This window comes from Glycine soja, chromosome 3 (genome assembly GCF_004193775.1).
Source record: "Glycine soja cultivar W05 chromosome 3, ASM419377v2, whole genome shotgun sequence".
Classification (NCBI taxonomy): Eukaryota; Viridiplantae; Streptophyta; class Magnoliopsida; order Fabales; family Fabaceae; genus Glycine; species Glycine soja.
Window position 1 is genome coordinate 33,652,395 of NC_041004.1, and position 72,089 is coordinate 33,724,483.

At 36.3% G+C, this 72,089-nt stretch overlaps 3 protein-coding genes, 2 long non-coding RNA genes and 1 pseudogene across 11 annotated transcripts; 1 reads left to right on the forward strand and 5 right to left on the reverse strand.

Moving 5' to 3' along the window:
* Nucleotides 1-9,238: 9,238 nt before the first annotated feature.
* LOC114406517 lies at nt 9,239-9,642 on the reverse strand. Its single transcript, XR_003665451.1, has 2 exons — nt 9,582-9,642; nt 9,239-9,500 (listed from the first exon to the last, which is right to left on the reverse strand). It is a non-coding gene; the product is annotated as an uncharacterized LOC114406517 (long non-coding RNA).
* Nucleotides 9,643-9,935: 293 nt separating this feature from the next.
* Nucleotides 9,936-13,150, reverse strand: LOC114406516. 5 transcript variants are annotated; one of them, XR_003665447.1, is made up of 6 exons: nt 12,740-13,150; nt 11,842-12,513; nt 11,469-11,539; nt 10,816-10,901; nt 10,671-10,721; nt 9,936-10,154 (listed from the first exon to the last, which is right to left on the reverse strand). It is a non-coding gene; the product is annotated as an uncharacterized LOC114406516 (long non-coding RNA). The 5 variants fall into 5 exon arrangements; XR_003665448.1 differs by lacking the exon at nt 9,936-10,154 and having other exon boundaries at nt 10,561-10,721; nt 11,842-11,956; nt 12,461-12,513; XR_003665449.1 differs by lacking the exon at nt 9,936-10,154 and having other exon boundaries at nt 10,561-10,721; nt 11,842-11,943; nt 12,445-12,513.
* A 6,777-nt stretch (nt 13,151-19,927) lies between these two features.
* LOC114405177 lies at nt 19,928-24,460 on the reverse strand (annotated as a pseudogene).
* A 4,525-nt stretch (nt 24,461-28,985) lies between these two features.
* On the forward strand, nt 28,986-29,784 carry LOC114406518 (ethylene-responsive transcription factor 1-like). Its single transcript, XM_028369234.1, has one exon. The coding sequence runs from the start codon at nt 29,125-29,127 to the stop codon at nt 29,701-29,703; it is 579 nt and encodes a 192-aa protein (XP_028225035.1). The 5' UTR covers nt 28,986-29,124; the 3' UTR covers nt 29,704-29,784.
* Nucleotides 29,785-31,993: 2,209 nt separating this feature from the next.
* Nucleotides 31,994-34,143, reverse strand: LOC114406519. 3 transcript variants are annotated; one of them, XM_028369236.1, is made up of 5 exons: nt 33,519-34,143; nt 33,259-33,402; nt 33,064-33,141; nt 32,499-32,595; nt 31,994-32,220 (listed from the first exon to the last, which is right to left on the reverse strand). In XM_028369236.1, the coding sequence occupies exons 1-5, from the start codon at nt 33,636-33,638 to the stop codon at nt 32,159-32,161; spliced, it is 501 nt and encodes a 166-aa protein (XP_028225037.1). In that variant the 5' UTR covers nt 33,639-34,143; the 3' UTR covers nt 31,994-32,158. The 3 variants fall into 3 exon arrangements, with proteins under 3 accessions (XP_028225037.1, XP_028225038.1, XP_028225036.1); XM_028369237.1 differs by lacking the exon at nt 33,064-33,141; XM_028369235.1 differs by lacking the exon at nt 33,064-33,141 and having other exon boundaries at nt 33,259-34,143.
* Nucleotides 34,144-34,152: 9 nt separating this feature from the next.
* LOC114406520 (protein S-acyltransferase 21-like) lies at nt 34,153-37,033 on the reverse strand. Its single transcript, XM_028369238.1, has 6 exons — nt 36,943-37,033; nt 36,615-36,729; nt 36,031-36,171; nt 35,668-35,796; nt 35,028-35,108; nt 34,153-34,964 (listed from the first exon to the last, which is right to left on the reverse strand). Exons 3-6 carry the CDS (start codon nt 36,148-36,150, stop codon nt 34,854-34,856), a joined length of 441 nt encoding a protein of 146 aa, XP_028225039.1. The 5' UTR covers nt 36,151-36,171; nt 36,615-36,729; nt 36,943-37,033; the 3' UTR covers nt 34,153-34,853.
* Between the last annotated feature and the right edge of the window lie 35,056 nt (nt 37,034-72,089).

Here is a 72,089-nt window from a genome sequence, read left to right on the forward strand (position 1 = left end):
ATTTCTAATGATTATTCCATGTTCATCTAACTTATTTCTAAATACCCATTTTGTTCCTATGATGGGATAATTTTTAGGTTTCTCTACAAGTTCCCACACATTGTTTCTTTCAAATTGATAAAGTTCTTCTTGAATGGCAATAATCCAGTTATCATCTACTATGGTTTCTTTTATATTTTTAGGTTCAATCATAGATACAAAAGCCATATCATTGCATAATTCTTTAAGAGAATGTGTAGTCGTTACCCCTTTTGAGATATCACCAATAATGTTGTCAAGAGGATGATCTTTTGAGGCTTTCCATTCTTTTGGAAGTTCATTATTTGATTTGGCTTCTTCTGGAGGATCTTCATTGCTTCCTTTCCCTTTTCCTTTAGAATCTTGTCCATGAATATGAATTTGTTCTAAAGATTCTGCAATATCATCTAGCATATTCTTTCTTGACAAGATAGCATTAGATTCATCAAAAGTAACATGAATGGATTCCTCAATATTCATAGTTCTTTTATTATATATCCTATATGCTTTGCTTTGCAATGAATATCCAACAAAGATGCCTTCATCAGATTTTGCATCAAATTTTCCTAGATTATCTTTACCATTATTAAGCACAAAACATTTGCAACCAAAAACATGTAGATGTGAAATGTTGGGTTTTCTACCATTATATAACTCATATGGGGTTTTCTTTAAAATGGGTCTTATTAAAGCCCTATTCATGATGTAACATGCAGTATTGACGGCTTCAGCCCAAAAATATTTTGGAAGAAAAATATCTTTTAATAAAGTTCTAGCAATTTCTTCCAATGACCTATTTTTCCTCTCAACAACTCCATTTTGTTGAGGGGTTCTAGGTGTAGAAAAATGATGTTCAATACCATGTTCTTCACAAAATAATTCAAAATCTTTGTTTTCAAATTCACCCCCATGATCACTTCTAATGGATGCAATCTTAAGATTTTTCTTGTTTTGTATAACTTTAGCAAGTTTTCTAAATGCTTGGAATGCATCACTTTTATGAGTAATGAATAATGTCCAAGTATATCTAGAGAAATCATCAACTATAACAAGAGTATAGTAATTTCCTCCAAAACTCATGGTTCTAGATGGACCAAATAAATCCATATGTAATAATTGTAAGGGTTGAGTGGTTGAAACAATATTTTTAGGTTTGAATGAGACTCTAGTTTGTTTACCCTTTTGGCATGCATCACATAGTTTATCTTTTTCAAATTTCAATTTAGGCAAACCAACTACTAAATCTTTTGAAATTAATTTGTTTAAGTGATCCATGTTTATGTGAGCAATTCTTTTATGCCATAACCATGGATCATCATCTTTGCTAAGAAAACAATGATTGTTATCTAGTTTTAGGCTTAAGTCTATCATGTATACATTGTTGACTCTATGTCCTACATGATTTATATTAATGTCATGCTTATGTTTTATAAGATATTTTTGAGAATCAAATGATACTAGATAGCCTTTGTCACATAATTGACTAACACTAAGCAGGCTGTGCTTAAGACCTTCAACAAGTAGAACATTTTCAATGGAGTTTGAAGAATTTGTACCTATTTTACCAACTCCAAGGATTCTACCTTTGTTGTTGTCACCATATGTTACATGCCCACTTTTCTTGGGAGAGATATGTGTAAACTTTGATGCATCTCCAGTCATATGTTTTGAACATCCGCTATCTATGTACCACTCTTTCCTCAAAGACACCTACATAATCAAGTTTTTGAGTTAGGTACCCAAACTTTATTGGGTCCTTGTGTGTTAGTGTAAACTGAAGATCCTTTTGGGACCCATATCATTTTAATGTTGTTGTAGTTTTTCTTAAAGTAGCAAGTAGATATGCCATGCCCTTTTCTTCCACAGTAAAAACAAGTGATAGAACTAGAATTATATTTTTGTGTGGAAGTAGAGAAGTTTTTATGAAATTTTTGTTGTTTTTCAGATTTATATCCTATTCCAGCCTTATTGGAGACACATCTTTGTTTTCCTAATATGACATCTAAATTATTTTTACTATAAGAAAATTTTACAAGTGAGTTTTTCAATTCTTTAATTTCTTTTTCATATTTTTCACAACAACTACAAGAATCAGATATTTTCTTGTCAGAAATAATAGAGATATGAACTTTTTCATTTGATTTAGAAATTGAGACTTCATTTCTAAGATGATCTAATTCTTTATTTAATTTTGAAATTTCATTTTCTAAATCTGAAATTGTCTTCTTAGAAGATGAAACTAACTTTGCAAGTTTAATTGACTCTTTATGCAAATCAGCAAATGCATCTTGTAATTCATCAAAAGAAATGGATAAGTTATTTGAAGATGTTACCTCTTCATCACTTTCATAACTTTTAGCCATTAGGCAGAGGTTTATCTCTTCATTTTCTGAATCTTCAGAAGATTCCATATCATTTTCATCCCATGTGATGTATGCTTTCTTCAATTTCTTTTCACTAAAATTTTTCTTTTCAGACTTCTCCATCTTTTTCTTGAAGATAGGACAATCAACCCTCAGATGTCCAGGTTGATTGCACTCAAAGCACTTTGGAGTAGAGGATGAAGTTTCTGTCCTTCTTTTAGATTTAAAATTGGGTCGCCTTTGATTTCCTCTTACTTTAAGAAACTTGTTGAACCTTTTTACAAAAAGGCTAAGATCATCATCTTCATCTAAATCAATTTCCTTATCACTTTCTTCTTGGATTGAAGATGAGGCTTTAAGAGCAATTCCCTTCTTTTTCTTGTCATTTTCTTCATGTTGACTTAATCTCAATAATTCCATTTCGTGTTCCTATAACTTTCCAAATAGAGTAGCAAGAGTCATGTTAGATAAATCTCTTGATTCAGTAATGGCTGTTACTTTAGGTTGCCATTCTCTGCTTAAACATCTTAACACTTTGTTTATGAGATCTTCATTTTGAAACTCTTTCCCTAAGGCTGCAAGATGATTTACAATATGTGTAAACCTCTTTTGCATGTCTTGAATGCTTTCATTTGCATTCATCATAAATAATTCATACTCATGAGTTAATGTGTTTATCCTAGATCTTTTAACATCCGTTGTTCCTTCATGTGTTAATTGTAGAGTGTCCCACATTTCCTTAGCACTCTTACAATTTGAAACCCTGAAATATTCATCCATTCCCAGGGCAGATGTAATTATGTTTTTGGCTTTTAAATTGTATTGTACTCGTCTTCTATCCTTTTCAGACCATCTATCTCTAGGTTTTCTATTGTTATGCTTTCACTTGATGTGCTTCCATCTATTGTAATTCTTTCTACTGTGGTGGGTATATAAGGCCCTATTTCTATGGCTTCCCAAATATTTAAGTCTATTGCCTCAATAAAAATTTGCATTCGGGTTTTCCAGTAGTGGTAACCCTCTCCATTAAAAATTGGAGGTCTATTGATTGAATTTCCTTCTGGAAATAAGAAGTTTGCTGAGGCCATTTTTCTTGAAGCTTCTAAACTTTATACAAGAATGAATACCACTTGTTAGACAAGTGGCCTCAGATATCTTAAAAAGGGGGGTTGAATTAAGACATTACAAACTATTTCCCCAATTAAAATTCTATTTCACTTTCTATTCAAGTTACAAATTCCCTTAACAATGAACTTCTTAAATAATGATTCAAATAGAACAATCTGAATATAAATATAAAACAATAATAAATAAAAGAGTTTAAGGGAAGAGAAAGTGCAAACTCGGATTCATACTGGTTCGGCCACACCCTTGTGCCTACGTTCAGTCCCCAAGCAACCCGCTTGAGAGTTCCACTATCTTGTAAAATCCTTTTACAAGTTCTGAACACACAAGGACAATCCTTCCTTTGTGTTCAGATTTCTTTTACAACAAGAGACCCTCGGTCTCTTAATCCCTTAGAGAATTAGAAAGAAGAGAAGAATGAATCTCTCTTGAAAGAGATAGATTTTACAATCTGAGCACTCAAATGATTCCTTATTGAATTGCAAGTGTATTGGCCAAGGAATTCTTAAGAGGATAAAATGATTTTGCTCTTTGAAAGAATAAACACTTGTTCTGAAAAACTCTAAGCAAATTCGTGTTCTAAGTCACATATATATAGACCTTTGGTGGTCATGTAAAACCATTTGAGAAGATGTGACTCTTAGAAATAATTTTCTGAAAATCTTCTTTGGTAATCGATTACAGGATTTGTGTAATCGATTACAGCTTTTAAAATTTGAATGAAAATGTTCATTAACTGCTGGTAATCGATTACCAATATTGTGTAATCGATTACACAGTCTAAAATTTGAATTCAAAATATTTAGTAGCTGTTGTAAATCATTTTTGGCCATTGGTAATCGATTACCAGAATAAATCTCTTGAAAAACACTTTTTAACTTAAATTACTTGGCCAAACCTTTTGCTATATCAATTAGGAATTCCCTTCCTAAAATACTAGTGATCATCTTGATGTTGTGGCTTGTATTCTTGAATCATTGTCTTGAATTTAAACTTGAAAGGCGCATTTACATCATTTGCATCAAATCATCATGATCATCATCAAAACACCAAAGTCATTTACTTCTACAGTTTCTTGTGACGGTTGATGTTGAGTTAAATGAACCAAGTGGGAGAATGTTGGAAGCCCACATTCACGTTGCATGTGCTTCCTTTTTTTTTTATTATTTTGGAAAATTTTATTATTTTTGAATCTGGTCCATTTTTCATTCACAAATCACATTCTCATCCTTTATCTCACGTACTGATAACTTCTATCTCACGTTTTGATAACAAGTTGAGCTCTGTGATGGATAGACTCTATAAATAGGATTGAGTGCTCTCAGTTTTGTATCACCAAACCCACTTCTCTATTCAGAAAAAATACACCATCTATTCAGAGCGAGTAAGGGTCTGAAAGAACAAAACTGCCTTTCAGGTTCGTGTATGCGCCACTTCGCGTTCGATTTGCAATGGCTGGAGGTACGCTCGTAATATTTAATTTCCGCTGTTTGATCTGAATATGCCATTTAAATTGATTTGCATGTTTAGATCAATATATGTATATTTTACATAATGTTCTTTAGTTTGTTCTAATTTCTCAGCAGGCTATTATATAGAAGCAACCAGCGAGGGTTCCTGGAACTGGATTTGGTCCTCAAAAAATGGGTTGACGACAACATTCACTCCTTGGATGAAATTTTGATTAAGGCCCTCGTTCATGTTTTCGACATGGTAATTTATTCATATTATCATGAATTTTTGCGTTGATTTAGGTTCGTATTAATCAAGAAAAGTTAAAAATGCTTTAATTGCTCCTTCTGGACTATTTTATGGTATTTAGGAACTTGAATGCCTCTATCTATCCTGAATGTTGGGTTTTTTTATACTATCTTCCTATTGTGCTAATCAAAATTCTCATTAAAAGGTTTTTATGAAAAAATTATGAATCAAAATGTTGACTGACAAATATTTAAAATGGACTTTACTATGTACTTTATATTGGGTTGGAAGGTAAAAGTAAATCTCATTACTGTTCCATATATGTTGTAGGGATTTGTCATTTAATAATCTCAGTGGTCCCACTCCAAAATTTTTAGCAAAAGGTTATGGGTGAGTTTTTCAATGGTATATGATTTTTCCCTAAACTTTCCTATGTGAATTCTAATATGTGCGTTCAGAAAATGACACTTTCTCTTTAAATTTATAGTGGAAATTAGGATATTAGATAACTATATATGTGCTAGTGCTGAAACCATTTCTAGGAAACCTGTAGCAGGATACAACTAGAGCGCATTTCTTGGAAACCCACAGATGCTACTTGTTTACTAAAAACAAATCTAACAATTTCAAGTAAGTTGTGATATATGAAGCAGAAAATTTATGCCTTAGCTCTAGATTCTTGAGGAGACTGGTTATTGCCTTGTTAGAAATAAGTAGTAGTATAAGTTTTATTGTTTTTTTTTGTTCTTTTAATATTTAAATTTTTGTTGCATGCATCAATCTTGTTTCTTGCATTGCTTGACATTTTACTTCTTTGGTGATAGTATTTCAGGAAACAATTTCCTCTGCACCTCTTCCTCACAAATTTGTATGGACTTTTCAAAACCATTGAATGGTAGTGTACATTTAACCTCTATCTATTAAATTAAAACCCCAATAATCATATGGGCTTTTCAAAACCAGTAAATGGTAGTGTACATTTAACCTCTATCTGTTACAACATGGATGAGGATTTGCGACCAAGCTTTGAAAATATTTTATTCCAATATTCCCTTTCAATTTGTAGAAATTTATCTTAAATGATTCATGAAGGTTTTGGTAAGAATAAGGATAATAAAGCAATCCATAATTTATTGTGTCCTCTGGTATATATTTATGGAGTAGAATGCCAGCTTATTCAAGGCTATCTTTTTCCCCTTCACCAGGTATGGATAATTTTTTCACCTTTGATTCTCACATTTATTCTATTCATGTTAGCTTCAGTGAGTTTTAATTTCTGATTTGTTGCAAGACTGGACAACTTTCTTACTGTTTTGAGTCTCTATCTCTCTGTGTACTTTCCCTACCCTCAGTCCCCTATCTGGTTTTGTGTGGTTAAGTTAGGCTCAATATCTTAAAATGATATTAGAGCCTATCTTAGATCAATTGTTAGGCCATCATCAACTGGATATCAGACTTAAATCGAGTTAATAAAGTTTGGATGCATATTATAGTAATAGGGGATATTTGGACTGAAGAAGCTTCCAATAACATCTGCCTTAACTCTGTCTTTGCCTATTCTCATGGGTTATGTCTTCTTATGGGCTATGGCTTCACTTGTAACTAACCATGTAGAGTTTAGCAAATGGTTTGTGATGCTAGCTAGGCAATGTTACCTTCAGCTTCTAACTTGTTTCACTTTATATTTGATTATCCTCTGTGTTGCATGTCCTCTTGATATCCGCATGAATTCCAACCCTTTTGCAAGTGTATTCTCAGTAGCTAAATAAATATCATATCTATAGTAATAAATACTACAAAAAAATATTATAATAATTGAGAATAGAAATCTGTAACCACAAAAACTAGTACACTTTTCTCATTATTGCTCCTTCATTTGTATCTCTCAAAGTTATAAAATTAATGATTGGGTATTTGTTCATATTGTCCATGAACAAATATTGTTCTCATACTGCATTAAAATGCATGCTCATACAGAGTTCAAAGAATAGAAGAGTTTACAAAGCAACTTGAGGCAGGGGATCTGAAACTTCGGCCAAGGTAAGTTCATAATCTGTTTCTGGCTGTGTTTGCTGCAAAAGTTAGCTTTTTCTTTTCCACCAAGGTAAGTTCAAACAGTGGCTTCTTTGTTTAGCATTTTTGGTTATGGTGTTCACTGGGTTTTGGGGTTCTTAACTGAAGTGTAGAATATGGATTGGATGGCAGGTTTATGTAGTGTACATGGGAAGCAAAAGTGGGGAAATCCCAGATGATAACCTGAAGGAAAATCATCAAATTCTTGCTTCTGTTCATAGTGGATGGTCAGAGTTATGATCACTTTTTCTTTTCTTGGCAAATTCTGCAAGTCTTTTCCCTTGTTTTAAATGAGTGATTCCCCCCCCCCCCCCCCCCCCGCATTGTAATGTTTTGACAGCATTGAACAAGCCCAAACTTCTCATATTTATACCTACAAACATGGTTTCAGAGGCTTTGCAGCCAAATGGCATTACTATGGTAGTCAATAACATTGGAAATTGGACTTCAAATGGCATTACTATGGTAGTCAAATTCTTACTACTAGTGTACTTCATTTATTACTTTAGTGTTACATTTTGATTTTATTTGAGTCAACATATAAATTTTTATTAGCTTTGAGTTGTTACATTCAACAAAAACACCGAATTTTCAATTTTTAACCTGCCGCTTGAGGTTAAAAATATATTATTTTTGTAATTTTTAGAAGTTAAAGTGAATCAAATTTAAGGAAAACACTAACAAGTACTCTTAGAACACTTATAAGAAGGAATAAAAATTAGAAAGTTTTTATAGAAAAGTGTTACCAATGTACTTCCACCATAATATCCAATGACCATGGATTTAGTTAAAAAAAATCTATTAATTTCTTAACTGATGTTCTTAAGACACTAGTTAGTAGGATCCAAAATTTAAATAAGAACTAATTTTAGAAGGACATATTTTCATGAATAAAAAAACATTTAAGCCTTTTTTTTTTGTTTAAAGGTAGCATTTTGGCACACTATGAGGACCCTGATTAGTTTTCCATGATTGAAACAGGGTGAAAGTCTCAATCTCTTTGAAGTGAATGCCTCCACAAGGATAATTTCTGCTTCTACAGCCAATGGAGGATACTTCACTCCTTGTCAATCCAGGTGAAGCAAGGTACTTAACACTATTAGAAAATATGCTTTCTACATCGGTTATTTATGACTTTCAACATCGATTTTTCAACCGATGTTGAAAGTACCGACGTTGATAATATTATCGTTAACATCGGTTTTTCAAAAACCGATGTTAAAGTAAAATTACCAACATCGGTTATATAAATAACCGATGTTGCTAATATGAATTACACCCAGAAAATGTATATTAATATTGAAAGTTAACATCGGTTTTTACAAAAAACCGATGTTAACGAATGTGTTACTGTTGACAGTTAACATCGGTTTTTTACAGAAAACCGATGTTAACGTTCGTTAACATCGGTTTTTATAAAAAACCGATGTTAACGAATGTGTTACTGTTGACAGTTAACATCGGTTTTTATAAAAAACCGATGTTAACGAATGTGTTACTATTCACAGTTAACATCGGTTTTTATAAAAAAACCGATGTTAACGAATGTGTTACTACTATTCACAGTTAACATCGGTTTTTATGAAAACCGATGTTAACGTGGGTTAACATCGGTTTTTTCAAAAAACTGATGTTAACGGATGTGTTACTATTGATAGTTAACATCGGTTTTTTCAAAAAACCGATGTTAACCCACGTTAACATCGGTTTTTATAAAAAACCGATGTTAACGAATGTGTTATTATTGAATTTTAACATCGGTTTTTTACAGAAAACCGATGTTAACGAATGTGTTATTGTTGACAGTTAACATCGGTTTTTTTAAAAAACCGATGTTAACGAATGTGTTACTATTCACAGTTAACATCGGTGTTGTTTTCAGGAATTTTTTTTATATAATGTCTTTGTTTTTACAAAAAACCAAAATTTAACCTGTAAATTTAAAATCAGACCACACAGCACACAACATATATCATTTGCATTCAGTTTTCAAATAGATTTTAGCAAAAAACTAGCTATCAACAAAGGTTGTTCAATGTTAAGATGAAACAACAATTGTAAAAAATATAATGCAAAGTACGTAAACTAATTTATTAACCTAAAGTTACATAGTTGCCTAACATCCTATGTTTGATTTCTAACTTTTAGATAATATTGTGCCCACTGTATGCGAAGTGCCTTAAATCTCTCTGCTTCCAATGGTCTAACTTCATTAAAATACTGCATGATGAAATAAAAAAATAAATTAATAATGTAATAACAATTATAAAAAAACCAAATTTGTTTGTAATAAACAATTACCGTCTCCCAATTATTCCTGAAAGATCCTAAGATTATCGTGGACATCCAGTGCATCACGTAGTAGCCACATTCAGTGATTCCTTTTTGTCTATTACACTAAATACATAATGAAATTTGGATATTAATTAAACGTTAACTACAATTAGTGTACACACACATAAAATATATATAAGTAGAACTTTTATTTAAATTACGTACCTTAACAACAATCCACCTAGCAGCAGCCTTGGATTTCGGTTGTGGAGTATCATCAAGTCCTTTCAAAGCACTAGTGTTGAATATAAGGAACATTAAAATATTGATGTTGTTGAGTTATGCCAATGAAAATGTATTGAAAACAATACTGACCTGTTAATTATTCCCTTAAGGTAGTTGTCTGGCCTGTTATGCAAAGAACAAAACCAGACAACTAGGTTTTCCTTAGGTAGAATGACGACCATTTGCCAGTGTCCACTGCAGTAGAGACGAATATCGTGAAGCTGATCCAAAGTATTGCTTTATGGTGACACCGGCTCCAACAGCACGAACACGGCCAGGGTGCTCTGGTCGCCCAATGGCAGCAGTCAGGATATCCTGACGTCCATGTGTCACATAGGCATGACAATTTCAATTAAGAGAGAAAATTAATAATATGACTTATTTGTCGCAGTTTTTACAAATTTGATAACAAAATTTTAATTTTTTATCTTTAAGGGATCTAATTATCACTACAAAAAGAATTACAATTTGTGACATTAAAAAAGTGATTTCTAATGGTTAAAAATCACCACAAATTGCATTTCCAACGGTCTGGATTGACCATCAAGAGTACCATTGTCAGAAATTATTTGTGGCGACTTTAAGTTGAGCGCTGGTAAATTCGTCAAAAAGTTTGTGGTGGGTTTATATTTTTAGCATTTTTCATTTTCTAGCGGTTTTGAAACCGCCACAAAGTTTATTTTTCCAATATTATATATATTTTTATTTATTATATCTCCTATTATTTTATTTAAAACAAATACTATATAATTCATAATAGATCCATTTTTAATGTACAACAGTTTAAAAAAACATATTGTCACTTAATTAGTATCTCATTGCATGAACCACCTTACACCTGTCAAGTCACTTTTTCATTCTTCCTCAATCTTACAATTAAACCTGCAGCAGAGTGCAAAAATGATTTAGAAAATTGAATCAGTCTTTTTCTACTATCTGTTTGAAGGGGTGCAACTTATGATAGCTTATGAAGTACCTTTAATTTATGTGTCAAGAGGAAGAAATCACCCATTATGAAGTCAATTTGATCATCCACCGACCCCATAAGTAGTAGCTTTATACCTAACAAAGAAAAAAGAATTAGATTTATTTTCCTTTGGATGTAAGAACAGGCTCATATATTTTATTTTATTTTATCATGCGTTATGCGCTCTGCCAACTCAAGAGAGTAAAAAAATACTTCCCCCATATATCACATTATGGGCTCTGCCTCCTCTGAGATTAACAAAACAAGACTCAAGATTTTGCAATAAAGACACACTTATGTTGAGTGTGTAAGACAGAGAAAGTATATATATTTGGTTTGCCGGTTCAAGCAATGGAGGGTCTAACTTCTAACTTCTTTAACTTGCTATATCAACAAAAACTTTCAAATTTGAATTAACTCACTCAAAATTTATTCCTATTTTTACAGATAAATATAAATAAAAAAGATAGCTAACTTAGTTCTATTTTTCTAGGTAAGGATAAATATAAGGATAAGTAACTTATTCATATTATCTAAGCTAAACGTCACCTAGCAATTTCTATTGTTTTGATAATCTAACATTCTAGAGTCACTTTAACAAGTTAAGCCCATTCTAGTTATCAAAATCACTACAACAAAAAGGATTAGTAGTTAGTACTTACAGTATAAACCGCTTATGGTTGCTCCCTCACAAGAATAGATATTTGGCTTCCCATTGGTGTGTCGAGTGCACCTAAAAAGGGGGAAAAGACAAAGATTATTAAAAATGAGAATTGAAGAGATTAACCTTGATACAAAAACATAAAGGAAATACAATAATTCCAAATAATACACACAAAACTGAGAAGCTGCATTAAAGCTTCAATGTCACTCTCAATATAAACTGAGAAGCTGCATTAAAGCTTCAAACATGAGTCTGGAACATTGCAAAAACATTCACTCAGTTATTCATAGCAGAGCTAAAAAGCAAAACTTGATAGACTGATTTAAAGTAATTTGAGAAATCATTTTAGCAAGATGAAACAATATTTGTACCTTGGATGCTTTTACAGCAAGCTTTTCTTCCTACTCTGTGACAGACCAGGTTCCTTTGGGGTGGGAAAAGATCTCTTCCCTATGTGAAATCATCTTTTCGGCCTGCCAATAAGTGCTTGATTTCATTGAAGGGCAAATGTTAAGGATTAGAAAATGAAAACGATCAATACCATACAATAAAAATTTCTAAGTGATGCTACTTTGGAATGCTATTTTGCAAGACAAGATAAGAAGTTGAGAACACACAAAAACTGGACATAATTAAATTTGGGTAATCCAAGGCATACAAAGATTAAAGGCAAGCAAAACATAAAAACTGATCAATGCCTTTGTGGCCTCAATTTCATTTTTCTCAAAGCTCTTTATTCTCTGAAATAAATTGAAAATATAAACAAATACAATATTAATAAAAACAAAGTGAAAAATGGAAAAGAATGAAGAGTTAACAATTAAATAAAATCAAAACCTCTCTTCTTGAAGTATTTCAGATACTTATTTACTTTTGACTTCACAATTATGTCTATATGGTGCTTATCTCAGTCAAGCTTGCATTACATAAGAGTGGAAGAGAACAATACGTAGGCAATATTATTTACACATCACCTTGTTTATTATTTACCTCTGGAGTTGGAGCCTTTTTACGCTGCCCATTCAACCAACATATCCATTCAACTAAAATAACCAAACAATAATTATCTATTAATTTAAGAATGGGAAATTGGATAAAAAAAAATCAGAGATTTTTTCTGAATAAATTCAACGTATAAAATAATTGCCTGGATCCATCCCTAAATCAAAATGTAATAATAGACATATTAATTTAGCAGAGAAAGAGTGTTTCGTCAATGAATCAGATATTGGGGGAAGTAAAACCCTAATCGAATATTAGAAACAGTACCGAGAGGGAATAAACCGCTGAAGCTATGCATGAACCATTCGAATCCCTTTGAATCTCATCACCACCCAAAAGCTTCGTTCCACGATGAACAAATAATGCAACATCACCGCCCTTGCTCTGCACTTGACGAGATTCAGAACATAGATGGCACCAGTAAAGTACCTAGTGAGGTTTTGTTGCGATTGACACGAAAAAAGCTTTAGTCCCAAGGGCGCAGGTAGGGCTCCGGAAAAGCTTTGATTGTTGAAATTTTCTTGGGGCTTTGTTAGCGGTTGACGGGATGAGAGATTTCATAGGTTTAAATTGTGTAAACAAGGCCTATGATGGCCAGAACCAACCCCGACGGCGGCAGAGTAGAGGGGGTTCCATGGAGTTCAAAGAAGAGAAAGGAACCTCGAATATGTGGTTTTTTTTTCGGTAAATACACTTCTTCATTTTTTTTAATTTAAAATATTATAAAATATAAATATTATATTATATAATTTTTTTAATTGGTTTTAAAATTATTTATTTATTAAGTTAAATTTTATAATTTAATTTTTTAATTTTTTTAAATAAAATGATATTATTAAATATAATTATTTTTATTTTATTATTTAATTTACTTAACATATTTTTAAAGTTAATATTTTTATTTAAAATTTAAATTTTTTAATATAATTATTTTTAATATAATTATATTATTAAATATAATTAATTTGTTTATGTTATTAAATTTAATTAAAAATTAAAAACAAAATTGTTTAACAACTTATTTATAAAAAATATTATATTACATTATTAATAAAATATTTAAACAATTACATTTGATTAAGAAAAAATTTAAGATAAAAATATACTATGACAATTGTTTTTATTATAGACTATGTTGCTGATAAATTATATATATATATATATATATATATATATATATATATATATTTTTTTTTTTTTTTTTTTTTTATTTTTTTATTTTTATTTTTTTTTTTACTTTCTCCTTTCATTTTCTTGTTTGTCCATAGCATAGCATGTGCGACATTTAAAATATTGAACTCCAGCTCTCACGGTTAAAGAATTTGCCAATAATTACATCATTTCTGACGGTTTAGAAACAGCCACTAAAAATTATTATTTTGTAGTGTATCAATCAGCACCTAACAAAGTCAAAGTAAAAAATAAGTATCTACCCTAATATAAATATGAATTTGAGTAATAAACGTGTAAGTTTCCCAAAAATAAAGGACGCAAATTTAATTTCGTTAATAATTATTATTAAGGTATCTATGTAACATAATTTTAAGTTTAAATTGAATTTTTTTTTAAAATAACATGAGTATTAAACTTACGTCAGAGTTTTCCCAAAATTAAGGACACAAGTATAATGGTCAATAATTATTTTAATTAAGGTATATATTTACTATAATTTTTAAATATCTAAATTAAAATTTAGGAAGAACAAAACTCGTTAATGTAATAATCATAATAATAATTATAATTATGATTCCGAACTAAATATTTATGAAACATTACATCACAACCCATGCCATACAGGTCGACACATGTACTCCAAACCGTGAAAACCATGAAAGCTTCTGTTTGATTGTCACGTGAATTTCTTACCTAAGAAAATATTCACAAATTTTATATCACTATAAAGAAGGGGGTTGAATTTTATTTAAAACGTCACAAATCTTTTTGAAAAACTTAAGCTTTGTTTGTTCAACGGAGGATGCCCAAAGTAAGTTTTTAAGACAGGTTTCGATATAAATCTCTTATTCCAAAACCTTTGTAGAAATAAGGTAAAGAAATTGTTAGAAACACAAGGTGAGTTTGGGATATAACAAAAGCAATATAAATAATACAAGGTATTTTTAAATTGATTCATCTCTATTATGAAGATTAAGTTCCGCTTGTGATAAACTATCAATCACATTTTCATATAATTTAAAAACATGCCTATATACTTTATCAATCAACTTCATTTTGACGAATGATATGCCTTTTAAAAAATATTAATTTTATATTTTTTATACTCTATTTGAATATTAAAAAATTATTATATTTTTTATATTTCAGTAAATATATATGTATCTTTAACGTTTTTTTTCTAAAATATGTATCTTTTTGACGGCATGTATTTAATATTATGCAAGAATCATATCTTAAATTAATTTTTAGAATTTTTTTATAAATAACAATGATTTTATATTTATTCTAAAATATGTCCATTGAAATAAATTATTTTATCGGTCATAGAGATCTGACTAAACAATTATTTTTTTTTGTCTTTTCTTGGTTGAATAGTTATTATATATTTTTATGTTTAATTTTTACGAATAAAAAAAATTAATCAATCCGACCCTACACTTACTTGGATAGTAGTCACACACTATATTTGGACATTTGCAGTAGATCGATCTTTGACAAAAAAAAGTTACGCAAGATTTTAATTTCTATAAAGAAACCATATAATTTTGTTGATTAAATAATAATAAAATTAAATTTACGAAATTCATTTTAAAAATTTAGTTTAATTTTTAAATGTTTACCTTTTGAATTTATAATTGTTTCTTAATTATTATATATTTTTAATTAAAATATAATTAATAACGCAATATATGATTTTTTTAAAATATATAAAAATTAAAAAAAAATTTATATTAACATCGGTTTTTTGGAAAACCGATGTTAACATATCATATGTTAACATCGGTTTTTCAAAAACCGATGTTAACTAATGATGTTAACATCGGTTTTCCAAAAAACCGATGTTAACGTGTATGTATTAACATCGGTTTTTTGGAAAACCGATGTTAACATATTACACGTTAACATCGGTTTTTGAAAAACCGATGTTAACGTGTATGCATTAACATCAGTTTTTTGGAAAACCGATGTTAACATATTATACGTTAACATCGGTTTTTGAAAAACCGATGTTAACAAATGATGTTAACATCGGTTTTCCAAAAAACCGATGTTAACATCATTAGTTAACATCGGTTTTTTGGAAAACCGATGTTAAGAATAATACTTTATTTACAAATATGCCACCGCGTTTAACTTAACATCGGTTTTGTAAAAAACCGATGTTAATAAGCCGATGTTAAAACTACTTTTTGTAATAGTGTAAAAGTGAGAGCTGCCTAAAAATCAATGCAAAAAGATGACTCTTAAAGTTATATTTTGTTTTACTTCACTCTTTTATTGTTGGTCTCCAATGAGTAAAGAATTGGTTTTTGTTGATATTATTGTTTTCTTTTTGGTTTTTGATATGGCAGTATTAATTCTAATTTCTATCTATTATATTGGCTTATGTTTCTGTTTGAGGTGATGATCTAACGGAATAAGATTTTGTTGTTCTTGTGTTTGTGTTAGTGATTATGGTTACTTTTGTGAGAGATATAATTTTTCCTCTTGAAGCTGTATTATGGTTTGGAAAAGTTAAATGGAAACAATAATACAACTTGGTTATTCACTTTGCACCTTCACTGGACATTCAACACCTATAATGTTAGTAGATTTTCATCCAAATAAAGATTACCTCATCTGCTCTTGTGATGATAATGGTGACATAATGCAGTTTTTTATTTTATTTTGTACCTGATCAAGTGCTATATGTAGCACTGTCATGAGATGGGAATCATGCACTGACATGGAAGACCAATTATGCCTGGCAGGACAGAGGTAACAATTAGCTAACTTAAGCATATGATCATGAAAGAATTTTAATTTTGTGGTTGAAGATGCTTTTTCCTTTTACGTACGACTCCGAGAGAGAAGGTTACAATTTTCATGTCTGCTCATGTCTCATGCATATTAGAGGAGTTCTTGGTTTTCTTTTCTTGTCTTATTAATTCTATTTCCCCTCTCTCTTTTCATTCTTTTCTATTTCCCCTCTCTAACATATTACAATAACCTATAGAATTTAAGATGCTAATTTTGTTTTTTTTCTCTCACTCTTTTTATCCCCTCTTCTAAGTTATAGATTAATTGGTTATATAACTAGTTAAAGATGTAACTGGTTATATAACTAATGAACTAAATTAAAAAGAGATGAATATATAGTTTAAAAATGAACTAAATTTCTGGACCAAATAAAAAGAGATCTAAACTAAATATAGGTCAAGCCTAAATTTGATGCATAACCTTTAGCAATTATGGCTCAGTTACAACTTGAAAGTAAATTTGCCATGACGAAGGTTTGGGGTTGTTGTCCATGAATAATACTATGTGCATCAAATTTTTTTAAAATGTATTTTCTCTTCTCCCACATGTTGCTTTATTCACATATCATAGATTAAAATTCTGACATATACTTAAAAGGATTAAACTACTTGCTACTTGTGTTACATATTGTGGATACACTGAAATTTTTTAATACAAAACAAAGATGAGATAAATTCTCTCATGGAAAAAAAATTATTTTGGTCCTGAAATGTCACATTAGTCCTAAAGTTAAGAAAATTTAAAATAAGTTTTTAGAATATTAAATAAGTTTCTAAATAGTTATTGTTATTTTAATTTTTAAACAATGTTAATATTAATAGTTAGGTTAATTTTGTTTTGAAAATATTGCTATTTTAATTTTTAAACATGTGTTAATATTTTTTTTTTAATTCTGAAAATATTGTATTTTCAAAATTTTTTTCTTTTTTAAATTTTCTTACTTTAATATTTTTCAATTCATTCTTTTCTATTTTGTAAGAATATTTTCAACCCTTTTGTTAATATAAAATTAAGGAGATTGCTTTGACATTACCATATATGTTTCAGCATTGAAATTAACACTTGAAGGGAAAAGATATTACTCTGTTCACTCTTTACACTTACCTTTTACTCATCTGCAGCTCATATACCAATATATTTGTATCCCTTCCTTAATACAACCCGTAAGTCTAGATTATTTGAGTATTTGAGGCTTACCACTCTTGGAGTCATTGGTGCCTTAGTGAAGGTACAACCTCCTTGCACAAACAAATTCACTTCTTCTTCCCAAGAAATTGTTGATGCCTATGGGTAATTTACTACAACGTTATCTAGCTGCTTATAAATGCACTCCACTCTATTTTTTAACAATAAATATTGGTAGTTACTTTCTCTCTAGGTCATACAGAGATAAAAACAAAAAATAGTTGATACGAGAGTATTTGTCAAAACAAATTTACAAGTTAGTTGAAAATTAAACTTATAAATTAGTTGAAACTCATAAGAGCTGAAATAATAAAAATTTATGAGCTAGCTAGTTGATTGGATAAAAATATTTAATAATATTAGCCAATAAGCTAGTTGATTGAATACAAATATTTAATAATATTAGCCAATAAGCTAGTTAATAAATATAAAATGACATAAATATTTTGATTTAATTACTTGATATAAAGAGAGATATCAAATAAACCTAGTGTGAGGAGTCTGAATGCTGTTGTTGATTGGCAACAACAATGTGGCTATCTGGTTGTTCTTTGATTATTTTTGGGAATGTGGGATATCTCCCTCTACCCCAATGTCCTAAAATCCTCAATAATTGTTTCCTCATATTGTGATGTTAATGGTTTTCTTATTGTGTTTCTTGTTACATTTATACATATACCAGTATGCATCGGGTGATATATCGTCTATTATGCTATGGGATGTTGATAAAGAGCAACTTGTTTATTCTAAATCTTCATCATCAGATTGCAGTGTCTCAGTGTTGGTAAGCCTCATCTTTGCATGATGTGGTTTGTGTTGGTAATTCTTATGATTGCTTTAGTTATTTTGGCATGACAACTAAGATGTTTTTCAAGACATTTGAGCCAAATATTGTTTGAGGTTTGACATGCCAATTACATAAGATGTTTAATGGAACAATTTGATTTTGTAAGTATACAAGAAGGCAAAATTTGAGATTTCTAGTCATAGGTTAGAGTTGAGTGTCAATTTGCCTTCATGTGTCTATCCTTCCCATCGGATTGAGCTATTTTAAATTAGGTGATTTGACATTTATCTAGTAGTTTCACTTTGAATTGCCACCTAACTGTTATTGGTTTGAACCCACCATACTTTTTATTCCTTTAACTAAGTTTGTTTTAACATGAATTAGCATATCAAAGCTTCAAAAAGTTGACTGCACCACTCCATTTGTTCATACCTTTGCAAGCAGGCTTCTTATATGAACATGTATTTTTTAGTATCTTTTTAAATATAGTTTGTTGTACTTGTGGAGGCCCTTGAAAAATTAAGAAAAACATTGGTGGTAACTGGTAAGAAAGTAAGAAACAGACTATAATACTGACTATGTGGATTGCTTATGATGTGGTTTTCTTATGAAAATAACTTGTGTAGTTGCAGGTATACATAATTTTTAGTATTGATTTTCTCTCTTCATTGTTAGTATTGATTTGAAACACTTGGACCTATTGTGTCCAACTCTTAATTACCTGGGCCATGTTTGATCTCCACTCACACCACAACATCACAACATCAGGGGATGTCCTAGCTACTAAATTTGGATGGCTTGTAGTACTAGGCCTTGCAGTCTATCTACATCATATCCCTTATGGTATGAGTTGCATATATCATTTGTAATATTGGAGTGTCAGTAGGGAATTAAGTATATATAGATGTGGACAAAAAGGTAATAAAATTGTTGAATGTAGCCATTACATCATAACTATATGTATAGCTTCTTTGTGTCAATGATACAAATTGGAAATATTTAATTATATGTTTTTATTACTATACTGCTACCTATTAAAGCATAAGTTATAACTTGTTTTAATGATGTGCACATTAAGATTACTTTTTTCATTGCCTTTATTCATGAACAAAAAGCAAAAAAAAAAAATTACAATTCTACATCGGTTATTAGGATAACCGATGTAAAATTGTTGAAAGTTTATGACGGTTATAATTATAACCGACGTAGAATCATGATGATACTACTGCGGGTTCATATGGAGAGCCGATGTAGATTGTCCATGAATCTACAACGGGTAGCAAAAAAACCGATGTAGATAGGCTAGATTCTACGACGGGTTGTTCAACACAACCGATGTAGATTGCCAATGAAACTAAGACGGGCTTAGGTCCAGACCTGTCTTTGAATGAAGTGTTTCTACATCGGTCAAACAACCGATGTAAAAGGGTGTTGGTCTTTCAACGATGCGGGCTACAACATCGTGTTATAACCGATGTAGAAGGGGTGTTTTAACTGATGTAGAATGGTCATTTTGTAGTAACCTTGGTGAGTTTGCCCCTAAGTAATACTTGAGTTGTTCTATTTGGAATGCCATTAAGAACAACAACAGCAAGTGCAAGACTACTTCCATCTACAACCTTAACTCTTAGGTTTGGATGCTTACTGACATATAACCCTCCATAAATGTTAAGATTTTCTCCTTGATTTAAAAGGCCTAGGCATAACAATTTTATGCCTTTTTGGTGTGCTTCTAATATTGCTTCCTCAATCATTTTGTTGATGGACATTTTTTGTGATATCATGAAGTACTACAAAAAAAATGCATAGTTATATTATTTTACATATTGTCATATAATAAACAAGAGATCACATAAAATTACATTAAAGTTTTGCTGAAATAATTAATCCCTAAAATAATTATATTGAATAAAGCATATGAAAAGGTAATAATTTAACTTGTTAGTTAAATACTGACATTATTGGTTTGTATAATAAGTTCCGTAGACAATTCCATAACGAATTAGATTTGAATCTGGCCGGTATAACATTCAACATCCAAAAAGTTAAATATAAACATATCAACTTGATGTGCAATATTCAATAGGATTTTAAGAAGACATTATCAAACAAAAAACTATAATATTCTATTTTATTTTATATATACTAAATAATTTTCATTAAATATACGACAAATTGATAAAAAAAAATACATATATAATTATAAAGAATGAAATTGTTGATATTTACTTGTTGACTGTACTTAGGTATTGCCCAACTTTGCAACTTAAGTTTGTTAAAACGATTCCCCTCCACAATGAATGTACGACCATAGACTAATCTGAGCATCATGGAGCAAGCTGTCATTGGCCACATCAAACAAAGGTGCCATTTTGATGTATACGGCTTGTAGGCCAGGTAAGCAAAACCAAGCCTAAGATGATAAATAGATTCAAGAGTTGTAAGGTATGTTAGGTTCACAACATTTGGAATTTCTTTCTCTCATTTTGATGTTGAATCATGTAATTGATCCGAGGCCTTGTCTAAGGTGCCATAAATGTAGTCATAAAATGGCATAAACAAAGAGTAATTTGTCTTAAATTGGGTATGGTGCAAAGAGTGAAACCTGTAAGATAATGAGTATATTTTGTTACTTGCTGTAATTAAAAATGCAATATAAACATTAATGGCAACAATATATATATATATATATATATATATATAGAGAGAGAGAGAGAGAGAGAGAGAGAAAGACGGCAAGAGAGACTATAAATACATACGATGGGTGTAACTGAGATACTTGAGAAGCGGGAAGATGTTAACAATCTCAAAGTTGCATTGACCCATATTGTTCATAAAATCAATGTAAGTCACATATCGAAACACAGTCATCATAGAGGCTGCTTTTCTAAAGACAAGGGTTAACAAGGGAATTGCGAAAAGAAAGAAATGTGATATGTGCTTAGCAAATGGATGGATGACAGTTGCACCAAAGGAAAAAGGGATTAGATAAAGAAAAAATTGCTAAAAGTTAATTAAGGAAGTAAATAAATAGAAACAAATGAAGTAAATCCTTTTGTACATAAATATAATATAATGAACAAGAAATGTATTCTAAGAGTGATACACTCAAACAACAAAACAAAGTCAATGTATACTTAGGCTAATGAGTGATTTTTTTCCAACAAATAATTTGCAACATATATTTAAACTGTCGAACAACACATGCAAAACTAAAGAAGTAGACTGAATTCAAAATACATTTTTTGACCTCATAAATATATAATTAGTTGAATTTTTTTTCTACAAAAAAATTTATTCTCACAAATTAAAATGTGTCATTTTTTTGTTTGAAGTAACGTTCAAACATCCAAACCTATGTGTATTATTTTTTTACATTAATTGGTTACATACATGCATAACCAATATAAAAAAATCATATTTTACATAAATAACTAATTTAAAAATTTATTATTATTATAATTTTAAATTTATCTAAAACTACGTTCACACACAAAAAAAAAATACATTCAAAAGTCATCATTGTAGTGTGTGTGAAAGTATGGACATTGACATTCAAAGTGATAAGATATTTGACATTTTGCATTCATCAACTACACAAGCAAATTAAAAGAGATTAATATTGTGACTCACAAGTAATGGGCTTTGTGACAATGGAAGAATGATGGTGGGAATGGTATCGAGAGTACAAGAAGTGATGATGAAGTGCTCTGTGTAACCAGTAATAAAGAAACCCTATTGGTTCAATATGAAAAATTATTGTCATAACTACTCCATCTGTTATCCATAATGGAATACGTGATGCCCCAACAACTATATAGTTTGACAAGAAGTATGTTAATCCATTCAACAATATAAGGGAGTTGTGATAAAAGAAGAAGAAGAAGAAGCTATAGATAGGGTATACGAATCTGTAGCATGATTTAAGTACCAAGTTGGGTTGTCCTTAAATATGATCAAGTTGCAAAGCTTTCAGGACATGCTTCGTGAAGTTGGGCATTTGGAAAGCATTTGTGACCTCCAAGCTATCATGACATTAGAGATCCACTCCTTCAAAAAGAGGTGGAGTACACTAATGATCCAATGAAGGGTCAAGTGGAAAAATGGACAACTTTTGGGTGTTCCATAATTTCAGATGCTTGGACAGATAGGAAGCAAATAAGCATAATTAGCTATTTGGTGAACTCCTCTTATAGGACAATGTCCATCAAGTCCATTGATACATATGTCTGACTGTGTGAAGACCGATGATAAACTATTTGAGTTGTTTGATTCTATTGTGGAGGATATTGGAGAACAAAAAGTTATTCAAGTTGTAACAGATAATCGAAGAACTATGTTTATGCCAGTAGGAAGTTAGACGGAAAAAGGCCTAAATTTATTGGGCTCCTTGTGTTGCATATTGTACTAAACTCGATATTGGAGGATATTGGGAAGCTTCCTAATATAAAGAAGACAATTCAGCGGGTTATCTCTCTTGTTGGCTTCATTTATAGCCATATAAGCACTTTGAGTATGTTAAGATTCTTTACAAATAAAAGAGAGTTAGTGAGGCATGCAATCACTCAATTTGCAACTTCTTATCTTTCAATGGAAAGGATTCACCAAGATAAAACAAATCTTAGAACCATGTTTGTATCAGATTATTGGAATGAAAACAAGTTGACAAAGGAGACAAAGGGGAAGGAAGCCACTAAAACTATATTGATGCCAAGTTTTTGGAAGAATGTAGTTTTTATTCTCAAAGTGATGGCTCATGTAGTGAAAGTGCTTCGACTTGTTGAAAATGAGAAAAAAATGACTATGGGCTACACATATGGGCTACACACTTTATTTGCCTTTGTAGCTCAATGGTGGCGAATGTATGGTTCAAATGTTCCCCATTTACAGTAACTAGCTATAAGGATCTTAAACTTGACTTGTAGTGCTTTGGGTTGTGAACACAATTGGAGTGTCTTTGAGCAAGTAATTAGTTTGCTTCTTAAAGTGAATAGTCGATTCCATATCATGCTTATAATTATTCCTTAAGTATTTATCCTATGTTCATATTAAGAGAAGGAACAGGCTTGAACATAAAAGATTGCATGACTTGGTCTATGTCAAGTATAATCAAGCACTCCATTGAAGATACAACCTTAGGAATGAAATTGATCCAATTAGACTCAATGAAATTGATGAATGTAATGAGTGGCTACTTGGTGAGATAGATGAGGATGGTGATGATGAAGATAGGGTTTCGGAGGAGGAAGATGATGACCTTAACTGGAGACACATTTCTATAGTGCTTCGGATCTTGGCAAGCCTAGATATAGTAGGTGTAAAATGAAGCAACATGAAAATGGAGAAGGGCAAGAGGGAACATCTCAAAGAGCTTCTGAAAAAGACAAAGGAGGAGCTTCTTTAACTAGGAAGGGAAAAATGGTTAAAGTTAAGGAAGTATTGGAAGATAATACTAGTGAGGAAGGGAAATTAGAGGCAAATTTATCGGAAGAAGATTGAAGGATTTACGCCATTAAAGAATGTGGAGATTGATTATGTTGACTTGGAGGAGGGGGATGAAAATGAGAATGATGATTATTAGATTTATAATTTTATATTGTCTTTAATATTGACTCTTTTTTAGTGGTTGCTTATTATTTATCCTTTTTGTTGGTGTTTTTATTAATTATGTATTTATGTTTATGACTTTTATGTGAATACAATCATCTGATTATGAATTTTAATTTGTCATTATACTATTTTTAATATATATTTTTTGTTTTTATATATATATATATATGGTGTCCGCCATAGACTGTCACATCATTGCCATGTTAATAAGCTAGGGACACAAAGGTGGTCACCGCCATCTGCCATAAAAAGTTATTGATACAAGAGCATATTAAGCGGCATTAGGCTAAGTTCTACCATTCAAAAGAAACCAAAGCCCTATTCAATCTACTCATAGCACCACCTGCTGCCGTTACCCAAGTGAACTTTCTTCCCACCGAAGGTAACTCCACCACCTCCATGTGATCAATAAAAGCATTAAACTCCACCATTTCTCTATATCTTCGTTGACTACTATCACTACTTCCCACTCTCTCATCACTATTCAGAATGGGATTAAAATCTTCTATGATGCACCACACTCTATCTCCCACCTTTCTTTTTAAATTCAAGATGTACAAGATCCTCTTTTCATTTAACGCACACGGTGAGTACACATTAATAATATTGATGACCAAAAAGGATCTTCATTCCACCTTCCTTGAACAAAAAGAAACCCATTGCCCACCACACAATCAAGAAGCTGGAATTTACCTTCCTCCCAAAGACACAAGAAGCCTCTCGATGAGTGGACAGTTGGAGCATGTCTCCACTCTACTTGATTGTCCCCCTTTAATTCCCAACACATATTTTTGTATTCATCAAGTGTATTTTTTTACTTTAATTCTTGAGAGGACTTAGCCAAATATCATGTGTGTCCTCAGATGAATAGCTAAAGATCAATCCCTTTCAAAATATAAATATCCTTAGAAACATCCTACTATAGACCAACTTTATAGGTGACTTAGGTTACACCACATTATTTTAACTATTAGATTAATCTTGTGTTTCTGTTATTATTTTGCACCCTGAAAACTTTATTATATCTCAACCTTCTTTCCCCCTTTGTCTATACTTTTTTTGTAAGTGAACTCCTTGTTGTCCCCGATGAACCCTGCATCGTTGCCGGTGACACCTCGCTAAAAGCTCTCATAGATAAACCCAAAATCAACAAAGAACCCTTGTAGCAACTCTTCATCCAAGCAATATTATGGCCCTCAAATGGCGCAATGTGGTCGAACAACTTGTCTTTTCCTGAGAACGCAGTCAGCACATGCACTTCCACTTGGCCTCTCCTCCATAGTACTATTTCGTGTGGCATCTCTAATTTGAGAGCACTGATAAGTGCTTGTTGTCGCACCAATCTCATGAGTACATCATTGGGCAGTGTCTCAATTTGAAGTGGTTCTTCACACACACCATCGACTTCAGTTGCTAAATCTGTTAGTGCATCTTATTCCGATTGCAACTTTCAAACTAACATGAGAACGGTCAACGTCGAGCTCCTCAGCCACACCATTCTCTAAAGGTGCACCTTTCTAGTCGAATCTTGAATCTTTGATGCCCATTTCACCATGGTCTTTGCTGGACACCAAAAAACTTATTTTCAGTGTTAAGCATCATTGGCATGCGACAACGAACAATGATCAAGGATATGGTTAACTGGGGAAAAGACTTGTGAGAGGTAATATGGTGTGGATGATTGTAGGATATGATCTATGAAATTAAATTAATCTAACGAATCAAAGTAACGGTTAATGGTAGGCCCCCTATTAATAAATACATGTTTGTATTAAAGTTTGCAAACTTAAGTTTGGATTTAACTTAAATTTGCAATTTGAGTTTGCATAAGCAACCAAAGTCTTACTTCCACAAAACTGTATTTCCAAATAAAATTTCATTGTAGACGAACTTTTAAGATTAACCAAACATATTACGGAAATGAATTTAGTTTCCATTGACATAAAACAAAGCATGCCCGAATAGGTGTTACACCATCCTTTGTCATATTATTGAAGTAAATTTTCTCTCTCTTAATTAAAATTAATTCAATACTCACAAATCCTTTTCAAAAAGACTTTAAGCATGGATTTATTCTTACATAGACTATGAAAAATTAATAGATCTCATATTATAAATGAAATTATTAATATATAATAAAAACAATACACTATATGGAATGAATAAAAATATGGTACTACTATTAGAACGACTAATTAAATAAAGAAATGAAGTTAATTTCTTAAAAAATAATCTTTTTGTTATATATATATATATATAATCTATTTTCTATTCGCAAATGACGCTCCGTTGTCTCCCAAGGACGCTGGCATTTACTATCCTCAGTTAAAAGCTAAAACTAAAATGAGAGGCATGCCATTGTTTTCTACGTTCCTTCCATTATTCCACATTGCCGTGACCTCGTTCTCTATATCATTTTTATGCATTGAGAGACGTTGAAATTGCCATATCATGGAAATTAGGAGTGATTAGCGTAGAAAAAACAAACAGCTTGATGAGTTACAAAAAGTATATTTTTATAGTAATTAATTTGTCTCATGGTACATATGCCTCTTTTTTTACTGGCATGGTAAATAATTAAATATGCTTGATCACACGACTTTTACACGCAAGAATTAGGTCCCGTGCTGCGTAGTTATTGCTTAAAACGTGAAAATTTCTGAGAATTAGACATTCGACTCAAATAATTGGATAGATTAATTTGAAACGTAAAATATAAAAAACGAAGTTCATGTGGATGTTTCTCGGATCATATTGTTACGTTTCAAATCTTTCACTTCTTAAATATTCTAATCCACCGCCCACAATGTAGATCAGACGCCATAAAATTGTTCTAATTTAATTAATAATTTTGAGTTTAAACTTTAAATATATAAATATTGCATTCAATAAAGAGAAAAAAGTTTTACTGTCTTCTTTAAAAAAAAAAACAGTTTTATTATCCATTACTAACACAGACAACTAAAATAAGATGATCTTTACCAATAATTGGCATGAGTGGTGTGGATTCACTTCTCTTAATTACAGTTTCGGGTTTGAGAGTTTTATAAACAAATAAATTGTGGTTAAAAAAGAAAATTCTATTAAAGTTGATCAGTCAGATTTTTTGATGAAAATTAATCATAGTAAAAATATGAAATTGATAGATAATTTGTACCAATGTTATGGTGATAAAAAAATTACATCTTATACAAAAAAAATGATAATCTCAAGTAAGATATACATGCATTTTATAAAAATAAAAAAAAATCAGAGAATGTATACTGTGCACAATATTGTGTTTATTCATCTGTTTAAAATTGAAAAATGAAAGAATTAAAAATTATCTTTCATGGAAGGACAAGGACGACAAAGACTATCGTGAAGAATAAATAAAAAGTCTTGAAATAAACGTTTAATTCCAAGAATAAAAAATGAGGGTGAAACAAAAATTAAAAAAATATTTTAATTGTTAAAATAAATTTAATTAACTTGATTTTTTAAAATTTATACTATATTTATCATTTAATATCTCATATAATTTATCTATTTTATTAATGACGTAACGCTTTCATAATATGTATCAACAATTCCTTATTGTACACTTTTGGAATTTTTATTTGTCAATGAAAAGAAAGTGGTTAATGAAAACAAGCTATTGGCAGCTCAAGTGTGAATTGCACTCCAAATTATTCACTGAAGCATCTAAGAAACTACCCATCCTTCGAATAAACAAAAACAATATAATTCGAAAACTAGAGGCTTCTAGAACATGAAAATTCGAATCACCATACTGTACAGGACTATAACCCTGTTGACTAGACTTAATATCTGTTGGTTAATCACTATTAAGATAAAAAAATACTTTTTAGTAAATCGTTAAATTTGATGTTGAAAAATATCATCAATTATTATTTTAAAATATTTTTTTAGTAAAGGATAAAAAATTTGTTTAAAATCTTTTAATATATATTTCATTGATTAAAAAAATTTCTAAAACTAAACGATTTTGGTTGAAATCTATTCTTAAAATTATTTTTAATTTATTAAAAGTAAATAGTTTTCTTGAAATTATTTATTAATACTTTTTTTGGTAATTTGGAGTATAAAACTAATTGGTATATTAACTATAAGTGGTAATTTGGTAAAGAAAAATTATTAGTACGTAAATACTTTTTCAAATAAAAATTAAATAATTTTCAATAAAAATTTTCACTTTTAATTATTTTAAATATTCATAATATTAAAAAATATTTAAAAAAATTCTGTAAATTCCTTCTGAAAGATAAAAGCTAGTTACGACACCAAATATACCATTTATACAAAAATAGTTCTACAGCGAATACGATGTTCTTAAACCAAAATACTTAGATCATATTTAATCTTAAAAAGTGTTAAAGATTTTAATTATGGGAGACAAGATAGGTATTTCATGAAATTGAAAGACAAATTTACTTAGGTTAGGTACAATTTTTATAAGTGATAAAACTCTCTTTCAGGATTGTGTGTGTAAGACCATTTAATTGTAAATTTTCCTTTTGAATATTTAATTAATAACTACTCTCTCCGATCTCACAGCAACAAAAATTTCTTATCTTCTATATTTTAAATATAAATAAATTTTAATTAGCTATGTTTATCTTTATTTAATAAGACTCTCCAAAATATCTTTTATTTAATAAAGTTAAAAAAATATTTTATGTTTAATATTAAATTTTAATGAATGATATATAGTTTAAAAATGATATTTATTTTTCAATTAAAAATAATATAATTTAACGAAGTTACCTAATTTTTTTAATTGATATAAAATATGTATTTTTTTTTTTACTTATAATTACTACCAGAGTCAATACTTATCTAGGACTATTTAGAAAACAACATAAAAATAATGTATAAAAAGCATATGTGAGGAATACCGTCATTCGTTAACCTAAACAGTCCCAAAACCACCGAAAAACCAAGTGGTATATTAACTATAAATACAACGCATTATTATTCTTCGAGCACACAGACTCATTTGCTTCCGAAAACCGCGAAGCTAACTCCTAAGAAACACACATACATACGAGGTAAAAAAAAGAAAAACAGTACCATCACCATTATCTTCCAAAACATGACCAATGATGTTTCTTGTGTACAATCGTACGAGCTTGAACATGATTCCCACACTCTCATGAATGTTTCCGACCACCCAAACAATAATCCGTTTCAAAACCCTACTCATATCGATGACGTGATTCAATTATTTGCATGCGACACGGAAGCGCCTTTGGTAGCGCGTGAGGTGTACGCGCCTCGGAAATGGAAGCGCTTCAGGGGCGTGAGAAGGCGGCCGTGGGGGAAGTTCGCGGCGGAGATATGGGATCCAAAGAAGAAGAATGGAAGGGTTTGGCTCGGGACGTATGAGACTGAAGAGGAAGCTGGTTTAGCTTATGATAGAGCTTGTTTCAAGATGAGAGGTAGTAAAGCAAAGTTGAATTTTCCACACCTAATTGGATCTCACGCGCCGCCTGAGAGAGTGAGTGTGGTGGCCGCACGGAAGCCGAACTCGCCAGAGCCTTGTTTCCTGCCTTCCCCGCCGCCGGTGACCGAAGATAGCTCACAGCCACAAGGGTTGAAGAAAAGGAGGAACCTAGCTGATTTACTTAATAGGTTAGCCAAGAACAGAAGCCAAAGTATGAGTTTAAATTGAAATGAAGCAAATTAATCATCTGTCAATGTGTTTAAAAGAGAATAAAATAAAATAAACATGAACCATTTTAATTATATTGCCTTAAATTCAGGGATTTGTTCTTAACTTTTAGAAAAATATTAGTATAATTGTCATTGTTTCATTGATGGATGATTATTGATGAACAAATTCATATAATTAGTTCAAACGAGTTTTATACCAACTATATTTCGGTTTGAGCGAATACGTGAAACGAATCTGAAAGAGCTCCATCATGCTCTTAACTGTTAATTCGACTTTTTTCCTTTTTCTTTTTTATAACTTACATCAGTGGTTAGTATGTAATTGCCATTGAAGTAGATATTTTGGCTTGAACATGAAAAACGCGCGAAAAATTTTCCTCCTCTAATTTTGTACAAAAAATAATTTAATTAATTTTTGTCATTGTTGCTATTTTATAATCCATTTTTCATTGCCTTTTGGTTTGGGTTTCTAAACTCTTAGAAAAATATTAGTATGATTTATTTATTAAACAAGACAGGTAATTCAATGCAGTTTGATCTTACACTTGTCTTTTTAAATGAGATAAACAAAAATATTTCTATAAGTTGCTGGTAAGTTTTTTGATAGGAAGAGGAAGATAATGACTCAACACTTGAAAGATTATGTTTAGTGATTTTGGCACCAATTTCGATAGTGGTTTCTGCAGTAGTGCTCTATTCTGTTATGAGCAATAGTGCTCTATGCATTTGTAATTCTGTTAGTCCTATAGTGCTCTCTATTAGTGCTTTAGAGATTCTGTTATTAGCTTTTGTCTTGTAGCAAAAGCATATGACTATATATATTGGAGGTGTATTAACAGAAGGATATGTAAAAAATGATAAGGAAATTCCTTCCCCCAGTGTCTTAAGCTTCTTCCTCCGTCTGTATTCTGGAGGCTTGCCTTGGTCTTTGAATTTCAATGCTTAACATTTTTTCTGCCATAAACATTGGAGCACTAGTTTTCCCTCTTTCTAAATTAAATGTTCAGAAAAAAAAAAGTAATAAAGTGAGTCTGATCATTGGTCATTGATGACTATTGACGAACAAATCAATTGATATAGCTCAAACGTGCTTAGTACTATATTTGGGTTATCTTACTAAATTCTCTAAATCTTTTAATTTGACCAAATATGTGAAACGAATCAAAAGGTGTTCAATCTTGCCCTTAATAGTTAACTCCACTTTTTTTAAAGTTACACCAGTGGTTATTGAAGTAGATATTTTTCCTCCACTGTCAAATTTTGCCAATCTTTTAAATTAAGAAATTGAGCAGTAAAAACTTTATATCAACAACAAATATAGTCGGAGTATAGCTTATAATATGAACCTAAACTCGCCGGAGCCATGTTTGCCACCTTTGCCGACAACGGAAGATAGCTCACAGCCACAAGGGTCAAAGAAAAGGAAGAAGCTAGCTGATTTGCTTAATAATAAGTCAATTGATTGGTGTTAGATAAGTGACTTAGACTTTAGTCACAATAGATGTTACACGTGTCCCATTAGTGTTGTCAGTCATAGTTTGAGTTGTAACCAAGCTATGACTGATGTATATAAATAGATACATAGGAGTTCCATGTAGACATTGTTGTACATTTTTAATTCATTCAATAAATAGAGGATTCTCAACTTTCTTAGCTTGGTCTCTATTTTTCAGTTCTTTAATTTTGAAGGACTTTTATCAAACAATTGCAGATTTGTTCATAACAATTTTGCCAAGAAAAAAAAAAGGTTAGCCATTTCTTACAGCCTGGATTTAATTTTGGGTTTTTAAACTTTTAGAAAAAAATAGAATGATTTATTTATTAAATAAGATAGGTTCGATGTGAATCCACACTACTAGAAAATTATCTTTTTACATCGGTTAAAAGCGTCTTTCTACATCGGTTATCACGCGTCATTGTAGCCGGCGTCGTTGAAACACACGCGTCTTTCTACATCGGTTGCTCGACCGTCTTAGAATGTCGCGGTTCAAAGACAGGTCTCAAGGGATACCCGTCTTAGAATTCTGACCATTCTACATCGGTTGTCTTAATAACCGATGTAGAATATCCAGAATTCTACATCGGTCTTGGTCGAGAAACGTCGTAGAATGGTACTCGATCATGGTAAAATATTCTACATCGGTTGTCCTAATAACTGATGTAGAATGTCCAAAATTCTACATCGGTCGTGGCCGCGAAATGTCGTAGAATGCTACCCATGGTGAAACATCCTACATCGGTTTTCCTAATAACCGATGTAGAATGCTTAATTTTTTTAATTTTTTTTCCTTTTTGTTCCTGAATGGCAATAACAATGCAAATATAATTGAACCTAATGTGTATGAGACTTACTTTATAATTGAATTAGGTTTTATAATTACATATAAGAAAGAATGCCAATTCAGTAGCATATGCCCTAATATTTGGATTCCTAATATGGAAAATCTCCAAGATCAACTTTCTACCTTTGTTTCCATGGGTGACCAACACTCTGTATATGTATCAAATGACCATACTACAAAAATCAAAAAGACAATTAGAACAATTTCGCAGCATGAACAAGGACAAAGCTATTACATATGTGAAGAAGATGAGGGTGAACAAAAAATTTTGTCACTTGCAGGGTCTGTTCCCCACCCCCCCCCCCCCCCCAAAAAAAACTTAACCAAATCCGAATCTCTCATTTGCTTCATGAATGGCAAGCAGTAACCTCCCTTCCAAATGTTGTTTAGATGGATAATCTGGAAAATCTAATTGATTGAAATTGCATAAAAAAGACTCTGTTTTACTTACTTGAAGATAAGTGATCAAAACTCTCATATGCCTTATGTATCTGAAACCTCTGGGCACCTGAAATTCCTTGAAGAGCGCTAAAACCCTCCAAAGGCACCTGAAATTTTGGTAGTAAAAATCAGGCCCCCTAATTATATAATACATGTTTTAATAAACAAAACAAGGAACCATCATCATTTGATTATTCTAAGGGTGATAGTCACTATCGTCTTTTGAGGGAAACAATTATAGTTTAAATCTAAGGTCTATATTGAGAGGAACAAAACTGTTAGTGTGTCTTATCTCCATCATAAGCCTATTCAGTAAATAGCAGTCACACTTCAGAACTTAGATCAATATATCAGTAGTTCTACTTATACTCTGCTTATGTTTTCTTGTACTTGGGGAATTGCATTAGTATTTACTCTTGCAAAAGTAAAATATAACTAATTCTGAAATGTGTATGTAAATATGAAATCTCAGGAGTGCTTTTTCACTAAATTGTATAGATCGCAGTTTGTATGATGATCCAACAATCTCCCTCTCATAAATCTTGCAATTCCAAAACAAAGAAATGTCCCCTCACCTGCACGTCGTCTAACAATCCACTCCCGAATTCACCACCAACCACTATCATCTTATTATGAATAACAACTGTAGCATGCTATTCACAAATAGTGATAGTTAAGTCATTTGCCAAAATTGCTTAGAAGTCATAAAACTTCTAGAAAAAGACTCAGGAACAAATGTAAAATATAACAAGAATCACAAATTTACATACATAGGATCTAGGAGTAGGCTTATCCCCTGAAATTGACAACACCATCCAGTTCTTTGAGTTGCCCGATGTACAAGTATGCTTATCAGGTGCAACAGATGAAAGCATTTTCTCAAAATGACCACTTGTCCCTGTAACTTTATCACCCTGAAAGAAGCTTTATTAGTGGCCACACTCATTATTTCAAATTCAATGCCAATTCCAAAACAAAGACATATCTTATGATACATTAGCCTTATTTTTTGTTTTACTCCCCAAGGTACCTGAATGAGAGGACTCTGGTCAGAAGAAAAAGGAGGAGAGGGTATCTGAGATAAGGCCTTAACATGCTTGAATGCTTTAGCCTCTGAGAAACCTGTCTCCTTTTTAGTAATGTCAGGCATAGGCACGCTGCTTGCCACTTTAGAAGCAGCTAAAACAACTTTAGAGGCAGCTGAACCACTTTAGATTGATATATACTAATATACTACTAACATAAAATAAAACTATATATAACTTGCTCCAATGAAAGACTTCTCCATCATCAATACTTAATTTATTTTTATCAAAAAAGAAACTTCATGCACAAAAGGTTTAGATAACAAATAATTTAAGTAGAATTGCTACTCAATTTATGTCACAAATTCATGTCACAAACCATGAGTTAAATTTTTTTTTTATTTGAAATCATGTATGAATGAGTTAAACTCTTGAAACAAATATTATTTTTGAAATTTTTCATTATAATTTTTATTTGGATAAAAAAAACCTATAAACAAATTATATACATTAATTAGGCAACCATACGTCTTCTATTTTATTCTAAAATAGAAACAAACGGGTGATACAGGAAATACAAATATTCACATTATTATTAGAAAAAAAAAACTAAAAGTTTTAAAAAAACTGAATATTAAGCTTTGTGCTTAATTTTAATTTCCTAATTTCATTAAATAACAATCATATTTAAAAAAATATCAGTGACTTAATGAGAATTCAATCATAATATTTAAATAGAAAAAATAAATCCTTTTGCTAGGTGTAGAGATAAAAATAAGAGGTGCCAAACCTTTTGCTTTACGTTGTGTGTATGCATTAATTCCTCTGCACCTAGCTAGTGTATAATAAATATATGCCTAGGCACTACTAGAGATTTTGTTTTTTTTTTTTTTTTTTTTATTATTTGAAAGTACTACTACTGCACTAATATATAAGCTACACCATCCATGTACAATAATGCCTTTTCAGCATCAAGCAAATATCATTATTTTTCCTATATGATTATATTAACTTGATGTAAAAATAAATTATAAAGAGAATTTTTTAGATATGATACCAGGGAATTAGAATCACATTGGCGTTTAAGAAAAAGTTGTTACTCATAAGAGTAGCAATCACCTATCAAAGGTTTATTTAATTTGTTAAAAATTATAGTATTAGGTAATACAAATATAATTGGTTTATGTTGATCTAAAAAACATCATGGGACAAAGGTTAAATGAAGATCAGTAAAACAAATTAAATAAGAACAGGCAGATCCTTCTTCACATTGTGAAATTTTCTATCTAATGTTCACATCATTTAAACTTCATGTAAGAGCTCATCTGCCTATAGCTCATTTAGTTTAACAAGGTCAACTTGCCTGACAAGGGAAAATTTTCAATACCAGAGCAGAAACAACCTTCCAAGGAAAGATAATTCTCCCAAACATAGTCGTAAGTTGTGATACCCTGTAAAAGAAAAAGACAGCTTAGAATATACATGTCAATAGGAGGAAAAGTTCATGAATATACCTTTCGTATCAGGATCATATGGAAAAAGAATAATTCTCCCAAAGGTACAATTGCAAGGAATGAAACTGTTGTGCATATGGTCTGTTAAAGGATTGAATATTATGTGAAAAATAGCAATTCATACTTTATTGAAGCGAAAATAACAAGAAAGAAATTCTTGGTAAAGAACATTATCACTTAGGAACAATTAACCACTCAAATAGTTAATGATGTTCAAAGATTGGATAATGATAATTACTTTAAGTTTATGTTGAATAATTTTTGGCAAACACAACCAATAAATTTTCCAATCAGGATCACTAACCAACAACAAAAGAACTAATTTTTTTAAGAAAAAGTGTGTATGAGATTGAATTGAATGTTTTATATCAATGCATATTTTGACATTTCAAGCCAAATAAGGGGTCCCATCAGTAGAAAGAATCCATCATTTTAAGTTAACATGAGATGTGCACCAATAGAAGATGCAAATGAAAAAGTCTATTGAAAACCCATACAAGGCTCATAGCTCATTATGCGCCATTCCTGCAAACAGAACTCATAGCATATACAAAAGTAGCATTTGTCAGGTAAAGTTTATTTCAGTTTATCCTATATAAAAACGGAGAATAAAAATCTGAAAGAAAAAGAGTGAATGTACCACAATAATAGCAAATGGGACTCGAGAGAAACCAGCTCCAAGTTTTTCAGCTATCTGATTCTCTGTACCTTTCTTATGAACGAAGCATCTGACAAGTACTGCAATCCCAACTCCACATTCAATTATAAGCTGTGACATGTGTCAGCATTAAGTAAGAAAAATACAAAAAATTCTAATCTGGAAGGAATTTTCTCTGTGAAACTGAAGGACCAGAGGAGGGACAAGGAACTAGATTCAAGATGAACTTTATGCAACTTACCCAAACTAGGCTCACTGCCATAAGACACACAAACGTGATGTAATTCTTCTTTATTGATTTAAAAAAGTGACATTGATTTATTCCATATTAATATAAAAACTTACCCAAACTAGGCTCACTGGGATACATTGTCTCCCAGAGTTTTTCATTTTCCTCTTTGATCTGGTTCCCTGAGTTGAAGATACCACATTCTGATCACCTACTATTCTCCCATACACTTCCATGCAGACTGTTTTGTAACGCACCTGACAAATTTTAAAAATAATGATTTTTTTTATAATCAGCAGGGAACTTAAGTGTTTTATGGCTTTGCAGTTGCAGACTTGAAATTTATGGCTTTACAGTTGTAGGCTTGAAAATGAATTAACTACATAAGGGCATAAGGAAGGATGCAAAGAATTCCAGCCATCAAAATTAGTTATATATTTTATTGTATTAACTACAAAAAATAACAAGGAGGGTGAGCCCTGGTGCAGCGGTAAAGTTGTGCCTTGGTGACTTGTTGGTCATGGGTTCGAATCTGGAAACAGCCTCTTTGCATATGCAAGGGTAAGGCTGCGTACAACATCCCTCCCCCATACCTTCGCATAACGAAGAGCCTCTGGGCAATGGGGTACGAACTACAAAAAATAACAACCACAAGCTTTTCCATATAGACTTTTGTAGTACCATACGGTACACTATTTACCCTCAGTGCCTGCCAGTTCAATCACACAAACATCTGCAGGGCCCTCCTTTCCATCCACGGGAATCACAACACCCTCAATCCAATCTTTAATAGCATCAGTGATGTGCGAGACCACCTATTTTAAAACACCAATACCTCATCAAACCAGTCTTTATTATCCATAGTCCCACATAATAAAATAAGTAGCCTTAGCTGATGGAATAATTCTTACAAAAAAACCAGGAACTTTAATAAGCTTAGCAGCTGCAATTATTTTCGTTGTTAGCATCATCAGCATTATTTCAAAAGGCATTAGAATTAAATTTCGAAGCTAACACAGAGTGCAAACCTGGATACACAACGAGCAGGGGTTTTCTGGCCTCATTCTGTAGAGTACGTGAACCATTCAACCCTATCAATAGATGAAGACTTCTCCAAATACTTCTTCACCAAGCAGAGATAGAGACACCTCTTGCATGATATCTGTAATTCAAATAATCCTTCTCATGAAAGCAAGTCTCACATTCATAAATTAAATTAAACACTTATACCAGGTCTGGGTCTTCCTTTATTTCTTTTTCTTCTCCCAATTAACACACACTGACTCTGTCTCTCTCTCGAACACAATGTCAAACTCCACCACCGGCACCACCGCGGCCTTACCACCAAAGCCCACTTGGGTACTTCCATACCGAATCGAGAATCTCCGCGAGGTCTACACCCTAAGCTAAAAGCTCGGCACGGGCCAATTCGGCACAACCTTCCTCTGCACGCACAACGCCATGGGATGCCCCTTCACCTGCAAGTCAATCCCGAAGCGGAAATTGCTATGCAAGGAGGACTACGACAAAGTATGCACCACCTCTCCGAGCACTCCAACGTCGTTCGCATCCACGACACCTACGAGGACACCGCCTTCGTGGAGGCTTGCCACTGGCTTGGGGTCATGCATAGGGACCTCAAGCCTAAGAACTTTCTCTTTGATACTGTTGAGGAGGGTGCTAAGGTCAAAACTACTGATTTTGGGCTCTCCGTGTTTTATAAGCCAGGTTTGGTTGCTCTCTCGTTAGATTTGGTTTTTGTGGAGGATGCCGAGGGGAGGGCTTGGTCGTGGGTTTTGGTGGAGGTGGGGATTCCGATGATGTCTTTGAGTTTTCCTTGGCGGAGGAGCTCGCCGATGCAGTCGACGACATGCTTGGCAGTGGAGCTGGTGTTGAGGACCATGCCGGACTTGACATACTCAACAACCTTGTAGGCGGCAATTTTCTTGAGGTCGTCTTGGGTGAGGATGACGAAGGAGGGGGGGTTGATACTATTGAGGAAGAGAAAAAAGAATTAGGGTTTTTTGTAACTAAAGGAGACAAATTAAAAAAAAAAAAGATAAAAATATAAAGAGTGAGAGAAAGTCCGCTGGCATTCCTGAAGCGCTCATTCTACATCGGTTCTACAAGAACCGATGTTGTAATTCATTTTCAAAGACGGTTTCACAATTCCGTCTTTAAAATTTTAAAATTATTTACAAAATTGTCACTGTGTACTTACAACATCAGTTTTTTACAACCGTCGGAAAACCCGCGTCGTAAAAAGCCATTTTTCTGGTAGTGCCAATAACTCCACCAAGCATGTCATTAATTAATATTGGGTTATTTTAGTTAATCAATAATTTTGAGTTAAGTATTAAGTACACAATTGTTTAATATTTGAAAGGATATTACTATGCATAAGTAGATCAATCTAACTCGATCATGAGTAAGATATTGTTTCTAGTAAAAGATCCAGGTAATCTGAAAGATGTGTGTTTGATCATGTTTCAATCAATTGAATTGTGTTGGAAAAAAAAAACCATTTTAATTACCTTTATTTCTAGGTTTTGAAACTATTAGAAAAATATTAGTATGTATTTATTAAATAAGGCACGTTCAATGTGAATTTGATCATTGGTTACTGATGATTATTGATGAACGCATTAAAGTTTAGTACTATATTTGGGTTTGCTTAACTCTCTAAATCTTTTGATTTGGCCAAATAAGGGAAACAAGTCTAAAAGTACTTAATCATACGCCATTGCTATTAACTCCATTTTTTGAGCTTACACCACTAGGAATGAAGATGTTCATTTTCTAGGAATGAAGATATTGGAAAATATAAAAGAATAAAAGAGTAGGAAGATAAAATTATAAAGCTGCTTATAGAAAGGGATACTAGGCTAGTGTGTAATATATTAAAAAATGGTAAAATTGTAAATTTAATTCCCTTATTTATCTCAGAGTTTGATTTTGGTCTCCTTATAATTTAATTCATGAATTTAGTCCCTTGATTTTTTGCAATCTTGTTATTTCAGTTCTCAATCCTGAAATTGGACGTTGACTGTTAATTGTTTACCTTGACTGCCACATGTTGCGCTTTTATTGGACGTTGAGCGCCACGTGTTATTATTTTATTGGAGGTTGATGTTAATTAGGTGCACGAAATTAACGTCCAATTAACGTTCTACCATAGATGCAGAGGAAATTATGGCCGGAGAAGAGGAGGAACCAAACTGGATGACCCCTACAAGAACTTCCTAATTCGAGGGGAACTACCACCAAACGAGGATGAAGCCCAATGCTTCAAACGGAAGACCAGGTACTACATCATCCTTGATGGCGAGCTATTAAAAAAAAGGCTGATAGCGCCCGTGCTAAAATGCCTAAAACAGTTAAAAGGCAGACTACGTCATGAGAGAACTTCATGAAGGGATCTACAGTCTCCATACTGAAGGGAGCTCCCTAGCCACCAAAGTGGTAGGAGCCGACTACTACTGGCTAACACTCAAGGTAGACGCCTTTGACTTTACCAGGAGGTTCAGATGACGTCAAGAGTTTGTTGACGTGTCACTCACTCCTCCTGACAATTTCCACAGTATGATCTCCCCTTGGTCATTTGCCATGTGGGGAATGGACATACTGGGATCACTACCAAAGGCCCCATGAGCAGTCAAATACTTACTAGTCGTCATCAACTACTTCACCAAGTGGATAAAAGAAAGACCACTACGGGAAATTTTGACCAGCGAGGTGGAGAAATTCACCTAGAAACACCTTATCTGTAGGTATGGCCTCCCATACGCCATTGTCATTGACAACAACACTCATTTCAAAGCTCATACTTACTAACAAGGCTAGGCATCAAGCACCTAGTTACCTCTGTCGAACATCTTCATACCAACGCTCAGTCAGAGGCAGTAGACACTAGTAGAAAATATAGAATTAACATCGGAAGATTAGCATCGATTTTTTAAAAACCGATGTTAACAAAAGTGTGGTGGCATTTTTGTAAATAAGTCGAGTTAGTTGACATCGGTTTTGTCAAAACCGATGTTATCTACCTGATGTTAACATCAGTTATTTAAATAACTGGTGTTAACGTTAGGTAGTTAACATTGGTTTTGACAAAACCGATGTTAACTAACTAATGTTAACATCGGTTTTTTTAACCTGATCTTAACTACCTGCGGTTGAAAACCGATGTTAACTACCTTAGGTCAACATCGGTTATTTTTAAAAAATCGATGTTGTGATGTTGATAAATTAAAAACCTAAATTACTTCATCCTCCCGCGCGCTAAAACCATATCGTACTTTCTCCTTTCTCCTTCCGCCTGAGCACCGACTGCCACAAATTGCTCGTGACTGCAACCACATTGTTGTCAGCTATGATTGCCACTGAAACCCTATCGTCACTGCAACCACATTGTTCTCAGCTATGACTGGTCATGACTCTTCTTTCTCAGTCCCAGTCTGAGTTGCCTGTGGCTGCCACTCGAGGTCAGCTTCATATCTTCATTCTTTTTCGTTGCATTTAGAATCTGTTTTCTTTTCTTTTTATAAGGACATTGTTGTCGTTGGACTTTGTTTTATTGGTTGGGGTACGAGTCTCTGTTACGTTGTTGATTGGAAGTAGTTTGACCTGTTTGTTCTTTTGCTTTGCTCGTTTCACATTTTCTGTTCTTTTGAATCTATTAGAAAATTATTTTCAGTTGGTCTACTATCCTGGGGTGTCGTAGATTCAGTTCCTTCTTCATTCAATGTTTTGATAGTGGGGTAGGGGCTGGTGGTTATATATGTGAGTTGTTTTCCTAACCATAAGATTTATTTGATAGTGGGAAAGGGAATGTAATGGTGGAGATGTGGGCAGAAGGGTTTCAGAGGTGTTAGGCACAATGGATGGTTTTAGGGATTTCGATGAGTTAGGAGAACACAAAGGGCTTTGCGTACTTTGGGTCAGAAAGCAAAAGCTTTGGTGAAGTAACCCGGCTTCTGGTGTGGCAGGTATTGGTTTTGCTGACATATAGTGCAGTTGCGAACAAAAGCTTTAGTGTCAAAGTACATGCTTGACCAGTAGAAGGAGGTGCCAAGCCTAACCAAATTTGGTTGAGGTTTAAAGTGTCCTGTCGTTGGGGAGGAGTGGTGAAGATTGGAAATCTGAGGCACAAAGAGTCAATTCTGTAAGTACAATAAGCCGTTTGAGACTCTGAAAGTTATTTGCATGATTTCATCAATTTCAACTTTTTATTTGCATTCACAAGGTCTTGCGTTTAAATTTGTAGGTTATGTTTCGTTCCACTTTGTAATCTGAGCCACTGTTGGATTATCTGCCAAAGGACTTGTAACATACTTCTCTTGTACAGCAAGTGTTGAACCAATTGGCTGAAGGTATGTCTCTATTATAGGGTCTGGATTCCCAAATATCATACTTATGACCATGAACAAGAACTTCTACATGCCCAAATATGATAGCTGTTGGTTTTTTGTATGTGAAATTTTGTAACAGAAAAAAAAAGAACACTTAAAGCCTATAGTTTAGTTCAGTACCTGCATTAGTTGACTGTGCAAATTGGACTATAATGACAATGCCTCATAATGCAATATAATACCTTATGTTGGAGTTTACTATTTCCTTAATGACATGTGAAATTTAGTATTAGTTAACAAATGTTTTGGTTTTTTGGGTACTGAATAATTTATTTTTAAGTTTTTCATTGATTTTGTTCATGAATCGTACGATATAATCGATTCATTGGTGTTTTGGGTACTGAATGATGCTGATATCCATTTTTGAGAAGTTGCCACTTGCCATTTGATTATCTTATCCTACTTGGTGGTGGTGCATTTATTTTTATTTACAAAATAAGGTTTAGAATAACATGATTTTGAAAGCAAGAATTTGGGCCAAAAGGGAACCTTAACCATTTTGATTTGATATAGTCTTATGGCAAAGGCCGCTCCTTGTATACTTAAATTCGCATATAGTGCCAAGTAGTACTAGGTTCTGCTTTTACGATAAATAGCATTTAGGTTTGAAAATAATATGTAGGACAAGAAAGTAACTTAAGAACTAAGAAGCACATCAAATTTGAAATAAGCACGCCTCCAAAATCACTGTCCTCATAAAATATCTTTTTTCTTCCATTGAATTTTTAGGTGACCACTACTATTCTTCCACTGACTTCTTTCTCATCAATGATTCATACGCTGATAAATTGGTTGTGATTCATATAAGGCAACTTCTTTTTTTGTATCAGGTGATGATCATTTCTCCAATATCAATGATGTATATATTTTAATTTGTGTATACTTGACAAATGAGAATTGATTTTAACTATAGCTGAGTTTTGTTATATATATATATATATATATATATATATATGCAAAAATTGTATGGAAGTTGAGTTAATTTATATATATATATATAGAACGTACTTGTATGGAAGCATGATATGTGACTGTTGTCTAGTAAAGTTGATGTTGTCTGAAAAACTTCATGTTTGATCACACACACACACACACAGAAGGTTTTTGCTTTGATGCATAATGTAGTCCTTATAAGGACATTGAAGTACCCAACAATATGCAGGGTTTTTACAGTGCTTTGTCTCATACAAGTTCTGTATATTCTTTTAGACAAAATATGCATGTGTCATTGCATAAGCTTCGGGGACCTATATAATAAAGGTTGACATGTCTGATACATATATTATATAGGTTTTTTGTCTCCTGACCATTGTAGCATGCTAATGAGTCATCAACTCTTATCTCACATGCTGCAACTGATTTATCTCATTCAGACTCTGACTTGGCACCTTTTTCAGCTTCATTACTTGTCAATAACTGAAGCAAGCATTTATTTGTCTCCAATCTCCACTGGTGTCCATGTTCTCTCCCATGATTAATTTGTCATTGTCATCAAGAATGCTTACTATTTGTGTAGTGCTTGGTCTTAATTTTGGGTCAGAATGGGTGCATGCAGCTCCTAAGCTTACCAATGTCATTAACTCCTTCAAATTGTACTCTCCATTTAGTCCCATATTTGCTAATGCCTCAAGTGGCCTTTTTCTCACCTCAAATTCATCAACCTTGTTTACCAATAGCACCTCAGGTTGCCTAAAATCCACAGCCTTAAGTCCACTTATAATCTCAAGCACCACTACACCAAAAGTACCTAGTCTTGGGCACCACACACACACACACACACAAAAGTTTGGTAAAAGTTATGTTGTTCCTTGGACCTTGAAAAATGTTACGAAAAACAGTTGTTTTACTATTTTCAAAAAATGCAAGACAGTGAATTTTAGTAACTTCACTGCAACTGTTTTTAATTTAAAAAAATTCTATTAATGAATTTTTGAGTGGTAAAATTTATGAAGGAATATACCTATTAGGGAGTGTCCCTGTAAATTTGGGTGAGAATCAGAGTTCAAATGATATTCTTATAATATTACAAACTGATGAAATATGAGCTTATAGGAAAAGTGAAATTTAATTGAAATAATTGTCTTATATATGAGTGAGTTAATTATCAGGATTCCATCTTAGAAAGAGGATATCCTCATTTTGTGAGTGAGCTTGAGATGATTTATTGGTATGTCTTATTGAGTTAAATTTTATTTAATTTTTTGAAAGTAGCTTTATCATGTTGGGTAAATGTCGGTTTTACGTTTATAATTAACATGTTGGATATGTAATGTTGTTCATATGGTAATCTCATTGTTGAGGAGTGTTGTCCAATACGATTTCATGCTTTAGATAAAAGAATGAAGAGAATAGTATCTTATATAATATGAATAAATAGAAGGAAAAAAGAATAGTATTTGTGCTCTTGATATATAGAAGCAGTTGTTGGATGAAGCTTCCTAGAAGCAACTAATGCTATTCTTGCAATATTATTTCAATTGATATGTACTTTACAATAACATCTCTTATAATGAAGACCTCTTGATTTCTTGTTCTAGGAATATCAAATACGGCTAGTAGGAGTTGGGTTTTTTGTTGAGCAAGTTGGTTCCTTCCCAGGATTTCTGTTGCAGTGATCGCTCCTTTATTTTCTTGCTGCTATTTTCTATTGCCTATTTGCTACTGGAGAAAGAGTAAATTTTGACGATCCTGGTGAGCTTAAATATATGTATATTTGCCTTTGAACTTGCAAATATATTTTAGAACTTTGTCCTGGCATACTAGTCTTGCTTTTGTGGATACTGGTATCTTTGGTGTTTTGTGTGGTCTTGCAAACACCACTAACCACTAACCAAATGTATGGAGCATATCAAGTAAATCGTGTTATATTGTTAGAGAAAAAAATATATGATCTAGCATAAATCATCAAGATTAAAATATACACAAATGTGGCCTTTTATTACTATCTTGAGAACTAAATTACATTACATCTATAGTCCTATCCTTCCCCAGGAAAGAATGGTGTAAGCTAGCTAGCAAGCAAGCAAGCACTGTTTATAAGCCCCTTTCCATTAGAGAATGTTAGGAAGCATTTTTTTTTCCTTTCCATATTGTATATTCTAGTTCACTAATTACCTTTTCCTAGCCTGCTTGCAATATAAGCACATGAAGGCTGCGACATATTTTCTGCTACTTTCCTTAATGAAATGTGAATATTGTCTCAGATACGCGTTGCTCACACAGCTGCACCCATTTCTCTATTCATTTTCTTTATTGTCCAACTTTTGTCTTTTAGGCTGGAGTGATTGAAAGGTAGGACAGGATAAAATTGCCTATCATCACCATCACTATTGTTGTAGTTGTTGCTTTTGTGAATCTAAACCAAGTTTAGCGACTAGGAATGGTAGATCCTTATTTTCTAGAGCGGTAGCAGCTACTACATTAGCATTACCAGGACTAGTAATAATAGCTTGGGGTGAATCCACTTGAGAAGCACTGCTATTGATTTCTGATGAAAGTGAACCACTTTCAATGTGTTGATGTAAGGTTTGCTTCATTTGTGATTTGTAGCAGAGGTTAGAGCTTTTAACTCATGACAGAGTGGGAAACAATGAGATTTTTCTCTCTGATTATCCTTGAAATCCACCCTTGTAATATTTCTGTTTACAATACATAATATATATTTAAGAAACACAACAATTTTAGGTGTATTTGATTTGTAGCTAGATTTTAATATTTTTTTGTTAAAGAAAATAAAGAAAGAAGGCCCTTACAGTAAAGTCACATGTGAATCTCCACATGGATTCCATGAGCTGTCCAAGGTTCACTCCCTCTCCATAGATTCCATAAATGAAGAGAAACCCAAAAGGTGTACAAAGTGAGTCACTACTACTCACCCATATTTTGAGACAAGGGAAAACTTTCTCTCTTGCATGATTTAAGGTTGTAAGAAAAAACCTTAGCAGTTGACAGTTTGTAACTTGAAGCTTATAAGCTTCACAAATGTTCCATATGCTAAATATGACCCCCATGATCTTGAGGTTTCATTGTTATTAATAACATCTTCATTATTTACTTTGCTCTGCAAGTTGAGTCATCCCTCTTCTTTGTAGTAGCATACCCATGTTCCTAAGCTGAGTTTCTCCTTCAAAATAACATCCATGTCCAATGGATACAAATCTTTGGTCCTCATGGTTCTTTTGTACAATGAAATTGCTAGATCTATGAATAAAATTGATCAACCTTTGCTGTTTGAGTTTTCTTTTCCTTCCCTGGGGAAAGGAAAGGAAAGGAAAAAGACTTTTGTTTATTCTCACTTGAATCTTCTCAAACACCACCTCATTTTTTTCAATCCTTTTTTTTCCAATCATTTTCTCTTCTTGGTCACAATACTAGTACCACAAATTTGCAACCCCAAAAATACTGTAAACTAATGGTCCTCTGCCATTAATATGAGAGAATTTAGCAGATCAATGGCACAACAACAGTTCATGTTTTTTGGGGGCACGAAATTGGGGTACTATCCCTACTCTTATATTCTCTCCCTTTTCTTTTCCTTCCCTTCCCTTTTCTTTCCTTTCTCTTCCCCTAACTAGAAGGGAGATGATCAATTTCAACTTTTCCTAGTCTTTTCACCTCAAGAAGCATTTGAACTACAGCAGAGTCAAAGGAGGTCTTCTTATCACTTCTAGCTTCTTCTTTGCTTTCTATAATACCATAATTGGATATGCACAAGGTAATTTTTGACACAAAGCAGTTCTGTCCCTTGCTTCCTTGCAGCCCCTCACAGGATTCAAATAGAGATCTGTGACAAAATAAAAACTTGTCGGATTCACATGTCACATCACTACCAATTCTAGAACAAAAGATTCTTATCTGCACATCATATATAAATAATAATATCATTTAAAATCTGTTTTTCCCATATCAAACCAATTTTCGAATTGCATGATGTAAGGTGGTGCAAGTGATTCGCTAAAAAAAGAAACCCCATGCTTCAAATACATTGGATTGTAAGAATAAGTATGAGAAATGACGGTGTTGAGTATGATCTATATTGTTTGATTTTGTAATACTCTTTCATTCAGTTTCTCTAGCTAGTTGATTGTTTCCTATGTTAGCTGATTTCAATCCCTAAAGTTTAGGGATCAATTCTGTTCTCCACATATTACACACACAAATCCTTCATGTAGTACTACATAACAAATGTTGTTTTCAAATTCAAGTTGCTCAAGCAATTGAAAGTACAAATTAGTTGATGGACTCATTTATCTTTATATTTTGTTGAATCAAATGTAGGCACTAACCACTGTAATTTCTTACATACTTCATATAATGTGGTCCGCGGTCCTCTCTTATTCATATTAATTGATAAATTAACTGTGTAACATGAATCCAAAATGAAGTTAACTATAGGTAGTTAATAAATTAACTGATTGCCCTTGGATTTGATTCTAACAGAATTACAAAATAGCATATAGGATAATCTTCTAGAGCCAATATCCTCTTGTCATGTCATCATTGTCTTGGTTGGACTTCCTTGATGTAATCTTGCAGATATTGAGGTTTGTTTGCTACACTTTTTGGTTTGTGAGTCATATGTATGCTTTGTATGCTTTGCTCTGTTGATGATTTTGTTGGTGAGAATTGCAATTGTCATATGGTGAAATTGATTCGGTGATTTTATATGAAAACCAAAAACCCAATCAAAAACTAGGTAAGGAATAGAAAGATTACTTCATGAATATAACAACCACAATAAAGTTGTATGGTTCAGGAGTCAAAATTCAACGATTAAAATCTTAGTCACAAATAAAGTTGTATGGTGGCAATAATTGCCCAACCTCATATAGTCATGGCAATTAAAATCCCTTAGTGTCACATATCATATGAAAATTTAAAAAGTTATAGTAGTGAATACTGACTGACTCAAAGGAAGAATAACCAAATACAACTATGAATATGAGTGTGATTGATTACTTCTCAGTTTTCGATGAAGGCAATCATATTTATAAACCATATTGCCAGCCTCTATAAAATTTATCCCTTGTTTTATATTTAATTAATCTTTGGTTAAGTTGACACACACACACACCCTCATGACATAGACACATAGACACCCTCATGACAAACACATACACACCCTCATCACACACAAAGACACACACACACACACATACAGACACCCTCATGACAAACACACATACACCCTCATCACACAATGACACACACACACACCTTCATCACACACAAAGACACACACACACACCCTCATCACACACACACACACCCTCATCATACACACACACACACACCCTGCTGACACACTAATTTTGTTATAAATGACAAAATGTTCCTCTCTCCCAATCTCTCTTCTATATATATAAATGCAAACATGCCTTATTTCTTCAGAGTCTAAATTGTCCCAGGCCAACTAACCCAATTAACTAACTACCTTTGTCACTGACAAACTAATTCTAACAGTCATCTAACAATTGAGAGCCAGAGTTTAGTCACCTTTGCTGGCACATGAGGTCCACTCAAGAGGTCAGGTCTACTGGTTTCGGAAGTAGTGGGTTGGCTGGTGTACTCACAACCTAATCCTTCTTGGTTGTCATATATTCCATCCACCTCTGTCATACCTCTAACATAATTCACAAAAGAAGACACATACCCAACTACAATAATAAAGCATAAGCACCCTCCAAACCCAGAATTTGAAATTGGTTACATAAAGAACTATTGATGTCGATATTTGTCTGTAATTGAAATTTAGATTTTGCATGTTCTTGTACGTCATCAATGTAATTTGCTATATAAGCAATTGTTGTTCATGCTGAGTGAACCTTAGATTCCCGTTTGAGACTGAATGCAATGATTCTTGCAGACAGTTTGCATTAGTCATTGTATTTAGTCTTGAATTGTCTGTTTGGATAGTTTGGGGAGACTGGTATTTTTATGTTAGATTCATTCGTTAAGGTTATTATTATTTTGATTAATTTGATGAAATTTCGGTGCAATGCATTTCAAGTTGTTCTCTGAGTGCATACTTGATTATCAGGAAATTCATTTCACCGATGTCATGTCGTGTACTTGGAGACCAATGCGAAATGCTGCCAAAATTTAGTCAAATTTTTCAAAATAATACTAACCCTGACGTTTGAAGCTAACATAAAAGATAGTTTTCCTAAATGGGATAAGGCCACACCTATAAATAAAAAAGTGAGATTTTCATGCATGGAATTGCTTAGATGGATCGAAGTTGGATGAATGAAAGTCGCATAAGCCCAGAATATGAGGATGGCGTCGAGCAGTTCTTGCAATTTGCTTTAGAAAGAGGTCGATCGAATGAAGAAGGAAAATATTATTATCCTTGCATCAACTGTTTGAATGGAAGACGACAACTACTGGACGACATACGGGACCATCTATTGTGTGATGAGATTAAGAAGAATTACACGATGTGGATATGGCATGGTGAAGTGACAGACATGCAGAGTGGGTCCCAATCTGAACCGTTTGATGTAGAAATGGGAGATCGCTTGGAGGACATGATTCGTGACCTTGGACAAGAGTCTTTCCAGCAAGCACACACCCCCGTGTATGAAGGATTGCAGAGTGATTCAAAGAAGCCTTTGTATATGGGGTGCAAGAATTCCTTAACCCTGTTGTCTGCGGTGTTAAGTGTGGTTAATGTGAAGGCCAGGTATGGGTGGAGTGACAAAAGTTTCACCTCATTGCTTAGGTAGTGCACAATCTGCTTCCAGAGGACAACACGCTGCCTAAAACTTACTATAAGGCGAAAAAGATACTGTGTCCGACGGGTATGGAGTATCAGAAGATTCATGCTTGCCCCAATGATTACATACTGTATAGGCATGAATTCCAAGAAATGTCCAAATGCCCTATCTGTGGGACTTCACGGTACAAAGTGAAGGATGAAGGGGAAAGTAGTTCTGATGAAAACTCAAAGAAGGGCCCTCCAGCGAAGGTTTTGTGGTATCTTCCAATCATTCCAAGGTTTAAGCGTCCTTTTGCTAACGAGGACGATGCAAAAGACCTTACATGGCATGCAAATGGAAGGATTTATGATGGAATGGTCTGTCATCCGGCTAATTGCTCGCAATGGAAGAAGATTGATGGTTTGTATCCGAATTTCGGGAAAGAGCCACGAAATCTTAGACTTGGACTAGCCAGTGATGGAATGAATCCATATGGCACCTTAAGCACTCAACACAATTCATGGCCAGTTCTGCTAGTAATTTACAATTTGCCTCCTTGGTTGTGCATGAAGCGAAAATACATGATGTTGTCTATGATGATATCAGGCCCAAGACAGCCAGGAAATGACATTGATGTTTATCTAAGTCCATTGGTTGAAGACCTAAGAAAGTTATGGGACAAGGGGGTTGTAGTGTTTGGTGTGTTTCGCAAGGAGACGTTTGAAATGCGTGCAATGCTTTTTTGTACCATTAATGACTTTCCAGTATATGGGAATCTTAGCGGTTACAGTGTCAAGGGTCATCATGCATGCCCCATCTGTGAAGAAAACACAAGCTACATACAACTAAAACATGGAAGAAAAATAGTCTACAGTAGGCATTGCCATTTTCTAACACCTAATCATCCTTATAGACGACTGAAAAAAGCTTTTAATGGAAGTCAAGAGCACGATATTGAGCCGATAACATTGACTGGTGAGCAGGTATATCAGCGGGTTCAACACCTGAATACTGTATTTGGAAAGACCCAAAAGAAGGATAAAAGTAAGAGTTGCATATGGAAGAAGAGGTCCATTTTCTTTGATCTTCCGTATTGGTCTGATCTAGACGTTAGACATTGTATTGATGTTATGCATGTGGAGAAAAATGTTTATGACAGTGTGATTGGGACGCTCCTTAACATTCAAGGCAAGACGAAGGATGGCTTGAATACCCATCAAGATCAAGCTGATATGGGGATACGATCACAATTGCATCCAAGGTCTGATGGGAAGAAAATTTACTTACCCCCAGCTTGCCATACTTTGTCCAAAAAGGAGAAGATAACTTTTTGTCAGTGTCTTTGTCGGGTGAAGGTTCCATAAGGATACTCTTCAAATATTAAGAGTCTTGTGCAGTTGAAGGAGCTTAAGCTTGTAGGGTTAAAGTATCACGATTGTCACGTGCTCATGCAACAATTGTTAGCCGTGGCTATACGAGACATCTTTCCAAACAAAGTCAGGTTAGCCATAGCTCGCCTATGTTTTTTCTTTCATGCGATATGTAGCAAAGTCGTTGATCCTGTCAAGTTTGATGAGCTAGAAAATGAGGCCGCAATTATACTGTGCTAGTTGGAGATGTATTGTCCCCCTGCTTTCTTTGACATCATGATTCACTTGATTGTGCATCTAGTCAGAGAAATCAAATGTTGTGGTCCTGTTTATCTGCGGTGGATGTACCCGGTTGAACGATACATGAAGATCTTAAAAGGATATACAAAGAATCTATATCGTCCAGAAGCATTTATTGTTGAGAGGTACATTGCAGAAGAAGCCATTGAATTTTGTTCAGAATACATTCAGAAGGCTAAACCTGTTGGCCTTCTTGAGTCTCGGCATGATGACAGAGTGGGTGGTACGGGTTCAAGAGGACTGCATGTGATCACTCCCAGTGTAGAAGATTTGTTACAAGCTCACTTGTATGTCTTGAACAATAGTAATGAAGTTTTGCCATACATACTTAAGCATGAAGCTTTAGTCAAATAGAATAATCCAAAAATGTCAAAGAATTGGGTGTTGAAAAAGCATAACAAGACTTTCTGTGATTGGTTTAAAGATACAATTTTTACAGATGAGAATGCTTCAGAAACATTAAGAAAGCTAGCAGATGGGCCTAAAAGAAATGTTATAACTTGGCAAGGATACGACATAAACAAGTATTCATTTTACACAAAAGCATAAGATGACAAAAGTATAATGCAGAACAGCGGGGTCACCCTAAGGGCTGAATCTCAACACTTTGCAAGTGTGAATGACGCCAATCCCTGTGTAGCTTCCATCCCTTACTTTGGGTTCATTGATGAAATTTGGGAGCTTAACTATGTGAAATTTACTGTATGTGTTTTCAAATATAAATGGGTTGACAGCAACATCGATGTGTGCACCGATGATATAGGATTTACGTTGGTAGACCTAAAGAAACTTGGTTAGCACAATGACCCTTTCATCATGGCAGAACAAGCTAGACAAGTATTTTACGTGCAAGACCCTTGTGATGAAAGGTGGCGCGTGGTTCTCCAGGGCAAACCAATTGGCGTTAATGTAGAAGATGATGATTCATACATGGACACCTATGTTAGTCCTTTGACCGCACAAATCACTTCTAACGTTGTCGGAGAAGAAGAAGCTGACGACGTTCATGCTAATCGTAATGATCATGATGAAGGAGAATTAATTAACATCGTCTAAGGTAATTTTCTATTTATATATTTGATTTTGCTAGATTCATTTACATAACTCATACACATAATTCAAATTCATTAATATTTAATGGACATTTAATATCAGTCCATAAAATGGAGCAAATCAATACTAGATTTCTATTTAGAATAAAATACTGAAACTAAATAGAGTGTACACAAACCAATCATATGTGATTGGTTATTACATGATTGGTTTGTGTGATTGGTTTACTAATTGCATTATTGAAAACATGCATATATTTGATGAAAGCTTTGAAAATGGAACTTATGCCAGATCATCTTAAATTGTTGCAGGTACTCTTCCTTCTTCCTAGTAGCTAGTGCCTTAATCATCTTCTTGTTAGCTCCAAACATTGACCTTGCTGTCCATACTGCTTTTGCAATTAGGTTACTCAACACAAATCTTATTCACATACTGTTCTTTGATTTTCCATAGATTAAATGTGTAAACATAGATTAAATTCTTATCCAAACTTTGGTTTTAAGTTTTTGGTAGGAGCAAGCTAATTGAGTTGCTCACCTTTTTAGTTAGGTAGTTGCAATTCTATATTAGTCACCATATTTCTTGTTACTAGGTATGAATTACCAATTTTTGGTCTCTATAAATAACATGTTTGACAAAACTATGATTGAGTCGTGTTCGAACATTATTTAACAACTAGAGGACTAATTTTACAAAAAAATTAGAATAATTTTAAGCAATTGGAGTTTTAAAGGGACCGAGTCACACAATCTAGCTTTTAAGTTTGAAAAAGCGGAAAACAACATGAATGAACAATAAAATGAGGTGGGAAGTTGCACCTATGCCTAGCTTACAGCCTCAAGATGCAGAAATAGAGTCACAAAGCAGCCTCTCCCTCCCTCCTTCCCTCCCTGTAAGGGTCTTATACAATACCTCTTTTCCATTAGTTACCTGTGAATTGTGAGTCACCTTCACTGTTTTCCTTTCCCATCCTTTGTAGTATATTCTTGCCAAATCTTAGTTGACACAATTGATTTGTACCACCCATTTGCTGTTGCTTAAATTGGGCCTTTAGACTACTTGACCCCTAACATCATGCATCTTGTTATTTAAAGAATTGATATGTTCTTTCTTTGTCATTTCATTATAGCGAGGAGCATAATATGGTTCTTTACTCCTAAATCATCACAAAATATATTGAAGTAGGCAAAGGCGTGTACTTCTCCCAATTATTAGTTGAGTTTTTCTTTTAATAAAAATGTAAGTAAACACACAGAGACACACAGACACAGAGAAAGAGAGAGAGAGAGACACACACACACACAGAGCGAGAGACCGTCCCTGTCCAATCCAAAAGCCTCAGATAACAATGAATCACAGATAAAATGAATCTGTTAAACCTCTAACATATTCACAAAATTAAACACATACCTGGCTACAATAATAAAGCATAAACACCCCCGAAACCAAGATTTCCAATTTAGTTACATAAGGAACTGTTGATGTCGATATTTGTCTGTAATCGAAATTTACATTTTCATGATATATAAAGGATCATGGCTTCTCCACCTGTCTTGCCTCCTCCTCCTCCTCCTCCTCCTTCAGACGCATCAGCTTCGCCGTCTGCCGTGAAGCGGACACGCAAAGCCTCACATCTATGATTCTTGTCTACCAGACCACCTGGTGCTGACAAACCAGTGGTTCATGTTAATCCTACTACCGGCAAGGCCGACGGTCCCTACAAGAAGAAATTAAGAACACATTTGGGGATTGTGGCGCGTGATAAGGTGGACGTCACGTACGAGAACTGGAAGGAGGTCCCTACTGCTCAGAAGGACTTGATTTGGGAGGATATTCAGGTATTTTTCTTTTCTTATTTGATGTTGTTTAATTAATAGCCAAAAATTACATTATTGTAACAAATAAACCTTATTTGTTATTGTTAGGCGGAATTTGAAATCCCAAAGGCTTCTGACAGTAGGACGAAAAAGAAATTACTTCAGACTGTCGACGAGAGATGGAGGCAGTTCAAATCAGACCTCACGAGGAAATGGACCCTTGCAACCGATCAGGACGGTGTGGACGACACTGTCTGTGAGAAATACGGCATAAGAAAGGAAAAATGGACCCAGTTTTGCCAGACTCGCAGAGACCCTTCTTGGGAGGTATGTTCCTTGCCATTTAAGTTGTTTTTCAGAAAACATTAACTTGTTATACTTCATTCTAGCAATTTGAAAGATTATTGTTTTATTTTTGCAGGATGTGCACAAAAAGCACAGGCCATCCAGAAACAGAACACTGCTCCCCACGTTTTGTCTCGTGGATGTTATGAATATTTGGAGCAGAAGCTCCTGACTGAGAAGACCAAGAAGAAGCTAGAGGAAGCTGCACAGTCAGGAAGCGTTGATGGCATCATCGACCCTCCATCCTCGGTCAGACGCCATGTGAAGTGGAAGATGGTCCGCACGAAGAAAACAGGGGAGATGACGACTGAGGCCGCAAAAGAAATCGTTGAGAAGATCGTAAGTCATTTTCAACTAACCATTACAATTATATTTCAATATTTTGTGAATGCCATGCACAACTGTGTGTTTTCTGTGCAAGATTCCTTTGAGGAGTAGGCGACACAGGGATCCTTCGTCCCCTATGGACGTCAGGATGTTCTCACCTCTGCTATTGGACGTCCAAAGCACCCTGGACGTGTCCGTGCTACTGGAGCCAGTGTCACCATCAAACAATACTTTGGATCGGCTCCACGGACGTCCTGCAGCTCTTTCTCCCTGCCTCCTGATGAATTGTAGTAGTTGACCCAACAAATCAGGGACCAGCTATAGGAGTCCATCACAGAAAAAGTGACGTTGTAGCTCATGGCAACGTTCAGCCAGATGCAGTCCCAGATGCAATCTCAGGGACTTGCACTGCCTCCCGAGCCTCTGGTTGGTCCCTCAGGTCCTCGAGTAAGCACAAAGGGGAGTTGTGTTGATCCCTCAGGAAACGATCCTGAGACGGGTGACTCAGATAGGTGCAATTTGTACATCGAAGCAGATCATGCCTGCTTGGTTGCCCTAGGGAGAGTTTATGAGGGATCCACTGTTGTTCATAGCACTCCTTTGTTGTCTGGCCAAGTAAAGGTGGGTGTGGATGAGGTTAAAGATGTAGATGCTCCAGTTCCTGTACCCACTGATGAGATTTCCTTAGTGGGGCAAGCAATTCACACCTTCCTTGCTTGGCCGACACATCTGGTCAAGTCTTTATCACAGCAGGTACTTTACTCTTACTATATGTTTCTTCTTTTTGAATTAATTCATTCAGCGTGCCTCAAATTAGGTCATTTAACTTTGTTTCATGAATAGGTAGCTGTGTCTCCGGCAAAACCACCTCAAAAGCCCGATCCAAAGGTCGATAATCCGCTTTATCTGATGACATTGACCATCCCAGAGCTTTTCTTGAGGCCTTACCAGGTTACATAGGATGCCACCGTGTTCGGGGTCTTTAATCCAGACTTCCCGCTCTACATAAAGCATGAAGACCTCTCCGAAATCGCACACAATGGTCAATGTCTCAACATATCAGTGTTACAGTTGTGGATTCTGTAAGTCATTTTAGATTACTTTTAATTACCTAAGTTATTGCTTTCAATTCATAAATATTTAACTTTGACTTAACATAAACAGGCATATGACTGAAACAAGTGTGCGAGCGGAGAATTCTGATATCTATGGATTCCTCGAGCCACAGTCTATTCAGAGGTCTGGGCAATCGCAGTTTGAGACTGAAAGTTACATAAAGAGTTGGATGCAGAGTTCAAAACGCAATGTCTATCTTGGAGCCTACCTGAATGGGTAAGTCACACAAAATAACTGAATTTAATTAATGTTTACTAATATATTAACCCATATTCATCCCCACTGCAGCGGACACTAGCAGATGGTGGTCATTGTGCCCAACAAACACCTAGTTGTCTGGTTTTGTTCATTGCATAACAGGCTAGACAACTACCTTAAGGGGATAATTAACATGTTAGTATTCTTTTCAATGCATTTGCATTCAAATACCTCAACAATACCACTTTTTAATCGTTACTCGCCTGGAACAGTGCTTTAAAAGGTCTTGATGATGCTCCACAGCCTAAATCAAAGGCTCCTGCTAGGTGGATTGTCGTCAAGGTACGTCATTTACATAAAACTTCCACTTATATATATTTCTTATGTGTATGTACACTAATTGTTTAATTAATATCCAAATTTCATTATGTATTTAGTGTAATAGACAAAAAAGGAAGTACTGAGTGCGACTATTATGTCATGCACCGGATGTCTACCATCATTTTAGGAAGTTTTAGGAATAACTGGGAAGCGGTACGTTTATTTCAAACAAATTCGATTTTTTTATAATTTGTATTACATTATTAACTTATTATCATTTATTTCATCATGAAGTATTTTAACGATCCTAGACCATTGGAGCCAGAGCGATTAAAGGCGTTGCAGATCCAGTGGGCACAATATTATCTCCGAGTTAGAGATCAGACCTAGGATTTAGGAACATTAAGTTTAGCTTAGTTTACTTTGGTTTAACATTTTTTACATTTCCTATGTAATTTGAACATTGAATTCATTTGTTGATCGTTGTTTATGATAAATCAATTATTCAATGTTTATTATGATTAAAACTGCTTCAAAGCATAATAAAATGTTTATTTGCTGTGAATTGGGTCTGAAATTGCATTTTACAGGTACAATTTTGGGTTTATTATAAAAACAGAAAGTTTATATATAAAAAAACTTGAAAACAACATCGGTTATTAACAATAATCGATGTTAATATAGTAAACAACATCGGTTATTTACAAAAACCGATGTCAACATGCACCTTAACATCGGTTATGTATAAATAACCAATGTTAACGTTTGTATATTAACACCGGTTATTTATACATAACCGATGTTAACGTTTGTATATTAACACCGGTTATTTATACATAACCGATGTTAACGTGTGTATATTAACTTCGGTTATTTATAAATAACCGATGTTAAGGTACAAAGGTTAACATCGGTTATTTATAAATAACCGATGTTAATATACAAAGAACCATAGCAAAATAAGTGTATGCATCATGAACGTTGACATCGGTTTTCTAGTGAAACCGATGTTAATGTAATATATTAACATCAGTTTTCTCGAAAACCGATGTTAATATATTACATTAACATCAGTTTTACTAGAAAACCGATGTAAATATATTACATTAACATCGGTTTTACTAGAAAACCGATGTCAACGTTCATCATGCATACACTTATTTTGTTGTAGTTGTTTGTGTATTGTCGCAACGTGCCCTTCGCGGGCGAGCAGGGCGAGGCTCACGGGTGTGCTTTCCAAAGGAGGAAAGATGCGCGGAGTCGCCACCAACGTTTATTTGTGGAAAACGTCGGGAAAACCGAAGGAAACCGGTCAAAATGAAAATTCTAAGTTCGAGAGTTGTATTTACGCTTGAGGAAGGTATTAGCACTTCTTACGTTTGTCTCGAAGGACAACATCCTATTTTTTAGAATTGTGGAAATTGTGTTACCTTAACTTTTATTTCTTTTTATTTATTGAGGTCGACAAAAGCGGGGCTTTTGCTCCTACGTACCCTCCATCAAAGAGGAAATCAGACCTACGTAGTTCTTTCTTATGCGTGAATCAAATGATTCTTTTTACTTGAAAGGTGATCATTTTAAGGCGTTGGACCTTAAAAATGATCCATTTTACTTGGTAAGAAACTGAAATGATAAACTTTCAAAACCCTATTTTTTGTGAACGAGCTTGACTAGGCGAGTTGATTTTAGCCTTAGTTTCACTTTAGTTATTAGTCAATTCAATTAAGAATGAGAAATCCCAAAGAGAAAACGTCCTATTGATTTTTCGCTTTATTTTACTAAAAGGTATTTTTTGATTATTATATTATTATTTTACCTCTTTTTTGATTTCCAACGTGGTTACGGCACGACCGAACGGTCGGAATTCATTTTAACAGAAATTAACGAATGATACAATTCAAACGATCGGTGGAAACAACCTTCTGGGGGAAGAATATGGAAGGCCCAAGTGGGCCTGATTGCTATTTGTACCCCCCTTTTTACTAAATGCACCCCCTCTACCTTTTTTGGTAATTCTTTTTCCGTAACGTTACGAAAATTTACGAATTTCGTAACGATACTTATTTTCCTTCCGCAAGGTTACGAGTCCTTACGGATTATGTATTTACTCTTTTTTTTAGCTTTCGAAGAAGTCACGAAAACTCACGGATTGCAAAAAATACCTCCTTTCGATTTCCGTCACATCACGGAATTTTCATGGATCGCGTAAGCCTGCTTCCTTTTGATTTTCGGCACGTCTCGGGACTTCACATATTGTGCAACAAAGGGTGCCAAATATCTCGAAGCGGCCAATCAATGGTTGTATATCATCAAATTATAATTCCCGGATGAAATTAGGGTATGACAGTTTCCCCTCTTTACTTACGTCTCATCGGAGATAAGAGCAAAGCAAAGATAAGACACTGATTTCGTCCATCCTGCCTTTTCCGTGATGACGATTCTCGTCTCTACTCCTTCTTTTTTGCTGTACAACACAAAACAAAATACAAACAACAACAATAACAACGAATATAATATACATATACACATATACACATGTTTGGAGAAGGAACCGATCCGGAAAACAACAGAAGAACATATTTCTCAGTCACCAGAGGCTCCGCGCTTGATAATGGAGGGCACATGAACAGCGCTAGGCAATGACATTCATGGGGCTCTGAAAAAGGTGGAGAATGGAGGATTGCCTTGAGGGTCCACACTTAGGCAATTATGAAACATAGCTCCAAACTCGAAGGTGGAGGACACATGGGCAGCGCTAGGCAATAACATTCATGGGGCTCCGAAACAGAGGGAGAATGGAGGATTGCCTTGAGGGTCCACACTTAGGCAATCATGAAACATAGCTCCAAACTCGAAGGTGGAGGACACATGAACAGCGCTAGGCAATAACATTCATGGGGCTCCCAAAAAAAGGGGAGAATGGAGGATTGCCTTGAGGGTCCGCACTTAGGCAATCATGAAACATAGCTCCAAACTCGAAGGTAGAGGACACATGAACAGCGTTGGGCAATAACATTCATGGGGCTCCGAAAAAAGGGGGAGAATGGGGGATTGCCTTGAGGGTCCGCACTTAGGCAATCATGAAACATAGCTCCAAACTCGAAGGTGGAGGACACATGAACAGCGTTAGGCAATAACATTCATGGGGCTCCGAAAAAGGGGGAGATTGGAGGATTGCCTTGAGGGTCCGCACTTAGGCAATCATGAAACATAGCTCCAAACTTGAAGGTGGAGGACACATGAACAGCGCTAGGCAATAACATTCATGGGGCTCCGAAACAGGGGGGGAATGGAGGATTGCCTTGAGGGTCCACACTTAGGAAATCATGAAACATAGCTCCAAACTCGAAGGTGGAGGACACATGAACAGCGCTAGGCAATAACATTCATGGGGCTCCGAAAACGGGGTAGAATGGAGGATTGCCTTGAGGGTCCGCACTTAGGCAATCATGAAACATAGCTCCAAACTCGAAGGTGGAGGACACATGAACAGCGCTAGGCAATAACATTCATGGGGCTCTGAAAAAGGGGGAGAATGGAGGATTGCCTTGAGGGTCCGCACTTAGGCAATCATGAAACATAGCTCCAAACTCGAAGGTAGAGGACACATGAACAGCGTTGGGCAATAACATTCATGGGGCTCCGAAAAAAGGGGGAGAATGGGGGATTGCCTTGAGGGTCCGCACTTAGGCAATCATGAAACATAGCTCCAAACTCGAAGGTGGAGGACACATGAACAGCGTTAGGCAATAACATTCATGGGGCTCCGAAAAAGGGGGAGATTGGAGGATTGCCTTGAGGGTCCGCACTTAGGCAATCATGAAACATAGCTCCAAACTCGAAGGTGGAGGACACATGAACAGCGCTAGGCAATAACATTCATGGGGCTCCGAAACAGGGGGGGAATGGAGGATTGCCTTGAGGGTCCACACTTAGGAAATCATGAAACATAGCTCCAAACTCGAAGGTGGAGGACACATGAACAGCGCTAGGCAATAACATTCATGGGGCTCCGAAAACGGGGTAGAATGGAGGATTGCCTTGAGGGTCCGCACTTAGGCAATCATGAAACATAGCTCCAAACTCGAAGGTGGAGGACACATGAACAGCGCTAGGCAATAACATTCATGGGGCTCCGAAAAAGGGGGAGAATGGAGGATTGCCTTGAGGGTCCGCACTTAGGCAATCATGAAACATAGCTCCAAACTCAAAGGTGGAGGACACATGAACAGCGCTAGGCAATAACATTCATGGGGCTCTCAAAAAGGGGGAGAATGGAGGATTGCCTTGAGGGTCCGCACTTAGGCAATCATGAAACATAGCTCCAAACTCGAAGGTGAAGGACACATGAACAGCGCTAGGCAATAACATTCATGGGGCTCCGAAAAAGGTGGAGAATGGAGGATTACCTTGAGGGTCCGCACTTAGGCAATCATGAAACATAGCTCCAAACTCGAAGGTGGAGGACACATGAACAGCGTTAGGCAATAACATTCATGGGGCTCTGAAAAAGGGGGAGAATGGAGGATTGCCTTGAGGGTCCGCACTTAGGCAATCGTGAAACATAGCTCCAAACTCGAAGGTGAAGGACACATGAACAGCGCTTGGCAATAACATTCATGGGGCTCCGAAAAAGGTGGAGAATGGAGGATTGCCTTGAGGGTCCGCACTTAGGCAATCATGAAACATAGCTCCAAACTCGAAGGTGGAGGACACATGAACAGCGCTAGGCAATAACATTCATGGGGCTCCGAAAAAAAGGGGAGAATGGAGGATTGCCTTGAGAGTCCGCACTTAGGCAATCATGAAACATTGCTCCAAACTCGAAGGTGGAGGACACATGAAAAGCGCTAGGCAATAACATTCATGGGGCTCTGAAAAAGGGGGAGAATGGAGGATTGCCTTGAGAGTCCGCACTTAGGCAATCATGAAACATAGCTCCAAACTCGAAGGTGAAGGACACATGAACAGCGCTAGGCAATAACATTCATGGGGCTCCGAAAAAGGTGGAGAATGGAGGATTGCCTTGAGGGTCCGCACTTAGGCAATCATGAAACATAGCTCCAAACTCGAAGGTGGAGGACACATGAACAGCGCTAGGCAATAACATTCATGGGGCTCCGAAAAAGGGGGAGAATGGAGGATTGCCTTGAGGGTCCGCACTTAGGCAATCATGAAACATAGCTCCAAACTCAAAGGTGGAGGACACATGAACAGCGCTAGGCAATAACATTCATGGGGCTCTCAAAAAGGGGGAGAATGGAGGATTGCCTTGAGGGTCCGCACTTAGGCAATCATGAAACATAGCTCCAAACTCGAAGGTGAAGGACACATGAACAGCGCTAGGCAATAACATTCATGGGGCTCCGAAAAAGGTGGAGAATGGAGGATTACCTTGAGGGTCCGCACTTAGGCAATCATGAAACATAGCTCCAAACTCGAAGGTGGAGGACACATGAACAGCGTTAGGCAATAACATTCATGGGGCTCTGAAAAAGGGGGAGAATGGAGGATTGCCTTGAGGGTCCGCACTTAGGCAATCGTGAAACATAGCTCCAAACTCGAAGGTGAAGGACACATGAACAGCGCTTGGCAATAACATTCATGGGGCTCCGAAAAAGGTGGAGAATGGAGGATTGCCTTGAGGGTCCGCACTTAGGCAATCATGAAACATAGCTCCAAACTCGAAGGTGGAGGACACATGAACAGCGCTAGGCAATAACATTCATGGGGCTCCGAAAAAAAGGGGAGAATGGAGGATTGCCTTGAGAGTCCGCACTTAGGCAATCATGAAACATAGCTCCAAACTCGAAGGTGGAGGACACATGAACAGCGCTAGGCAATAACATTCATGGGGCTCTGAAAAAGGGGGAGAATGGAGGATTGCCTTGAGAGTCCGCACTTAGGCAATCATGAAACATAGCTCCAAACTCGAAGGTGAAGGACACATGAACAGCGCTAGGCAATAACATTCATGGGGCTCCGAAAAAGGTGGAGAATGGAGGATTGCCTTGAGGGTCCGCACTTAGGCAATCATGAAACATAGCTCCAAACTCGAAGGTGGAGGACACATGAACAGCGCTAGGCAATAACATTCATGGGGCTCCGAAAAAGGTGGAGAATGGAGGATTGCCTTGAGGGTCCGCACTTAGGCAATCATGAAACATAGCTCCAAACTCGAAGGTGGAGGACACATGAACAGTGCTAGGCAATAACATTCATTGGGCTCCGAAAAAGGTGGAGAATGGAGGATTGCCTTGAGGGTCCGCACTTAGGCAATCATGAAGCATAGCTCCAAACTCGAAGGTGGAGGACACATGAACAGCGCTAGGCAATAACATTCATTGGGCTCCGAAAAAGGTGGAGAATGGAGGATTGCCTTGAGGGTCCGCACTTAGGCAATCATGAAACATAGCTCCAAACTCGAAGGTGGAGGACACATGAACAGCGCTAGGCAATAACATTCATGGGGCTCCGAAAAAGGTGGAGAATGGAGGATTGCCTTGAGGGTCCGCACTTAGGCAATCATGAAACATAGCTCCAAACTCGAAGGTGGAGGACACATGAACAGCGCTAGGCAATAACATTCATTGGGCTCCGAAAAAGGTGGAGAATGGAGGATTGCCTTGAGGGTCCGCACTTAGGCAATCATGAAACATAGCTCCAAACTCGAAGGTGGAGGACACATGAACAGCGCTAGGATATAACATTCATGGGGCTCCGAAAAAAAGGGGAGAATGGAGGATTGCCTTGAGTGTCCGCACTTAGGCAATCATGAAACATAGCTCCAATCTCGAAGGTGAAGGACACATGAACAGCGCTAGGCAATAACATTCATGGGGCTCCGAAAAAGGTGGAGAATGGAGGATTGCCTTGAGGGTCCGCACTTAGGCAATCATGAAACATAGCTCCAAACTCGAAGGTGGAGGACACATGAACAGCGCTAGGCAATAACATTCATGGGGCTCCGAAAAAGGTGGAGAATGGAGGATTGCCTTGAGGGTCCGCACTTAGGCAATCATGACACATAGCTCCAAACTCGAAGGTGGAGGACACATGAACAGCGCTAGGCAATAACATTCATGGGGCTCCGAGAAAGGTGGAGAATGGAGGATTGCCTTGAGGGTCCGCACTTAGGCAATCATGAAACATAGCTCCAAACTCGAAGGTGGAGGACACATGAACAGCGCTAGGCAATAACATTCATGGGGCTCCGAAAAAGGGGGAGAATGGAGGATTGCCTTGAGGGTCCGCACTTAGGCAATCATGAAACATAGCTCTAAACTCGAAGGTGGAGGACACATGAACAGCGTTAGGCAATAACATTCATGGGGCTCCGAAAAAAGGGGGAGAATGGAGGATTTCCTTGAGGGTCCGCACTTAGGCAATCATGAAACATAGCTCCAAACTCGAAGGTGGAGGACACATGAACAGCGCTAGGCAATAACATTCATGGGGCTCCGAAAAAGGGGAGAATGGAGGATTGCCTTGAGTGTCCGCACTTAGGCAATCATGAAACATAGCTCCAAACTCGAAGGTGAAGGACACATGAACAACGCTAGGCCAAAACATTCATGGGGCTCCGAAAAAGGTGGAGAATGGAGGATTGCCTTGAGGGTCCGCACTTAGGCAATCATGAAACATAGCTCCAAACTCGAAGGTGGAGGACACATGAACAGCGCTAGGCAATAACATTCATGGGGCTCCGAAAAAAGGGGGAGAATGGAGGATTTCCTTGAGGGTCCGCACTTAGGCAATCATGAAACATAGCTACAAACTCGAAGGTGGAGGACACATGAACAGCGCTAGGCAATAACATTCATGGGGCTCCGAAAAAGGGGAGAATGGAGGATTGCCTTGAGTGTCCGCACTTAGGCAATCATGAAACATAGCTCCAAACTCGAAGGTGAAGGACACATGAACAGCGCTAGGCCATAACATTCATGGGGTTCCGAAAAAGGTGGAGAATGGAGGATTGCCTTGAGGGTCCGCACTGAGGGAATCATGAAACATAGCTCCAAACTCGAAGGTGGAGGACACATGAACAGCGCTAGGCAATAACATTCATGGGGCTCCGAAAAAAAGGGGAGAATGGAGGATTGCCTTGAGAGTCCGCACTTAGGCAATCATGAAACATAGCTCCAAACTCGAAGGTGGAGGACACATGAACAGCGCTAGGCAATAACATTCATGGGGCTCCGAAAAAAGGGGGAGAATGGAGGATTTCCTTGAGGGTCCGCACTTAGGCAATCATGAAACATAGCTCCAAACTCGAAGGTGGAGGACACATGAACAGCGCTAGGCAATAACATTCATGGGGCTCCGAAAAAGGGGAGAATGGAGGATTGCCTTGAGTGTCCGCACTTAGGCAATCATGAAACATAGCTCCAAACTCGAAGGTGAAGGACACATGAACAGCGCTAGGCCATAACATTCATGGGGCTCCGAAAAAGGTGGAGAATGGAGGATTGCCTTGAGGGTCCGCACTTAGGCAATCATGAAACATAGCTCCAAACTCGAAGGTGGAGGACACATGAACTGCGCTAGGCAATAACATTCATGGGGCTCCGAAAAAAAGGGGAGAATGGAGGATTGCCTTGAGAGTCCGCACTTAGGCAATCATGAAACATAGCTCCAAACTCGAAGGTGGAGGACACATGAACAGCGCTAGGCAATAACATTCATGGGGCTCTGAAAAAGGGGGAGAATGGAGGATTGCCTTGAGGGTCCGCACTTAGGCAATCATGAAACATAGCTCCAAACTCGAAGGTGAAGGACACATGAACAGCGCTAGGCAATAACATTCATGGGGCTCCGAAAAAGGTGGAGAATGGAGGATTGCCTTGAGGGTCCGCACTTAGGAAATCATGAAACATAGCTCTAAACTCGAAGGTGGAGGACACATGAACAGCGCTAGGCAATAACATTCATGGGGCTCCGAAAAAGGGGAGAATGGAGGATTGCCTTGAGTGGCCGCACTTAGGCAATCATGAAACATAGCTCCAAACTCGAAGGTGAAGGACACATGAACAGCGCTAGGCCATAACATTCATGGGGCTCCGAAAAAGGTGGAGAATGGAGGATTGCCTTGAGGGTCCGCACTTAGGCAATCATGAAACATAGCTCCAAACTCGAAGGTGGAGGACACATGAACAGCGCTAGGCAATAACATTCATGGGGCTCCGAAAAAAAGGGGAGAATGGAGGATTGCCTTGAGTGTCCGCACTTAGGCAATCATGAAACATAGCTCCAAACTCGAAGGTGAAGGACACATGAACAGCGCTAGGCCATAACATTCATGGGGCTCCGATAAAAAGGGGAGAATGGAGGATTGCCTTGAGAGTCCGCACTTAGGCAATCATGAAACATAGCTCCAAACTCGACGGTGGAGGACACATGAACAGCGCTAGGCAATAACATTCATGGGGCTCTGAAAAAGGGGGAGAATGGAGGATTGCCTTGAGGGTCCGCACTTAGGCAATCATGAAACATAGCTCGAAACTCGAAGGTGAAGGACACATGAACAGCGCTAGGCAATAACATTCATGGGGCTCCGAAAAAGGGGGAGAATGGAGGATTGCCTTGAGGGTCCGCACTTAGGCAATCATGAAACATAGCTCTAAACTCGAAGGTGGAGGACACATGAACAGCGTTAGGCAATAACATTCATGGGGCTCCGAAAAAAGGGGGAGAATGGAGGATTTCCTTGAGGGTCCGCACTTAGGCAATCATGAAACATAGCTCCAAACTCGAAGGTGGAGGACACATGAACAGCGCTAGGCAATAACATTAATGGGGCTCCGAAAAAGGGGGAGATTGGAGGATTGCCTTGAGGGTCCGCACTTAGGCAATCATGAAACATAGCTCTAAACTCGAAGGTGGAGGACACATGAACAGCGCTAGGCAATAACATTCATGGGGCTCCGAAAAAGGGGGAGATTGGAGGATTGGCTTGAGGGTCCGCACTTAGGCAATCATGAAACATAGCTCTAAACTCGAAGGTGGAGGACACATGAACAGCGCTAGGCAATAGCATTCATGGGGCTCCGAAACAGGGGGGGAATGGAGGATTGCCTTGTGGGTCCGCACTTAGGAAATCATGAAACATAGCTCCAAACTCGAAGGTGGAGGACACATGAACAGCGCTAGGCAATAACATTCATGGGGCTCCGAAAAAGGGGTAGAATGGAGGATTGCCTTGAGGGTCCGCACTTAGGCAATCATGAAACATAGCTCCAAACTCGAAGGTGGAGGACACATGAACAGCGCTAGGTAATAACATTCATGGGGCTCTGAAAAAGGGAGAGAATGGAGGATTGCCTTGAGGGTCCGCACTTAGGCAATCATGAAACATAGCTCCAATCTCGAAGGTGGAGGACACATGAACAGCGCTAGGCAATAACATTCATGGGGCTCCGAAAAAGGGGGAGATTGGAGGATTGCCTTGAGGGTCCGCACTTAGGCAATCATGAAATATAGCTCTAAACTCGAAGGTGGAGGACACATGAACAGCGCTAGGCAATAACATTCATGGGGCTCCGAAACAGGGGGGGAATGGAGGATTGCCTTGAGGGTCCGCACTTAGGAAATCATGAAACATAGCTCCAAACTCGAAGGTGGAGGACACATGAACAGCGCTAGGCAATAACATTCATGGGGCTCCGAAAAAGGGGTAGAATGGAGGATTGCCTTGAGGGTCCGCACTTAGGCAATCATGAAACATAGCTCCAAACTCGAAGGTGGAGGACACATGAACAGCGCTAGGCAATAACATTCATGGGGCTCTGAGAAAGGGGGAGAATAGAGGATTGCCTTGAGGGTCCGCACTTAGGCAATCATGAAACATAGCTCCAAACTCGAAGGTGGAGGACACATGAACAGCGCTAGGCAATAACATTCATGGGGCTCCGAAAAAGGGGGAGAATGGAGGATTGCCTTGAGGGTCCGCACTTAGGCAATCATGAAACATGGCTCCAAACTCGAAGGTGGAGGACACATGAACAACGCTAGGCAATAACATTCATGGGGCTCCGAAAAAGGGGGAGATTGGAGGATTGCCTTGAGGGTCCGCACTTAGGCAATCATGAAACATAGCTCCAAACTCGAAGGTGAAGGACACATGAACAGCGCTAGGCCATAACATTCATGGGGCTCCGAAAAAGGTGGAGAATGGAGGATTGCCTTGAGGGTCCGCACTTAGGCAATCATGAAACATAGCTCCAAACTCGAAGGTGGAGGACACATGAACAGCGCTAGGCAATAACATTCATGGGGCTCCGAAAAAAAGGGGAGAATGGAGGATTGCCTTGAGAGTCCGCATTTAGGCAATCATGAAACATAGCTCCAAACTCGAAGGTGGAGGACACATGAACAGCGCTAGGCAATAACATTCATGGGGCTCTGAAAAAGGGGGAGAATGGAGGATTGCCTTGAGGGTCCGCACTTAGGCAATCATGAAACATAGCTCCAAACTCGAAGGTGAAGGACACATGAACAGCGCTAGGCAATAACATTCATGGGGCTCCGAAAAAGGTGGAGAATGGAGGATTGCCTTGAGGGTCCGCACTTAGGCAATCATGAAACATAGCTCTAAACTCGAAGGTGGAGGACACATGAACAGCGCTAGGCAATAACATTCATGGGGCTCCGAAAAAGGGGAGAATGGAGGATTGCCTTGAGTGTCCGCACTTAGGCAATCATGAAACATAGCTCCAAACTCGAAGGTGAAGGACACATGAACAGCGCTAGGCCATAACATTCATGGGGCTCCGAAAAAGGTGGAGAATGGAGGATTGCCTTGAGGGTCCGCACTTAGGCAATCATGAAACATAGCTCCAAACTCGAAGGTGGAGGACACATGAACAGCGCTAGGCAATAACATTCATGGGGCTCCGAAAAAAAGGGGAGAATGGAGGATTGCCTTGAGTGTCCGCACTTAGGCAATCATGAAACATAGCTCCAAACTCGAAGGTGAAGGACACATGAACAGCGCTAGGCCATAACATTCATGGGGCTCCGATAAAAAGGGGAGAATGGAGGATTGCCTTGAGAGTCCGCACGTAGGCAATCATGAAACATAGCTCCAAACTCGACGGTGGAGGACACATGAACAGCGCTAGGCAATAACATTCATGGGGCTCTGAAAAAGGGGGAGAATGGAGGATTGCCTTGAGGGTCCGCACTTAGGCAATCATGAAACATAGCTCCAAACTCGAAGGTGAAGGACACATGAACAGCGCTAGGCAATAACATTCATGGGGCTCCGAAAAAGGGGGAGAATGGAGGATTGCCTTGAGGGTCCGCACTTAGGCAATCATGAAACATAGCTCTAAACTCGAAGGTGGAGGACACATGAACAGCGTTAGGCGATAACATTCATGGGGCTCCGAAAAAAGGGGGAGAATGGAGGATTTCCTTGAGGGTCCGCACTTAGGCAATCATGAAACATAGCTCCAAACTCGAAGGTGGAGGACACATGAACAGCGCTAGGCAATAACATTAATGGGGCTCCGAAAAAGGGGGAGATTGGAGGATTGCCTTGAGGGTCCGCACTTAGGCAATCATGAAACATAGCTCTAAACTCGAAGGTGGAGGACACATGAACAGCGCTAGGCAATAACATTCATGGGGCTCCGAAAAAGGGGGAGATTGGAGGATTGGCTTGAGGGTCCGCACTTAGGCAATCATGAAACATAGCTCCAAACTCGAAGGTGGAGGACACATGAACAGCGCTAGGCAATAACATTAATGGGGCTCCGAAAAAGGGGGAGATTGGAGGATTGCCTTGAGGGTCCGCACTTAGGCAATCATGAAACATAGCTCTAAACTCGAAGGTGGAGGACACATGAACAGCGCTAGGCAATAACATTCATGGGGCTCTGATAAAGGGGTAGAATGGAGGATTGCCTTGAGGGTCCGCACTTAGGCAATCATGAAACATAGCTCCAAACTCGAAGGTGGAGGACACATGAACAGCGCTAGGTAATAACATTCATGGGGCTCTGAAAAAGGGAGAGAATGGAGGATTGCCTTGAGGGTCCGCACTTAGGCAATCATGAAACATAGCTCCAATCTCGAAGGTGGAGGACACATGAACAGCGCTAGGCAATAACATTCATGGGGCTCCGAAAAAGGGGGAGATTGGAGGATTGCCTTGAGAGTCCGCACTTAGGCAATCATGAAACATAGCTCTAAACTCGAAGGTGGAGGACACATGAACAGCGCTAGGCAATAACATTCATGGGGCTCCGAAACAAGGGGGGAATGGAGGATTGCCTTGAGGGTCCGCACTTAGGAAATCATGAAACATAGCTCCAAAATCGAAGGTGGAGGACACATGAACAGCGCTAGGCAATAACATTCATGGGGCTCCGAAAAAGGGGTAGAATGGAGGATTGCCTTGAGGGTCCGCACTTAGGCAATCATGAAACATAGCTCCAAACTCGAAGGTGGAGGACACATGAACAGCGCTAGGCAATAACATTCATGGGGCTCTGAAAAAGGGGGAGAATGGAGGATTGCCTTGAGGGTCCGCACTTAGGCAATCATGAAACATAGCTCCAAACTCGAAGGTGAAGGACACATGAACAGCGCTAGGCAATAACATTCATGGGGCTCCGAAAAAGGGGGAGAATGGAGGATTGCCTTGAGGGTCCGCACTTAGGCAATCATGAAACATGGCTCTAAACTCGAAGGTGGAGGACACATGAACAGCGTTAGGCAATAACATTCATGGGGCTCCGAAAAAAGGGGGAGAATGGAGGATTTCCTTGAGGGTCCGCACTTAGGCAATCATGAAACATAGCTCCAAACTCGAAGGTGGAGGACACATGAACAACGCTAGGCAATAACATTCATGGGGCTCCGAAAAAGGGGGAGATTGGAGGATTGCCTTGAGGGTCCGCACTTAGGCAATCATGAAACATAGCTCTAAACTCGAAGGTGGAGGACACATGAACAGCGCTAGGCAATAACATTCATGGGGCTCCGAAACAGGGGGGAATGGAGGATTGCCTTGAGGGTCCGCACTTAGGAAATCATGAAACATAGCTCCAAACTCGAAGGTGGAGGACACATGAACAGCGCTAGGCAATAGCATTCATGGGGCTCCGAAAAAGGGGTAGAATGGAGGATTGCCTTGAGGGTCCGCACTTAGGCAATCATGAAACATAGCTCCAAACTCGAAGGTGGAGGACACATGAACAGCGTTAGGCAATAACATTCATGGGGCTCCGAAAAAGGGGGAGAATGTAGGATTGCCTTAAGGGTACGCACTTAGGCAATCATGAAACATAGCTCCAAACTCGAAGGTGGAGGACACATGAACAGCGCTAGGCAATAACATTCATGGGGCTCTGAAAAAGGGGGAGAATGGAGGATTGCCTTGAGGGTCCGCACTTAGGCAATCATGAAACATAGCTCCAAACTCGAAGGTGAAGGACACATGAACAGCGCTAGGCAATAACATTCATGGGGCTCCGAAAAAGGTGGAGAATGGAGGATTGCTTTGAGGGTCTGCACTTAGGCAATCATGAAACATAGCTCCAAACTCGAAGGTGGAGGACACATGAACAGCGCTAGGCAATAACATTCATGGGGCTCCGAAAAAGGGGGAGAATGGAGGATTGCTTTGAGGGTCCGCACTTAGGCAATCATGAAACATAGCTCTAAACTCGAAGGTGGAGGACACATGAACAGCGTTAGGAAATAACATTCATGGGGCTCCGAAAAAGGGGGAGAATGGAGGATTTCCTTGAGGGTCCGCACTTAGGCAATCATGAAACATAGCTCCAAACTCGAAGGTGGAGGACACATGAACAGCGCTAGGCAATAACATTCATGGGGCTCCGAAAAAGGGGGAGAATGGAGGATTGCCTTGAGGGTCCGCACTTAGGAAATCATGAAACATAGCTCCAAACTCGAAGGTGGAGAACACATGAATAGCGCTAGGCAATAACATTCATGGGGCTCCGAAAAAGGGGGTTGGCGGGACCGAATGCTCCACCGGGTTTTTCCACCTGAAAGGCAAACATGTTTTTTGTAAAGAAAAATAAATCATTCGCGAGAGCACCATATCTTAGAGAAACAATATACTTGTGCCAAGGGTAATCTTCCTTGTAACCGAGGATGAAGGGCAGGACGTCAACTTTTAGCTTTTAAATGAACATGTAGGGGAAATATCGGGCTAAGCTGAAAATAAATCACTCATAGTGTATAAAACTCACAAGGCAAGTGTTGTATCCTATTCCCAAACCATAACTGCACCATGACTCTATTTTGCACACGACTTCCTATCGAATCAAAGATCAAACGTACGATCACGGACCAATAGGATTTTCTCGAGGGTAGTGTTTTTTGGAGAGGAAGCTGGGTGTTTCGGTCTTTTCCTCTTTGTTCGTGTGGGGTGGGATATCGCCAATCGAGAATGATTTTGAGTGGCAATCTGAAAGGAAGAATCACCAAAAATGGGTTTTCCTTTGCCGACAGTCACTTACCTTTTCGAAAATTTATCTGGCTTGAAGAATTTCTGTCCTCTTTCTTTCATTGATCGAGAATTGCTTCTTTTCCCTTTCCACTTCCTTTCGATCTTTGATCGGAAATCCTTCCTTTTCTTTCTTTCGATCTTTTCTTTATTTTCATTTTTTTTCTTTTCTTTCTTTCCATTTCTTCCTTCTCTTTTTTTTTTCACTTCTCTTTCCCCCATCCCTTTCTTTGGGAAATCGGGTTTTAGCATTCTATTCGCTTTCCCTTGAGGAGATTCCACTGTCCTTTGCTTCGGGGGAAAGAATGAGGATTCTTTTTATAGGCCAAGGTTCAAAAAGGTCTAAGGTTGTGTTTCAATGGGGTCTTTTATCGTGGGAACCCCAATCTTGATATTTGGGGCGAAACAAATTTGGGTGTCAAGGTGTTGGTCTCGGGCCGAACTCCCCTATCACTCCATAAGGCACGCGTGACAATGATGATTTGAAAACAACGTGCAAAATTAGTCATGGCTACAGCCAGGTGGGCACTCAAGCATCCTGTTTATGGCATTGTGATACTACGGTTGGGAATTTACACAAACAGACCCAACGTTTCCCAATTATGTTCTTTTATCAGTTCAATGAATTCATCCATTCTTATCTCGGTTATTCCGGAAAATAAACTCTTAGCATCAGTCCCTTGTTTCCAGAAGATACGTTTGCTCTTTACGAATGATTTATACTTCTTAACTATAA

Bases quoted from the DNA above. Each gene is read 5' to 3' on its own strand.
- LOC114406520 (XM_028369238.1), bottom strand. From the start codon at position 36,150: ATGGAAGTGTATGGGAGAATAGTAGGTGATCAGAATGTGGTATCTTCA. The intron at 35,797-36,030 runs GTAAGTTTTTAT...CACATGTCACAG, and splicing joins TCCCAGTGAGCCTAGTTTGG to CTTATAATTGAATGTGGAGT. The intron at 35,109-35,667 runs GTACATTCACTC...ATCCTTTAACAG, and splicing joins TCCCATTTGCTATTATTGTG to ACCATATGCACAACAGTTTC.
- LOC114406519 (XM_028369235.1), bottom strand. From the start codon at position 33,638: ATGCCTGACATTACTAAAAAGGAGACAGGTTTCTCAGAGGCTAAAGCA. The intron at 32,596-33,258 runs GTATGTAAATTT...CCAAAATTTCAG, and splicing joins AGCCTACTCCTAGATCCTAT to GTGCCTTTGGAGGGTTTTAG. The intron at 32,221-32,498 runs GTAAGTAAAACA...TGATTTTTGTAG, and splicing joins TTTTGATCACTTATCTTCAA to TATGGTCATTTGATACATAT.
- LOC114406518 (XM_028369234.1), top strand. From the start codon at position 29,125: ATGACCAATGATGTTTCTTGTGTACAATCGTACGAGCTTGAACATGAT.